Here is a 70223-nt window from a genome sequence, read left to right on the forward strand (position 1 = left end):
GATATACAGTGTTTGTTGCTGGCATGTCATCCCTAAGTTTGCTTTTCTTGCCAATGAAAAAGTAATTAAACGTAGTTCGCAATATCAGTGGGCTTTGTGATGAATGAGCCATCTGATTCAATGATTGAAGGAGCAGAGTTGGCTTTTTCCCCAAAAATTTAATTTAAGGTGACCCAAAGCGTTTTACTATCATTATTTATATAATGTACAGTGGTTCCTCCTTTAAAAGTTGTGAGCTTGCACCGCGGGACTTAGAGGCACCCTAAAACATTTGGTATGAATATTAGTTCAAAACCTATCTATGAACCTCAGTTATCATAGCTGTTGTATCAAATTCAAGTCTGAAAGGCATTAATGAAGCCTATGGATAAAGTAGAATATAATAACTTTATTGTGCCAAGGAAGCAAGTCCAAAATACACACATACTATAGTTATTACCACGCATGAGATTCCCACATTGTAGCCTGTACATTGAGTATATTCACTGATCATGTACTCTTCCTTGGAAAATAAAGGTGCGGTTCAGATATGAATCTCTGAGACATTCTTTTTCAGTCATATCAAACTGCATTATTTGAATGATGCTGTGTCTGCATTTATGTATTACAATTACACCCTTCAACAGTGTTTACACCACTCCTGCTCCTGGGACATCAATGATTACACATTGTAACTATGCAATAGATTAGAAGCATGATTGATTTGTAATTCATATATACAGAAAAAAAACAATGCAAATCTAACTCCATTCATCTGCATTAATCTGAGGACAGAGGATAATATTTCAATGAGATACTTAATTTCAACAAGTGGAGAATGTGAAACGCTTTATTGAAAGAAGTTCATTATCCAGGTGTTATAAGTACAGACAAGTTCAATCTGTACTTCAATGCACATATGGTGTGCATTATTAAACGAGGAAGAAAGACGAGGTGGGGCGAGAGGTGTAAAAGACAGAAAGGGAAAGAGGTAAGAACAGCAGCAGACAGCATATGATTCATGAATTACAGTACTACCCTAATATTCACTCAGTTCATCACAATTGCGGTGTCTCCTAAGGAGCCTTGGGCCCCCAGTTGGCCCAAAGGTTATCGTCAGAGCGGGTGCAATGGCGATGACAGGACTGGCTTCCTCTCGCACATCAAAACATAGCTGCAGACGAGAGAGCATGATTAAGCCTTCTTTTAAAAAATTCTAACATGGTCAGTCATCTTAAATCAGGAGGTGAAATGCAAAACTGACCTTGAATCATTAACTCTGGGACATCTACATCTCTGTCTGTATATTAATGGAAAGAATCTCTTTAAAAATACTTCCTGTTGACCCGACCAAGTGACATCTCACCTATGATCATGCTGTGCCCTCTGTGTCAGCCAGTTCAGATGAGGGAGGGGTTCACCAAAACAGCTGATATAACCTAGAGGATTTAGGGAGAAGGGGGAGTGGGATGAAGTGAAGACGAGATACTTATACTTATTGTACAGGTTCCATGTACAAGACAGGCAGAGATAGAGAAAAAGAACACAGAACAGTTTAATTACCTCTGGTTATGGACACTTTTGCCAGGAATAAAGCTTCCACAGCCTGTTCCTCGAACAGTGAACACCTGGCCATATCTACATTTTCGACCCCTTGGTCAGCTCGCTCTCTGAAAGTGAAGAAAACAGATTTTTTTATAGATGTAAAAACAATAACTGAGATATGACTGTTCAATCTAAAGCAGCAGATGTCATTTTTAGGATACGTCAATACAGCCCAGTGCTGCTTACCTGAGATGCCATCTTCGTAGGCGTCCGCTTTGACTTCCTTTGTGTCGGAAAAAAGTTGCTTTCAGAACAATTATTTTTGATTGAAAATAAAAAAGGTTTTGCTCTTGATAAAGAGACAAATATACCTACATAGCATATAACAATTTGCCTGTGAATAACCACACCTTCATAAAAACGTGCTGCTGTATGCAGAATTCTTGACGCACAACCGAAGATGCTGCCATATCCTACCAGCATGCCCACAAGCGAGCCACTTAGGAGCAGAATGATGATGTGTGGAAGAGGGAAAGGAATGAGATTGGAACAGCAATGTGTTGCAAGTTCGGGAGGAGGGCTAATAGCTGAACAATAGACTATTCAACCTTTACTAAAGAATAGTCTAATGGTCGAGCTAGGTGTGAAAACCCCAACTCCTATCACAGACCAGATTTGCCCTATTGACCAAGGGGTAGCTAGCAACTCAATGTAATGACTTTCAAATTCTCTCAATTCTTTCTCTCAATTCTTTCAAGATCTCAGCGATCACTGCCTCATTGCCTGCATCCGTAATGGGTCAGCGGTCAAACGACCTCCACTCATCACTGTAAAACGCTCCCTGAAACACTTCAGCGAGCAGGCCTTTCTAATCGACCTGGCCGGGGTGTCCTGGAAGGATATTGATCTCATCCCGTCAGTAGAGGATGCCTGGATATTTTTTAAAAATGCCTTCCTAACAATGTTAAATATTCAAGAAAATTCAAGAAAATTAGAACCAGGAACAGATATAGCCCTTGGTTCTCCCCAGACCTGACTGCCCTTAACCAACACAAAAACATCCTATGGCGTTCTGCATTAGCATCGAACAGTCCCCGTGATATGCAGCTGTTCAGGGAAGCTAGAAACCGTTATACACAGGCAGTTAGAAAAGCTAAGGCTAGCTTTTTCAAGCAGAAATTTGCTTCCTGCAACACTAACTCTAAAAAGTTCTGGGACACTGTAAAGTCCATGGAGAATAAGAACACCTCCTCCCAGCTGCCCACTGCACTGAAGATAGGAAACACTGTCACCACTGATAAATCCACCATAATTGAGAATTTCAATAAGCATTTTTCTACGGCTGGCCATGCTTTCCACCTGGCAACTCCTACCCCGGTCAACAGCACTGCACCCCCAACAGCAACTCGCCCAAGCCTTCCCCATTTCTCCTTCTCCCAAATCCATTCAGCTGAAGTTCTGAAAGAGCTGAAAAATCTGGACCCCTACAAATCAGCCGGGCTAGACAATCTGGACCCTTTCTTTCTAAAAATTATCTGCCGAAATTGTTGCCACCCCTATTACTAGCCTGTTCAACCTCTCTTTCGTGTCATCTGAGATTCCCAAAGATTGGAAAGCAGCTGCGGTCATCCCCCTCTTCAAAGGGGGACACTCTTGACCCAAACTGCTACAGACCTATATCTATCCTACCATGCCTTTCTAAGGTCTTGAAAGCCAAGTCAACAAACAGATTACCGACCATTTCGAATCTCACCATACCTTCTCTGCTATGCAATCTGGTTTCAGAGCTGGTCATGGGTGCACCTCAGCCACGCTCAAGGTCCTAAACGATATCTTAACCGCCATCGATAAGAAACATTACTGTGCAGCCGTATTCATTGATCTGGCCAAGGCTTTCGACTCTGTCAACCACCACATCCTCATCGGCAGACTCGACAGCCTTGGTTTCTCAAATGATTGCCTCGCCTGGTTCACCAACTACTTCTCTGATAGAGTTCAGTGTGTCAAATCGGAGGGTCTGCTGTCCGGACCTCTGGCAGTCTCTATGGGGGTGCCACAGGGTTCAATTCTTGGACCGACTCTCTTCTCTGTATACATCAATGAGGTCGCTCTTGCTGCTGGTGAGTCTCTGATCCACCTCTATGCAGACGACACCATTCTGTATACTTCCGGCCCTTCTTTGGACACTGTGTTAACAACCCTCCAGGCAAGCTTCAATGCCATACAACTCTCCTTCCGTGGCCTCCAATTGCTCTTAAATACAAGTAAAACTAAATGCATGCTCTTCAACCGATCGCTACCTGCACCTACCTGCCTGTCCAACATCACTACTCTGGACGGCTCTGACTTAGAATACGTGGACAACTACAAATACTTAGGTGTCTGGTTAGACTGTAAACTCTCCTTCCAGACCCATATCAAACATCTCCAATCCAAAGTTAAATCTAGAATTGGCTTCCTATTTCGCAACAAAGCATCCTTCACTCATGCTGCCAAACATACCCTTGTAAAATTGACCATCCTACCAATCCTCGACTTTGGCGATGTCATTTACAAAATAGCCTCCAATACCCTACTCAACAAATTGGATGCAGTCTATCACAGTGCTATCCGTTTTGTCACCAAAGCCCCATATACTACCCACCATTGCGACCTGTACGCTCTCGTTGGCTGGCCCTCGCTTCATACTCGCCGCCAAACCCACTGGCTCCATGTCATCTACAAGACCCTGCTAGGTAAAGTCCCCCCTTATCTCAGCTCGCTGGTCACCATAGCATCTCCCACCTGTAGCACACGCTCCAGCAGGTATATCTCTCTAGTCACCCCCAAAACCAATTCTTTCTTTGGCCGCCTCTCCTTCCAGTTCTCTGCTGCCAATGACTGGAACGAACTACAAAAATCTCTTAAATTGGAAACACTTATCTCCCTCACTAGCTTTAAGCACCAACTGTCAGAGCATCTTACAGATTACTGCACCTGTACATAGCCCACCTATAATTTAGCCCAAACAACTACCTCTTTCCCAACTGTATTTAATTTATTTATTTATTTTGCTCCTTTGCACCCCATTATTTTTATTTCTACTTTGCACATTCTTCCATTGCAATACTACCATTCCAGTGTTTTACTTGCTATATTGTATTTACTTTGCCACCATGGCCTTTTTTGCCTTTACATCCCTTCTCACCTAATTTGCTCACATTGTATATAGACTTGTTTTTTTTTTTTTTTTTTTTACTGTTTTATTGACTGTATGTTTGTTTTACTCCATGTGTAACTCTGTGTCGTTGTATGTGTCGAACTGCTTTGCTTTATCTTGGCCAGGTCGCAATTGTAAATGAGAACTTGTTCTCAACTTGCTTACCTGGTTAAATAAAGGTGAAATAAATAAATAAAAAAATAAGTTACCTTACACGTTATGTTGGCTGACAATTTGTTAGCTACGCTGTCCTTACGAACCACATAGCATATCATTACAGAAGTATGTACCGGTATGTTAGCTAGCTACCTAACGCTAGTAGTTATACATCAAATTGGACAGTATATTAACTATAGGCTACCTACCCAATGTTTATTGACTTGATTATTCTCATCATTCTTAGTTTAGCTAAATGGTATAGTCATTGTGCTTTCTCAATGGACATTCGGGTGCTTTCGTAAATTTGCTCTGGCTATCTATAGGCTGGACAATAGAACGAGTCTAAGGCTGAAAAACGGCTTCAGAACGTTGGCTCATAGAAAATTAATGGAATCGAATGTTCGCAGAGCCTGTTTTGACTAGAGTGATCCTTAGGATTCCATTAAAAATGTATCCCTTTTTATTTGACCAATACAATATAATATGTTCGTTGGACGAAACTGTAAAAAAACAACTAGTGAGGAAAGTAAACATCCGCACCTCGATGGTGTCAACTGTGCTTATGTCTGCTTAATGAAAAAGTAGGGAAAAAATAAAAACTTTGACTATTTCTGGACTAGCGATTGATGACAAACGAGCTCGCTGCCCAGACTTACATAATTACAAAGAGGATATTCTCCTGATTAAAATGGTTCCCGTGTAATAGTTTTGCTTCCGTCCCTCTCCTCGCCCCTAATTGGGCTCGAACCAGGGACCCTTTGCACACATAGACAACAGCCACCCTCGAAGCATCGTTACCCATCGCTCCACAAGAACAGCAGCCCATGCAAAGCAAGGTGAACAACTACTTCCAGGTCTCAGAGCGAGTGACGTCACCGACTGAAACGCTATTAGCGCGCACCCAGCTAACTAGCTAGCCATTTCACACCGGGTACACCCGATTTGAAAAAAAATGTAAATATACACATTGCGAGATATTTGGCAAAATAGACAGATAGACATGCCTATGTTTCCCCTATAGGAAACCATGGGAAGACCTCAGAGTTCCAATATTATTTTTGTTGTTTACATGTTGTTATTTGCATTTGAACTATAAAACGACATGAGCAGGTCTTATTGCCAACAATAGCAAAGCAGGCATTGTGACGTTGAACAATAAGCTGAGAATAGAACGTTCGGAAGGCGAGTTGGTGCCACGGTGCTAATAGAAATAATAGGAGCTGGCAGGGTGAAAAATGCCCTAAAGGCTAGTTTGTCCGCGATGACTTCAAAATGATGGCAAGCAGCTGGGAAATATGGTCATATTATGAAACTGGGCTCCACGGCAAATGCAATTAACTAGTTTTTATCAGAAAATAACGTTAAAAATTGTGTCCAGCCTTCTATCCACATGGATTTCAGAGCACTCTCGTCTGAGTGTACCAGAGCACAGAATAATTACTTTACGAGCGCCCAACACCCTTTGAATATGGCCGGTGTCAGTAAACATTGAAAAAAAGCATAATTAAATTGTTTCCAGCAGCACATTTACAGTCACCAACGCTCTGGTTAACACGAAAACTGTCTTACCAGCTCTGCTATGGCGATTAAAATGGTCAGGGTAGGCTAATTTCTGTCTGGAAGTAGCTAGCCAACGTTAGCTTGGGTGCTTGATTGCCGTTGTAAGGTCAGAACGCTCAAATCAACCCTACTCATCGGCCCGAACATGCTTCTCAAAGATGCCCTCTGGTGGTCAAACTAGCAATAACTTGCAGTAACAGAAGAAATGGCTGAGAATTAAATTACATGCCACAGAATGCTGCAGTAGCACGCAGGGTGTGCCGTAGTATGAAAACTTTTAAAGGAGGATCCACTCTTTTTTTAGTTTAGTCACATGATTTCTTACATTTGCAGTATGTTTGCCAATCAGTTGGGCTGCCAGACTTTATCGCCATAACTTTTGCCTCATCCCTCTCAACCATACAATTTTTCAATTCCTCATCAATCCAAGGGGATTTAACAGTTTTTACCATCATTATCTTAATGGGTGCGTGCTTATTAGTAACTGGAATAACTAGTTTCATAAATGTGTCAAGTGCAGCATCTGGTTGCTCCTCATTAGGGACCACAGACCAGCAAATATTCTTTACATCAACATATACAAAACTTCTTGTATGACCTCTTATACACTATATTAGGCCCAGCCTTTGGAACCCCTAACTATAATGACAAAGTAATAAGGCACTTACTTTGATTGGAACGCACACGTTCAAAGTTATCATTAGTAATGAATAGCCAGTCGAAAATTGTGCCAGGGAGGAAAACGTTTTTTTTCTTCTCTTTTGTGGAAGAGAGATGTTATGAAGAGAGAAGTTTTTCCGTCTCAGTAATGCCTCAAACGTAAATTGTCCACGACAGTGAAATGGGCTACTTCTATGTGAATTAATTACGAGGTGGAATACACCTAAATTCAAATTGTTGTTAGAAAATAAAACTTGTTCGAAATAGTTGAAAAATAGCCTATAAATAATTAACGGGCAGCGTGCCTCTGAGGGCAGCGTGGGTTTAACTGTCCTGTTGGGTAATAATCACATTTTGTAACAGTGAGTGTATTCTGACATCATGCGCATAAAGATATTCATGCTGGGGCAAACATTAGAGCTATTTCAAACACACAGGTGAAAAGGTTAAAGAATGTGAAACAATGTTGTGCATGTATGCTGCTTTTCATTAAATCATACTGTATATGCCGTTTTTTTGTTGTTGCCTAAAACAAATTTGTTCATATGGTCAGAATATTGTAGCCTATACACTGAGTAAACCAAACATTAAGAAGAACTTCCTAATATTGAGTTGCACCCTCCCTTTCGCCCTCAGAACAGCCTCAATTCATCGGGGCATGAACTCTACAAGGTGTCAAAAACATTCCACATGGATGCTGGCCTATGTTGACAACAATTACTTCCCACAATTTTGTCAAGTTGGCTGGATGTCCTTTAGGTGGTTGACCATTCGTGATACACACAGGAAACTGATGAGCATGAAAAACCCAGCAGCGTTGCAGTTCTTGACACAAACTGGTGCACTTAGCACCCATTGCCATACCCTGTTTAAAGGACTTTCACCCTCTGAATGTCTCTCAATTGTCTCAAGGCTTAACCCATCTCCCCTCCTTCATCTACACCGATTGAAGTGGATTTAACAAGTGACATCAATAAGGTATCATAACTGTTCAAAAACTCACATCAGCACAATGGGGGGCCTTTTCATAAGGAGGGACGTCTACTGTGGATCGCTAAAATAATGATTATTATCACACTTTCTCAATATAAATTGCCTATTATGTGGACACACGTTTGGCAGCAAGCACGAGACAGTGTAGCTTTTTATCGTCTAAAAACCTCCAGGCTTCCGTCATACTAGTAAATCGGTACAGTCGTCTGGACACTTTTCTCCCTGTGCTGATCAGTCACAATCAGTCTTCTTTTCATATCGAGAAAATGCAACTAGTAGCCTATTAACAGTTAGACTTTACATATTGGTGCCAATCACTAGTAGCTTAATACTCCTCCAATCGATGGAAAGATTTGGTGTGCTGCTGACAAGTTTGAGGAGATTGGCCAAAACAAGCTGTCATGCCTTGCTGAAGGCAATTCCTACCCAACATATAGGGTTTGAGTCTACTTTTCAATTAAACATCATAGGCCTAGTTTAATTACTGATAATTCGATTCTAAAGATGTTAGATAATTTTTTAATTGACAAAGATATTTACAGACAGCTTTAAATAGCCAGCTGTGTGTACAGGTGCAAACGAAATAATTAGCTTATTTTGCAGCATTTGCTGAACAATATAATGCTTTGCTGTGAGGTGCTTCAGGGGGATATCATCCCCATGGGTGGAGCTAGGCTGTATGACTGCGCCGGGACTGTTGAAGCCAGGGGTACAAAACTGTTTGCCAATTTGACTGGACTTCCCAGGGTCCGCAAAGCCCATTCTCTATGGGCCGCTGCCTCGCACTAGGCCTTCCAATCCCTCTCGGGGAGGTATTTGTCGATAGCGGTGGCCACTCAGCCATGGAGAGGGGACTAGGCTGTTGGAAGGTCGTCTAGGGGTCAGTGGGGTGGAGAATGAGAAGTTGGGTGGCGGAGGCATCTCCAAATCATTGTGCATCTTCGCAAGACACAGATCTTCGCAAGTGCATCTTTGCAAGCCCCATGTAGTCTACTGCAAGAAGACAACTCGGGCCTCTCCACATTTCCCGAACCAGAGCATAGTTAATGCAACTCCTAAAGCATATGAAACACTCGTCCCTTCCTCCGATCGGGGAGTAAGTAAGCTAGAGTCAGTAAGCTAAGCCTCAAAACTTGTCTGTTTAGTGGGATTTTGGGACAGAAAAAGCAGTCCCAGAAGTAAAGCTAATTGTTTTGCAGAATCCATAGCAGATGCAGTTGAAGTCGGAAGTTTACATACACTTAGGTTAATGACCCTTAGGTCATTAAAACTCGTTTTTCAATCACTCCACACATTTATTGTTAACTATAGTTTTGGCAAATCGGTTAGGACATCTACTTTGTGCATATGACACAAGTCATTTTTCCAACAATTGATTACAGATATAATATTTCACTGTATCACAATTCCAGTGGGTCAAACGTTTACATACACTGTTCACTGTGCCTTTAAACAGCTTGGAAAATTCCAGAAAATTATGTCATGATTTAGAAGCTTCTGATAGCTAAATTGACATAATTTGAGTCAATTGGAGGTGTACCTGTGGATGTATTTCAAGGCCTACCTTCAAACTCTGTGCCACTCAAAAGAAATCAGCCAAGACCTCAGAAAAACAATTGGAGACCTACACAAGTCTGGTTCATCCTTGGGAGCAATTTCCAAACACCTGAAGGTACCACGTTCATCTGTACAAACAATAGTACGCAAGTATAAACACCATGGGACAACCCAGCCGTCCTACCGCTCAGGAAGGAGACACGTTCTGTCTCCTAGAGATGAACGTACTTTGGTGTGAAAAGTGCAAATCAATCCCAGAACAGCAGCAAAGGACCTTGTGAAGATGCTGGAGGAAATAGGTACAAAACTATCTATATCCACAGTAAAAGGAGTCCTATATCGACATAACCTGAAAGGCCATTCAGCAAGGCCTTCCTTGCTGAATGGCCTTTCAGGTTATGTCGATATAGGACAGAGAGAAGCAGAGAGACAGAGAGAAACAGAGAAAGCCACAGAAGCAATGGAGTACCAGAGAAAACTGCAGGAGATCCACAGACTCAAACAACTGCTGGACCTACTGATGGTGGACCTACAACTGGCCCACGTAAGACATGTCATTGTCACTGCTCCAAAACCTCCATAAAAAAGCCAGACTACGGTTTGCAACAAAGATCGTACTTTTTGGAGAATGTCCTCAGGTCTGATAAAACAAAAATAGAACTGTTTGGCCATAATGACCATCGTTATGTTTGGAGGAAAAAAGGGGAGGCTTGCAAGCCAAAGAACACCATCCCAAACATGAAGCACGGGGGTGGCAGCATCATGTTGTGGGGGTGGCAGCATCATGTTGTGGGGGTGCTTTGCTTGCAGGAGGGACTGGTGCACCTTACAAAATAAATGGCATCACGAGGCAGGAAAAGTATGGGGATATATTGAAGCAACATCTCAAGACATCAGTCAGGAAGTTAAAGCTTGGTCGCAAATGGGTCTTCCAAATAGCCCCAAGCATACTTCCAAAGTTGTGGCAAAATGGCTTAAGGACAACAAAGTCAAGGTATTGGAGTGGCCATCACAAAGCCCTGACCTCAATCCTTGTGGGGGAAAAGCGTACGCGAGCAAGGAGGCCAACAAACCTGACTCAGTTACACCAGCTCTGTCATGAGGAATGGGCCAAAATTCACCCAACTTATTTTTATTTTATTTATTTATTTCACCTTTATTTAGGCAAGTTGAGAACAAGTTCTCATTTACAATTGCGACCTGGCCAAGATAAAGCAAAGCAGTTCGACACAAACAACGACACAGTTACACATGGAGTAAAACAAACATACAGTCAATAATACAGTATAAACAAGTCTATATACGATTATTGTGGGATGCTTGTGAAAGGCTGCCCGAAGCAGCATGTTACCAAATACTAATTGAGTGTATGTATGATGAAAGAAATAAAAGATTAAATAAATAATTCTCTGGTCCTAACTGACCTAAGACAGGGAATTTTGACTAGGATGAAATGTCAGGAATTGTGAAAAACTGTGTTTAAAACTATTTGGCTAAGGTGTATGTAAACTTCTGACTTCAACTGTACTTAAAGGTTGATACAACACAGTTCTCACACACCCTAGTAAAGGTTGAGACAACACAGTTCTGACCCACCCTGGTAAAGGATGAGTAAACACGGTTCTCACCCTCCCTGGTAAAATGCACACAGGTAGAATCCACTGGGAAAGCAGTCAGAGTTCGTTGAAAGCCATCCCAGCTCTATTAATGCATTTATCTCATCAAAGATACATGCATACATAATGATTAATATGAGATAGATATAATCCAGTTCTAAATCCTAGAAAACTACAGTCTGGGTTGAAGAAGAGAAGATGGCGTGGGACTCACCTTTGACTCTAGAAGGGAGAGACGCGTGCAGGGGGCTGTCAAGGCTGCGCGTGTGAGAGCTGGGACTGGCGTACACCTCCCGCTTCTGATTGTGGGCCAGTGCTAGCCTGCGACCCACACGGAAGAGTCCACCTCCTCCTCGGTCCAGGGTGGAGGAGCTGGTGTGGGTCTGGTACAGATTGAAGGGCCGAGAAGAGCGGCCCTTCTTTACTGGACCTGTCTAAGTAAGTAACAAAAACAAAAAAACACACTCTCTCGGTCTCGCTCTCTAAAAACTCAGCAGTCATAACAGACAGTAGTAATAGACTGCTACAAATAATCTTTCTGACTAACTAACGCCTCAGAATCAGGATCGCAGCAGACACCATACAGTTGTGAAGGACTGGGTCGTATTGATTAGGGCTTGCAAGTGAAAACATTTTAAAACATTTAATAACGAGAAAAAGTGTTAATTTACCAAATAGTTCCTCCCTGTTTTACTCCGTTTTTTTCTCCATTTGATACCAAATGAACACGACCATAATATTGCTGACCTTGTCATCCAGGTCATCATCACTCTCGTCCAGATCATCCTGACGCAGCTGCCACTCATATTCCACGTGCATGTTGAACTGGTTACTCTGGGACTGGTTGATCTGGTACACAACACACAACAGGAGAATTGCCACGTGTCAATCATCATATATCATACTATATAGAAACGCAGCCACTGCATACTATATATAAATATATATCACATTGGTGATAGCATGAACTTGGACTGGAACCTTCACTGCCTCTGCACTAAGCAATTTATACATTTTGTCTACGCTATTGAAATCAATCGATCAATACACAATAAATCAAGATTCCTTTGGTGTCCACAGACTAAGGAAAAAAAAATATATATTGACAAGGAGGTGCTGCCGGCTATGAATAACGAGTGAATTAGTTTAGTTAATTACTTAAAGCCCCTAGTCATTGAACAGTGTAGCTGTGAGTCAGCTGTAGTCAGGGTGGACTCACCAGCTCCTCACAGTGCGTGTTTTTTAATCTGCTAGCAATATCCAGCCCAGTCTCGCCCACCTCATTCTCTGAAAGAGAAACAACAAAGAGCACAGCTGGGATCATCATCAAGCATTAATGGCTGGCACAATGATCACTTGTAAGCAAAGCCACAATATATGAAGCCTTCATTGTCACGTGGCACAACACAATAATGAAATACATTACAACTTTTTACCTCAAATTAGTCCTTTTGGAAGTTTTTCTTGGTAAGCCATTCTCATGATGATTTTTATCAGTTGTTGTTGAGCACCCCTCCTTTCTTTTTTTGCTGAAGGCCCACCTGAACGCTTACCTATTTATTGGCATTTTGACACTATCTGGCCTGACGCCGCTCACAATTTCTGACTAACCATAAAGGAGTATCTACCACTATTGTTGGAATATACTTTAATTAATGAAGAATGACTTAGTTTGCTGAAATCAGAGCAAATACTGCAGAACTCTCAGAACCTTCATCCTTTACGGATTAATAAGCACAAAACATCCTCCTACCGCACTCCCTGTTCAATGACTTGGCACAAGTACCTGAACATGCAGAATCCACAAAAAAGTATTGAGCTCCTAATTCACAAAGCCCTAGCTTTTGGCTTTATGAAGAGTTTTTGTGCCAAATGAAAACATGTCTTGAATAAATGCTCTTTGGATTTGATGCTGCTCTTCATTGAGAAACCCAAGGCAGAAAAATAAAGAATCTCCATTGACCTCTCGAAATGAAAATCCAACAAAAAGTGGATATAGAGACTTAACACACTCCAATGAGATATCCATATCAAATCACATTTTATTTGTCACATGCGCCAAATACAACAGGTAGACCTTACCATGAAATGCTTACTTACAAGCCCTTAACCAACAATGCAGTTCAAGAAATTGAGTAAATAAAATATTTTCTACGTAAACTAAAGTAAAATATAAAATAAAAAGTAACACAATAAGATTACATAACAATAACGAGGCTATACAAGGGGGTCAACGTAAATAGTCCGATGGCAATTTTATTAATTGTTCAGCAGTCTTATGGCTTGGGTGTAGAAGCTGTTAAGGAGCCTTTTCGACAGGGCGATCCGGTACCACTTGCCGTACAGTAGCAGAGAGAACAGTCTATGACTTGGGTGACTGGAGTCTGACAATTTTATGGGCCTTCCTCTGACACCGCCTAGTATATAGGTCCTGGATGGCAGGAAGCTTGGGCACAGTGATGTATTGGGTCGTATGAACTACCCTCTGATGCCAAGCAGTTGCCATACCAGGCGGTGAAGCAACCGGTCAGGATGCTCTTGATGGTGCAGCTGTAGAACCTTTTGAGGATCTGGGGACCCATGCCAAATCTTTTCAGTCTCCGCCCTCTTCACGACGGTCTTGGTGTATTTGGACCATGATAGATTGTTGGTGATGTGGACACAAAGGAACTTGAAAATCTTAACATCGATCGGGCTGTAGTGGAGCGGGTTAATGGGGGCATGATTGACCCTCCTTTTCCTGTAGTCCAAGACCATCTCCTTTGTCTTGCTCACACTGAGGGAGAGGTTGTTGTCCTGGCACTACACTGCCAGGTCTCTGACCTCCTCCCTATAGGCTGTCTTATCTTTGTTGGTGATCAGGACTACCACTTCTTGCATCGTGAGTGTGGAAGATGTGTTGTTGCTTACCCCTACTACCTGGGGAGGTCCGTCAGGAAGTCCAAGATCCAGTTGCAAAGGGAAGTGTTTAGTCCCATGGTCCTTAGCTTAGTGATGAGCTTTGTGGGCACTATGGTGTTGAACGCTGAGCTGTAATAAATGAAAAGCATTCTCACATTGGTGACCCGTTTCGCACGTGGGTGACTACTTTAAAGGAGAGTCGTTTGAACTAAAACTATTTTTCATCCAAATGTTTTTTGGGGGCAGAAATGCATTCTAGAACATGTGCCTTAATAACAAATTTGTATGTCATCTGTAAATACGAACAAAAATGTTAAATTACGAGCATAGTTGGTTTAGCCACAGAAAAAGTCAGCAACCTTTCCACTACTATTGGCTGAGATAATGAGTGGGCTGGACATGCCAAGAGATGAGTTTGGATTGGTCTGCCATATAGCACACTTCTGTCTATTTGAGTTGGTCAGTTTGTTTTCGGTAATCCTGTTTAATGCGGCTTTTTTTAATGTATTGAGTAGTAAAATTGAACAAATAGACTCAACTATGCAAGTATCCATTTCAATAGAATATCACTGCAACAACTGTTTCAGAGCACTCTCGTCTGAGCGTGCCAGAGGGCAGAATAACTGATGAATTTATAAAAACACTCATCACCGGTTGAATATGGCCTGTGTCAGTAAATGTCGGTAAAAAAGCATAATTAAATTGTTACCAGAGGCGCAGTTACAGTCACCAACGCTCTAGATAACATGAAAACAGCTCTGCTAGGGCAAGTAAAATGGTCAGAGTTTGGGTAGGGGTTAAAGCTTAAAATTATTCTTAAGGCATTGCACACGATCAGTGTGACCCAGTGTGACTTGACACAACGGGCCAAACAAGCTGTACATACAAAACGGAAACGATACAGGACGTCTTATTTAATGAAAGTGTTTGCAGTCTGCTGTGAAGCATTCATCCATGTATACTGGTAAGAGTCCAGCTACAGATTCAGATATTATACGTTTCTAATTTTGTCAGAAAGTTGTTTTCATTGCAAGTTAAAGCTTACTGTTAGCTAGCTAGCTAGCTGGTGTAAAATGGCTGGCTCGCTAGCTAACATTACGTTTATGACCTGTGTGTAGTAATGTTGAGACGCAGGGTCTCAAGCTTCATGATGAGCTTGGAGGGTACTATTGTGTTGAATGCTGAGAAATGAACAGCATTCTTACATAGGTATTCCTCTTGTCCAGATGGGATAAGGCAGTGTGCAGTGTGATGGCGATTGCATCATCTGTGGACCTATTGGGGCGGTATGCAAACTGAAGTGGGTCTAAGGTGGCAGGTAAGATGGAGGTGATATGATCCTTGACTAGTCTCTCAAAGCACTTCAAGATGACAGAAGTGAGTGCTACAGGGCGATAGTCATTTAGTTCAGTTATCTTTGCCTTCTCTGGTACAGTAACACTGGTGGCCATCTTGTACCATGTGGGGACAGCAGACTGGGATAGGGAGTGATTGAATATGTCCGTAAACACACCATCCAGCTGGTCTGCGCATGCTCTGAGGAAGCAGTTAGGGATGCCGTCTGGGCCAGCAGCCTTGCAAGGGTTAACACGTTTAAATGTCTTACTCACGTCAGCCACAGAGAAAGAGAGAGGGGAACCGCAGTCCTTGGTAGCGAGCCGCGTCGGTATATTGTATTATCACTGTATTATCCTCAAAGCGGGCAATGGTGTTTAGTGTGTCTGGGAGCAAGACGTCAGTGTCCGTGACGTGGCTGGTTTTCATTTTGTAGTCCGTAATTGCCTGTAGACCCTGCCACATACGTCTCGTGTCTGGGCAGTTGAATTGCGACTCCATTTTGTCCCTATACCAGCATTTCGCTAGATTGATTGCCTTGCGGGGGGAATAAATACACTGTTTATATTCGGCCATATTCCCCGACCTCTTTCCATGGTTGAATACGGTGGTTCGCACATTCAATATCGCGTAAATGCCACCGTCTATCAACGGTTTCTGGTTGGGGTAGGTTTTAATAGTCACAATAGGTATATCCTCTCCAAGTTCTTCCAGGCTAACATCGAGGTGTCTGCTTGGGGAGTGGGGAGGGGGTATACACGGCTGTGACTATAATCGAAGAAAACATTTTGGGGAGATAATGCGGTCGGCATTTGATTGTAAGGAATTCTAGGTCTTTGGTTTGGATAGGTTTTAATCGTCACAGCGGAAGGTATATACTTCAGTGTCAGTGCATACGTCAACGTTATTCTCAGAGGCAACCCGTAACATATCCCATTCCGCGTTATCAAAACAAGCATAGATTCCGATTCGTCAGACCAGCGTTGACCAGTCCTTACCATGGGTTTCTGCCTATAGGAGCAGGATGGAGGCATGATCTGATTTGCCGAAGGGAGGGCCTTGAAGCCATTCCGGAAGGGAGAGTAGCAATGGTCATAAGATTTTGATGCACGAGTGGTGCAGGAAATGTGTTGATAACTCTTCGGTAACGTTTTCCTAAGATTTGTTTTATTAAAGTCCCCAGCTACAATAAATGCAGCCTTAGGATATGCTGTATGGTATCGGCTTGAGGAGGAATATCCACAGAGAAAAGGAACTCAAGTCTTTTTGTTCACCCGACTAAGAATACCTCACAATCAAATGCCAACCACGTTACATCTTTAGAGAATTATCTTCGGTCATCGTCAGGATGGGGCCTTCGAAGGGCCTTCCTGTTAGTAACCGCAATCACGCCATGAGCAGATAATCATGAAACATACCTCCCCCTTTCTTTTTTCCAAAGGATTCTTTATTCCTGTCTGTGCAATATACTGAGAACCCAGTTGGCTGAATGGACGGGGACATTATATCCGGAGAGAGAGACATGATTCCATGAAACAGAGTACAGTCGTGGCCAAAAGTTGAGAACGACACAAATATGAATTTTCAAAGTCTGCTGCCTCAGTTTGTATGATGGCAATTTGCATACACTCCAGAATGTTATGAAGACTGATCAGATGAATTGCAAAGTCCCTTTTTGCCATGCAAATTAACTGAATCCCCCCCAAAAAAATTCCACTGCATTGCAGCCCTGCCACAAAAGGACCATCTGACATGTCAGTGATTCTCTCGTTAACACAGAGTGTTGACGAGGACAAAGCTGTAGATCACTCTGTCATGCTGATTGATTTCGAATAACAGACTGGAAACTTCAAAAGGAGGGTGGTGCTTGGAATCATTGTTCTTCCTCTGTCAAACATGGTTACATGCAAGGAAACACGTGCCGTCATCATTGCTTTGCACAAAAAAGGGCTTCACAGGCAAGGATATTGCTGCCAGTAAGATTGCACCTAAATCAACCATTTATCAGATCATCAAGAACTTAAAGGAGAGCGGTTCAACTGTTGTGAAGATGGCTTCAGGGCGCCCAAGAAAGTCCAGCAAGCGCCAGGACCGTCTCCTAAAGTTGATTCAGCTGCGGGATCGGGGCACCACCACTACAGCGCTTGCTCAGGAATGGCAGCAGGCAGGTGTGAGTGCATCTCCACGCACAGTGAGGCAAAGACTTTTTGAGGATGGCCTGGTGTCAAGAAGGGCAGCAAAGAAGCCACTTCTCTCCAGGAAAATCATCAGGGACAGACTGATATTCTGCAAAAGGTACAGGGATTGGACTGCTGAGGACTGGGGTAAAGTCATTTTCTCTGATGAATCCCTTTCCGATTGTTTGGGGCATCCGGAAAAAAGCTTGTCCGGAGAAGACAAGGTGAGCGCTACCATCAGTCCTGTGTCATGCCAACAGTAAAGCATCCTGAGACCATTCATGTGTGGGGTTGCTTCTCAGCCAAGGGAGTGAGCTTACTCACAATTTTTCTTAAGAACACAGCCATGAATAAAGAATGGTACCAACACATCCTCCGAGAGCAACTTCTCCCAACCATCCAGGAACAGTTTGGTGATGACAAATGCCTTTTCCAGCATGATGGAGCACCTTCCCATAAGACAAAAGTGATAACTAAGTGGCTCGGGGAACAAAACATTGATATTTTGGGTCCATGGCCAGGAAACTCCCCAGACCTTAATCCCATTGAGAATTTGTCAATTTTCAAGAGGCAGATGGACAAACAAAAGCCAACAAATTCTGACAAACTCCAAGCATTGATTATGCAAGAATGGGCTGCCATCAGTCAGGATGTGGGCCAGAAGTTAATTGACAGCATGCCAGGGCGGATTGCAGAAGTCTTGAAAAAGAAGGGTCAACACTGCAAATATTGACTCTTTGCATTAACTTCATGTAATTGTCAATAAAAGCCTTTAACACTTATGAAATGCTTGTAATTATACTTCAGTATTCCATAGTAACATCTGACAAAAAATATCTAAAGACACTGAGGCAGCAGACTTTGTGAAAATTAATATTTGTGTCATTCTCAAAACTTTTGGCCACGACTATGTCTCTCGAAGGAGATTCTCACCTTGAGCTTGTCTAGTTTCTTGTCCAGGACCTGAACATTAGCAAGCAATATACTGGTAAGCATTGGATGGGATGCACGCCTCCTGAATCAGTCTTGGAGCAGTCTCTGGGATAAGTGGAATTGCCTTGGGGGGTTCGAACAAAGGGTCCAATTCAGGAAAGTCGTATTTCTTGTAGATTTCTGGGAAGTTACAGCCGCTCTCATCTCCAAAAGTTCTTTCTTGCTGTAAGTAATAGTGCAAAGGACGTTCTGAGCTAATAATGTGAGAAATAACATGCAAAAAAACTAAACACTGCAAAGTTGCTTAGGAGCCATGAACAGGGCGACCATGTCTATCGGTGCCATTTTGTTAGGTTTGGCCCTCTCAAGTCTCGTAGATCAATGCACTGCTCTCTTTTCATTTATAAGGCCATCTTGTGCAAACTTCTGCCATACCTTACTCCATTGTTAAATTACAGATATACGAGTCACCAGTACCGATCACAGGGATGGCGAAGGCTGGAGATCCCTTCGATTCCACTGAAGGTAGATCTGCATTCAGTTTTTTTTAACCTTACGTGTGGAATGATCTCCAAATGCCTTTAGGGCATTTCAGACAGGGCATTTCATAGATAAGGAATTTCAGACAGTGCATTTCAGACACAGCCCAACATTAAAGATCCTTCAAAGTCAACTCTGATTTATCTTGTTTTAACGAATTTCTTCGCCCAAGATATTAGTGACCATTGACCAGTGTGTCAGAGAGCCTTGTGTCATCACAAAGAGGAACTTTAAAAACTTCAGTGAACATTATCTTTCTTTTATGACCCGGATTGTATTTCAGCTATCCCTGAACCAGATTTAGCATTCAGCCTTTTTGCAGATGTTTTCTATGCTATTGTGGATAATTAGGTAGATTGAATGCATGGTACTCTCCGGAATTATCAGAAGTCATTCATAAAAGAGATGATGCTTGGGTCAAAGCCAGGAACACAGGATTAGGTCTGGACTAGCAAGCGTTTAAGGAATTGAGAAATCATTGTGTGAGAAATCAGAATGGCTAAATCTGATTATGTAACCGCTCTTTCGGATTGTAATGGGAACCCGGCAAAATTCTGGAAAACTGTCAAATCCCTAATGGGTTCTACTTCCTCCTCTCTGCCACAAGACAAAAAAATGCTATCATTGATGTATTTAATCACCAATTTATTTCAGCGAGCTCTCTCTTTGAAATAACTTCTAAGCCTATTCACAATGATACCGGGCAGGATTTTGATAGGGGAAACTTGCTGAATGATAAGATACATTTTTTCAAAAAGCTTTTCTTTTAGGCTATTTACAGAATAAAAAAAAGTCCTGGATGCTTTGCTAGCAATAGACAACAAGAAATCCACAGAAATCCAATTGGATCCATGTTTGCTGAAGTGTGCAGCGCCCATTCATTGTGGGCTCAATAACCCAGATTTATCAGCTCGTGCTGCAACTTCATAAGGGCAGGGAGAGTAGTGATCTTAATTCCAGAACCATTTCAAGGATTCCTTGTCTAGCTAAGATTCCTGAATCCTTGGTAAATGAACAACTTTTCTCTTTTCTATCTGAGAAATGTATTTTGAATGTAGAACAATCATGGTTTAGGTATTAGGCATAGCATTATTACAGCAATCACTTTAGTTGCTAATGATCTTGCCATTGCTTTAGACACTAAAATTAAATGTGCTGCTTTGTTTGTGAACCTGTCAAAATCTTTTGATACTGCTTAACATTTGATTAAATAAGTTGTCCTCAATAGGCCTGAGCTCCGACACATGTTCATGGTTTCATGATTATCTTCGTGGCAGAACTCAGGATATCGTGATTGATTACATTTACATTTACATTTAAGTCATTTAGCAGACGCTCTTATCCAGAGCGACTTACAAATTGGTGCTTTCACCTTATGACATCCAGTGGAACAGCCACTTTACAATAGTGCATCGAGGTCTTTTAAGGGGGAGGGGGAGAAGGATTACTTTATCCTATCCTAGGTATTCCTTAAAGAGGTGGGGTTTCAGGTGTCTCCGGAAGGTGGTGATTGACTCCGCTGTCCTGGCGTCGTGAGGGAGTTTGTTCCACCATTGGGGGGCCAGAGCAGCGAACAGTTTTGACTGGGCTGAGCGGGAACTGTACTTCCTCAGTGGTAGGGAGGCGAGCAGGCCAGAGGTGGATGAACGCAGTGCCCTTGTTTGGGTGTAGGGCCTGATCAGAGCCTGGAGGTACTGAGGTGCCGTTCCCCTCACAGCTTCGTAGGCAAGCACCATGGTCTTGTAGCGGATGCGAACTTCAACTGGAAGCCAGTGGAGAGAGCGGAGGAGCGGGGTGACGTGAGAGAACTTGGGAAGGTTGAACACCAGACGGGCTGCGGCGTTCTGGATGAGTTGTAGGGGTTTAATGGCACAGGCAGGGAGCCCAGCCAACAGCGAGTTGCAGTAATCCAGACGGGAGATGACAAGTGCCTGGATTAGGACCTGCGCCGCTTCCTGTGTGAGGCAGGGTCGTACTCTGCGGATGTTGTAGAGCATGAACCTACAGGAACGGGCCACCGCCTTGATGTTATTTGAGAACGACAGGGTGTTGTCCAGGATCACGCCAAGGTTCTTAGCGCTCTGGGACGAGGACACAATGGAGTTGTCAACCGTGATGGCGAGATCATGGAAGGGGCAGTCCTTCCCCGGGAGGAAGAGCAGCTCCGTCTTGCCGAGGTTCAGCTTGAGGTGATGATCCGTCATCCACACTGATATGTCTGCCAGACATGCAGAGATGCGATTCGCCACCTGGTCGTCAGAAGGGGGAAAGGAGAAGATTAATTGTGTGTCGTCTGCATAGCAATGATAGGAGAGACCATGTGAGGTTATGACAGAGCCAAGTGACTTGGTGTATAGCGAGAATAGGAGAGGGCCTAGAACAGAGCCCTGGGGGACACCAGTGGTGAGAGCACGTGGTGAGGAGACGGATTCTCGCCACGCCACCTGGTAGGAGCGACCTGTCAGGTAGGACGCAACCAGCGTGGGCCTCGCCGGAGATGCCCAACTCGGAGAGGGTGGAGAGGAGGATCTGATGGTTCACAGTATCGAAGGCAGCCGATAGGTCTAGAAGGATGAGAGCAGAGGAGAGAGAGTTAGCTTTAGCAGTGCGGAGTGCCTCCGTGATACAGAGAAGAGCAGTCTCAGTTGAATGACTAGTCTTGAAACCTGACTGATTTGGATCAAGAAGGTCATTCTGAGAGAGATAGCGGGAGAGCTGGCCAAGGACGGCACGTTCAAGAGTTTTGGAGAGAAAAGAAAGAAGGGATACTGGTCTGTAGTTGTTGACATCGGAGGGATCGAGTGTAGGTTTTTTCAGAAGGGGTGCAACTCTCGCTCTCTTGAAGACGGGAGGGACGTAGCCAGCGGTCAGGGATGAGTTGATGAGCGAGGTGAGGTAAGGGAGAAGGTCACCGGAGATGGTCTGGAGAAGAGAGGAGGGGATAGGGTCAAGCGGGCAGGTTGTTGGGCGGCCGGCCGTCACAAGACGCGAGATGTCATCTGGAGAGAGAGGGGAGAAAGAGGTCAGAGCACAGGGTAGGGCAGTGTGAGCAGAACCAGCGGTGTCGTTTGACTTAGCAAACGAGGATCGGATGTCGTCGACCTTCTTTTCAAAATGGTTGACGAAGTCATCTGCAGAGAGGGAGGAGGGGGGGAGGGGGAGGAGGATTCAAGAGGGAGGAGAAGGTGGCAAAGAGCTTCCCTAGGGTTAGAGGCAGATGCTTGGAATTTAGAGTGGTAGAAAGTGGCTTTAGCAGCAGAGACAGAGGAGGAAAATGTAGAGAGGAGGGAGTGAAAGGATGCCAGGTCCGCAGGGAGGCGAGTTTTCCTCCATTTCCGCTCGGCTGCCCGAGCCCTGTTCTGTGAGCTCGCAATGAGTCGTCGAGCCACGGAGCGGGAGGGGAGGACCGAGCCGGCCTGGAGGATAGGGGACATAGAGAGTCAAAGGATGCAGAAAGGGAGGAGAGGAGGGTTGAGGAGGCAGAATCAGGAGATAGGTTGGAGAAGGTTTGAGCAGAGGGAAGAGATGATAGGATGGAAGAGGAGAGAGTAGCGGGGGAGAGAGAGCGAAGGTTGGGACGGCGCGATACCATCCGAGTAGGGGCAGTGTGGGAAGTGTTGGATGAGAGCGAGAGGGAAAAGGATACAAGGTAGTGGTCGGAGACTTGGAGGGGAGTTGCAATGAGGTTAGTGGAGGAACAGCATCTAGTAAAGATGAGGTCGAGCGTATTGCCTGCCTTGTGAGTAGGGGGGAAGGTGAGAGGGTGAGGTCAAAAGAGGAGAGGAGTGGAAAGAAGGAGGCAGAGAGGAATGAGTCAAAGGTAGACGTGGGGAGGTTAAAGTCGCCCAGAACTGTGAGAGGTGAGCCGTCCTCAGGAAAGGAGCTTATCAAGGCATCAAGCTCATTGATGAACTCTCCGAGGGAACCTGGAGGGTGATAAATGATAAGGATGTTAAGCTTGAAAGGGCTGGTAACTGTGACAGCATGGAATTCAAAGGAGGCGATAGACAGATGGGTAAGGGGAGAAAGAGAGAATGACCACTTGGGAGAGATGAGGATCCCGGTGCCACCACCCCGCTGACCAGAAGCTCTCGGGTGTGCGAGAGCACGTGGGCGGACGAAGAGAGAGCAGTAGGAGTAGCGGTGTTGTCTGTGGTGATCCATGTTTCCGTCAGAGCCAAGAAGTCGAGGGACTGGAGGGAGGCATAGGCTGAGATGAACTCTGCCTTGTTGGCCGCAGATCGGCAGTTCCAGAGGCTACCGGAGACCTGGAACTCCACGTGGGTCGTGCGCGCTGGGACCACCAGATTAGGGTGGCCGCGGCCATGCGGTGTGGAGCGTTTGTATGGTCTGTGCAGAGAGGAGAGAACAGGGATAGACAGACACATAGTTGACAGGCTAGAGAAGAGGCTACGCTAATGCAGAGGAGATTGGAATGACAAGTGGACTACACGTCTCGAATGTTCAGAAAGTTAAGCTTACGTAGCAAGAATCTAATTGACTAAAATGATTAAAATGATACAGTACTGCTGGGGTAGGCTAGCTGCGTTGTTGACACTACCCTAATCAAGTCGTACGGGTGAGTGTGAAGTTTCTACAATGCTGCTTTTCGGGAGCTAGCTGGCTAGCTAGCAGTGTTGGTTACGTTACGTTGCGTTAGGAGAACGACAATAGCTGGCTAGCTAATCTAGAAAATCGCTCTAGACTACTTGAAACAAAGACGGCTATGTAGCTAGCTATGTAGCTAGCTACGATCAAACAAATCACACCGTTGGGACTGTAATGAAATGAAATGAAAATGTGATACTACCTGTGGAGCGAAGCGGAATGCGACCGGAATGCGAAAGTTCTATTCAGTAGACGTTGGCTGGCTATTGGCTAGCTAGGAGTGTCTCCTACGTTAAGGACGACAAAATAGCTGGCTAGCTAACCTCGGTGAATTAAGATAATCACTCTAAGACTACACACTCTAAACTACACAATTATCTTGGATACGAAGACAGCAAAGACAACTATGTAGCTAGCTAATACTACACTAATCAAGTCGTTCAGTTGAGTGTGATAGTTACTACAGTGCTACGGTAGCCGGTGAACGTATGCTAGCTGGCTAGCTGCTAGGCAGATAGGAGGACGACGAAATACGATAATAACGCAATTATCTTTGATACAACGACGACTATGTAGCTAGCTAAGAAGAAATTGCTAAGATTAGACAAATCAGACCGTTGTACTATAATGAAATGTAATGAAATGTAATGAAAAAGTTATACAACCTGCAGACCGAAGCGCGGATGCGACCGGCTCGCTCCAACCCGGAAGTATACGATGAGGTTAAGTCAGAATTTCTTGAAGCACAAAAAGGTGTTCCGCAGGGTTCGATGCTAGAAACGGTTCTTTTCACTATTTATATCAATGTTATTGGTCAATCTGTAAAAAGAAATAGATCATCTAAATGTGGCTGATACTATTATGTATGCAATTGCCCCATCTGCTGACCTGGCTGTGACAAGACTACAGTCCGATTTTGCAGTTGTGCAGGAAGTCCTTACTGATTTAAAACTCATACTTAATACGGGCAAAATACATGTTGTTTTCAAGTTCTAGTAAGATTGTCTCAATTGCCTTCTCTTTACTCATCGGATGGTTAAATAATCAAACAAGTTGTTGCATACAAATACCTTGGTATTTATTGTTTTTTTTAAAACATACGACTGAGCTTGTTAATAAACTAAGATTTAACGTGGGCCTTCTTTTTTTTATAGAAACAGATCTGGTCTCTCTCTAGTCAGCAGGAAGCAGATTGTGCAGTCAACCTTTCTCCCTGTTCTTGATTATGGTGATATTATTTATCAAAGTGCAGCTGCCTCTACTCTTAAACCCTTGGCTGCACTTTTTCATAGCGCCCTTCGTTTTATCACAAGAGACAGTTTTATTACTCTTCACTGTATTCTTTACCAAAAGGTTGGTGTCTACAGAGTGACACGGAACCCAAATCAGTCGTGCGCTATCGTGCATAAATTTATTGTGTCCCCCCACATCAAACGTGATCATGACACACAGGTTAAAATATCAAAACAAACTCTGAACCAATTACACTAATTTGGGGACAGGTTGAAAAACATACATTTATGGCAATTTAGCTAGCTAGCTTGCACTTGCTAGCTAATTTGTCCTATTTAGATAGCTTGCTGTTGCTAGCTAATTTGTCCTGGGATATAAACATTGAGTTGTTATTTTACCTGAAATGGACAAGGTCCTCTACTCCAACAATTAATCCACACATAAAACGGTCAACCGAATCGCTTCTAGTCATCTCTCCTCCTTCCAGGCCTTTTCTTCTCTGGACTTTATATTGCGATTGGCAACTTTCATAAATTAGGTTCACTACCGCCACCGACCTCGTTCGTCTTTCAGTCACCCACGTGGGTATAACCAATGAGGAGATTGGAGTGGTGGGACTTGCAGCGCGAAATGCGACACAAATAGAACTGACTTCTATTTTAGCTCTTGGCAACGCAGACGCTCGTGGGCGTGCACGAACAGTGTGGGTACAATAATTGAATAATATAGATGTATTTATGTATTTTGCAATGCTCTCGCAGTGTATATTGTATTTTGATGTGTATTGTGTTAGACAGGGCTCATCTAAAAGAGACCTTAAAATGTTAAATAAAAACCTTTAGGCTTTTTAAAAAGAAGATCAATTAAGAGAAGATTAATTCACAGTAAAAAAAATAATTAAAAATCACTTAGTCCCATTGACATCAATGCATGACATTGACTACAGTCAAAGTTAATTATGCCTCACACAGAACAGCATGGATGGAACATGGATAGACATTGAACAGAGAAGGCATTTCTGATCTCAGGAGCAGACCACTAGGGTGCAAGGGACTATTCATAGCACTCACTGTTATGTATGTTGGCCTTGGCTCGGAGAAGCAGTTTAAGACACTCTGTTCTGTTGTGCAGACAACAGTAATGCAACGCACTGTTTCCCCTGGCAGTCTGGACATCCAGATTGTTGCTGTAACAAAATCAAAACACAACACGGTTATACTCATACAATATACTGGGATATAAACCTTTGACATGTTAGACTGACTAAGAATAACACAGGAGCCACTGTCTGACAAATCCATGATGAATAACAACTATCTACTCTGCATGTTTGGCTAACATCCTTGACATGGTCCCATAACTTAGAAGACATGCAGTAAATCTAATCTGGTGTCCTGTGTGAACTTAAGTTTTTCGCTCTCGCTCGCCCTGAGCCAATGCCTACCTGGCTACCTGACCTGATGACTCTTGTTCTGCCTGCGGCTAGGGAACCCTGACCTGTTCACCGGATGTGATACCTGGTCCCAAACCTGCTGTTTTTGACCCACTCACTCCCTCTCCCTCCCCCTCTCCATCTCACCTGTTGTCTCGACCTCTAAATGCTCAGCTATGCTCAGACCTCTAAATGCCAACTGACTTTTACTCCTTGCAACCAATATAATGTTATATACTGTATATGGGGATACAAACAACCCATCTCTGCAGATTTAGCTGCGAAGAGACAATCATTAGATCACTTGTTTTGGTACTGCCCATATGTTGCTCTACTCATCTCATAGGTATATACTGTATTTTATACCATCTTTTGCATCTATCCTATGCTGCTCGGTCATTGCTCATCCATATATTTAAGAGTGTATATATTCTTATTCCATTCCTTTACTTAGATTTGTTTGTATTAGGTAGTTGTTGTGGAATTGTTAGATTAAATGTTAGATATTGCTGCACTGTTGGAACTAGAAACACAAGCATTTAGCTACACTCGCAATAACGTCTGCAAACCATGTATGTGACCAATACATTCTTATTTGATTTGAGATGCCGGGAGCTGACGCTGGTCGTAGTTCACGTGGGGTCAAAACGACATCAGAAGGGCTAGCTTGGAACATCTGAAAATGTATTTCAAAGAACTGACTTGAGCAATTAAAGACTCCAAAAAACAGCCAGTCATTTCAAGTCCAGTACCATCGTTGGGCCGAGGGTGTGAAAGATTCAGCAGGCTACTGGTATTACACATTTGGCTAACTGTACTGTAGCTCTGATGGAATCACTTTTATGATGGAAACAGAAGGTACTCTACAGCAGGAACTCTACCAGAGGTACACGCACAAGTTGTTCTGCTTCCACAAGCATATCCAAAGCTGGCATCAGTAATTCTACATTTGTTGTTAGCCCAGCTAGCATGGACACTGACAGTTGTGAATCTGATGCAGCCGAAGCGCTACTGCCCCCTTACACCGGAAAGCACCGAACAACAGACAGGGACATTGGAACATCGAAGAGGCGCTAATATGATGAGAAATACATTGATTTGGGGTTCACTTATATTGGGAGTAGTGCCTTTCCTTAGCCACAGTTATATGTGCAAAAGTACTATCTCACAACTTGATTAAACCTTCACTCTTGCACAGACATTTAGAAACAAAACATGCCAATTTGAAAAATAAGCCACAGGAGTTTTTTCAGCAAGAATTAAGATGACTTTCAAGTAGCAAGACATTTATAAAAGCAACAGATACCATTAATAAGAAGGGGCTAGAAGCGTCTTATATGGTGAGCTACCGAATTGCTAGGATAGGCAATCCCCATACTATTGTGGAGGACTTAATTATTCCTGTTACCACGGTTATGGCTGGGACAATGCTAGGGGAAAAGGCCAAAAAAACAACACAGACAATGCCTTCATCAAACAACACTGTTTCACGACACATCAGTGACATGGCAGGAGATGTTTTGAAACAATTACTGCTTCGCATACAAGCCAGTGAATTCTATGCGTTACAGCTGGATGAGTCAGACGTGGTGGGCCTGGCACGTTTATGGGGGGTCAATTAAGGAAGACTTCTTCTTCTGGAAACCAGGACAACAGGAGAGGATCGCAATTCAACGGCTCAGACACAAGAGGTATGTGGCAGGGTCTACAGTCAATCACGGATTACAAAAAGAAAACCAGCCCAGTCACGGACCAGGATGTCTTGCTCCCAGGCAGACTAAATAAATAATATTTTTTTGTCCGCTTTGAGGACAATACAGTGCCACTGACACGGCCCGCAACCAAAACATGTGGACTCTCCTTCACTGCAGCAGAGTTGAGTAAAACATTTAAACGTGTTAACCCTCGCAAGGCTGCAGGCCCAGACGGCATCCCCAGCCGCGCCCTCAGAGCATGCGCAGACCAGCTGGCCGGTGTGTTTACGGACATATTCAATCAATCCCTATCCCAGTCTGCTGTTCCCACATGCTTCAAGAGGGCCACCATTGTTCCTGTTCCCAAAAAAGCTAAGGTAACTGAGCTAAACGACTACCGCCCCGTAGCACTCACTTCCGTCATCATGAAGTGCTTTGAGAGACTAGTCAAGGACCATATCACCTCCACCCTACCTGACACCATAGACCCACTCCAATTTGCTTACCGCCCAAATAGGTCCACAGACGATGCAATCTCAACCACACTGCACACTGCCCTAACCCATCTGGACAAGAGGAATACCTATGTGAGAATGCTGTTCATCGACTACAGCTCAGCATTTAACACCATAGTACCCTCCAAACTCGTCATCAAGCTTGAGACCCTGGGTCTCGACCCCGCCCTGTGCAACTGGGTACTGGACTTCCTGACGGGCCGCCCCCAGGTGGTGAGGGTAGGCAACAACATCTCCACCCCGCTGATCCTCAACACTGGGGCCCCACAAGGGTGCGTTCTGACCCCTCTCCTGTACTCCCTTTTCATCCACGACTGCGTGGCCACGAACACCTCCAACTCAATCATCAAGTTTGCGGACGACACAACGGTGGTAGGCTTGATTACCAACAACGACGAGACGGCCTACAGGGAGGAGGTGAGGGCCCTCGGAGTGTGGTGTCAGGAAAATAACCTCACACTCAACGTCAACAAAACTAAGGAGATGATTGTGGACTTCAGGAAACAGCAGAGGGAACACCCCCCTATCCACATCGATGGAACAGTAGTGGAGAGGGTAGCAAGTTTTAAGTTCATCGGCATACACATCACAGACAAACTGAATTGGTCCACTCACACAGACCGCATCGTGAAGAAGGCGCAGCAGCGCCTCTTCAACCTCAGGAGGCTGAAGAAATCCGGCTTGTCACCAAAAGCACACAAACTTCTACAGATGCACAATCGAGAGCATCCTGGCGGGCTGTATCACCGCCTGGTATGGCAACTGCTCTGCCCTCAACCGTAAGGCTCTCCAGAGGGTAGTGAGGTCTGCACAACGCATCACCGGGGGCAAACTACCTGCCCTCCAGGACACCTACACCACCCGATGTTACAGGAAGGCCATAAAGATCATCAAGGACAACAACCACCCGAGCCACTGCCTGTTCACCCCGCTATCATCCAGAAGGCGAGGTCAGTACAGGTGCATCAAAGCTGGGACCGAGAGACTGAAAAACAGCTTCTATCTCAAGGCCATCAGACAGTTAAACAGCCACCACTAACATTGAGTGGCTGCTGCCAACACACTGACTCAACGCCAGCCACTTTAATAATGGGAATTGATGTAAAATATGTCACTAGCCACTTTAAACAATGCTACTTAATATAATGTTTACATACCCTACATTATTTATCTCATATGTATACGTATATACTGTACTCTATATCATCTACTGCATCTTTATGTAATACATGTATCACTAGCCACTTTAAACTATGCCACTTTGTTTACATACTCATCTCATATGTATATACTGTACTCGATACCATCTACTGCATCTTGCCTATGCCGCTCTGTACCATCACTCATTCATATATCTTTATGTACATATTCTTTATCCCTTTACACTTGTGTGTATAAGGTAGTAGTTTTGGAATTGTTAGTTAGATTAGTCGTTGGTTATTACTGCATTGTCGGAACTAGAAGCACAAGCATTTCGCTACACTCGCATTAACATCTGATAACCATGTGTATGTGACAAATACAATTTGATTTGGATTTTTTTAAATGAAGTACTGGACATCTTTGTGACATCAAATGGACTTTGGTGGTCAAGATGTACTGATGGCGCAAAAGCCATGACAGGGAGACATAGTGGAGTGGTAACGCGCGTGCAAGCAGTTGCTCCCGACGACACTTGGGTACACTACAGAATCCACCGAGAGGCTCTTGCTGGGAATGCCTGACAGCTTGAAAGACGTTTTGGACACTACAGTGAAAATGGTTAACTTTGTTAAACCAAGGCCCCTAAACTCTCGTGTATTTTCTGTATTTTACAATGATATGGGCAGCGACCATGTAACGCTTTTACAACATACAGAAGTGCGCTAGTTATCAAGGGGCAAAGTATTGACACATTTTGGGGGGAATTGAGAGACGAGCTTAAAGTTCTCTTTACTGACCATAATTTTCATTTGTCTGACCACTTGCATGATGATGAGTTTCTTACACGACTGGCCTATCTGGTTGATGTTTTTTCTCACCTGAATGAACTGAATCTAGGATTACAGGGACTCTCCGCAACTATATTTATTCAATGTGCGGGACAAAATTTAGGCTATGATTAAGAAGTTAGAGCTCTACTCTGTCTGCATTAACAAGGACAGCACACAGGTCTTTCCATCATTGTATGATTTTGTGTCTGAAAATGAACTCAATCTTACGGACAATGTCAAATGTGATATAGCGAAGCACCCGAGTGAGTTGGGTGTGCAATTACGCAGGTACTTTCCAGAAAATGGATGACACAAACAACTGGATTCGTTATCCCTTTCATGCCCTGCCTCTAGTCCACCTACCGATATCTGAACAAGAGAGCCTCATCGAAAATGCAACAAGCGGTTCTGTGAATTGAATTTAAATCAGAAGCCACTGACAGATATCTGGATTGGGCTACGCTCAGAGTATCCTGCCTTGGCAAATCGCGCTGTTAAGACACTGATGCCCTTTGCAACCACGTACCTGTGTGAGAGTGGATTCTCGGCCCTCACAAGCATGAAAACTAAATACAGGCACAGACTGAGTGTGGAAAATGATACGACTGAGACTCTCGCCAATACAACCCAACATTGCAGAGTAATGAGCATACTTTCAACCACACCCTTCTCATTAACCTGTGGTGAGATATTCACAATTTTCGATGAACAAATAAGGTTTTATATGTAAGATGGTTAAATAAAAGAGCAAAATTATTGATATTGTTATTATTATATTATTTGTGCCCTGGTCCTATAAGAGCTCTGTCACTTCCCACAAGTCGGGTTGTGACAAAAACTCTCATTCTTATGTTAAATAAATGTATCATATTGTGTGTGTGTGGCAGGCTTACAATGATGGCAAAACACAACATATGAGTGCGCTGACCCTGGTGGTAGAGGGGGTATGCAGCTGGAGGTTGAATGTTTGAAGGGGTACGGGACTATAAAAAGTTTGGGAACCACTGCTCTACAGGAATGATGGAGTCCATCCTAATCATCTTGGCTCCTGGACTCTGTCCACGCATTTCAAGGCAGCGTTGAAACAATGACTTATCAATGACCAGCTCAGTTAATCCCTACCATTGTGACAATGAGTCGTCATAATGCTGCATCAAATGTAAATTATCCTAGTGGCTTTGCCAGACATAATGCAAGTAACTTAATTTATGTTCCTCTAATTGCCCTGAATACCTATTTTAATCCTACAGCTATTGTATGCAGTAATCATGAGCGTATGAACCAGAGATATACGGGTTGCACTGAGGCGGTGTGCCCTAGTAGGAAGACCACTGTGTGCAGCTCACCCTGCACTATCAGCTCCAATATAAGTAACATGAGCAAGTCTACTTCTGATAAGCTTCCCAGTAAAGCCTTAAAAACAATCAAGCAACCCAGAAAAGTGCAACAGAAATAGCTCATATTAACATATGCAGCCTGATAAACAAGGTCCATGAAGTCCATAACTTACTTGTAACAGATGACATTCATATTCTGACCATTTCTGAAACTCACTTAGATAATACCTTTGATGATACAGTGGTAGAAATACATGGTTATAACATCTACCGAAAAGACGGAAATGCCAACGGGGGCGATGTTGCGGTCTATATTCACAACCACATTCCTGTAAAGCATGTGAAATATTGTTGAAGTAATATTTACATTTACATTTACATTTAAGTCATTTAGCAGACGCTCTTATCCAGAGCGACTTACAAATTGGTGCGTTCACCTTAAGACATCCAGTGGAACAGCCACTTTACAATAGTGCATCTAAATCTTTTAAGGGGGGGGTGAGAAGGATTACTTTATCCTATCCTATGTATTCCTGAAAGAGGTGGGGTTTCAGGTGTCTCCGGAAGGTGGTGATTGACTCCGCTGTCCTGGCGTCGTGAGGGAGTTTGTTCCACCATTGGGGGGCCAGAGCAGCGAACAGTTTTGACTGGGCTGCGCGGGAACTGTACTTCCTCAGTGGTAGGGAGGCGAGCAGGCCAGAGGTGGATGAACGCAGTGCCCTTGTTTGGGTGTAGGGCCTGATCAGAGCCTGGAGGTACTGAGGTGCCGTTCCCCTCACAGCTCCGTAGGCAAGCACCATGGTCTTGTAGCGGATGCGAGCTTCAACTGGAAGCCAGTGGAGAGAGCGGAGGAGCGGGGTGACGTGAGAATATGACCATATTATAATATAATATAATATATATATATAATATATATATAATATATATATAATATAATAATATGATCATAATATGACTACAGGTTCATCTGCCTCACCTTAAGCTCATTATTGTGGGAAGCTGCTATAGACCACCAAGTGCTAACAGTCAGTATATGAATAATGTGTGTGAAATGCATGTGTAATCAGCGGAGAATAATATTTTCAGGGTGATTTAAATATTGACTGGCTCTCATCAAGCTGTCCACTCAAGAAAAAACTTCAAACAATAACCAGCGGCTGCAACATGGTTCAGGTTGTCACTCAACCTACCAGGGTAGTTACAAACAGCACAGGAATGAAATCATTAACATGTATTGATCACATCTTTACTAATGCTGCAGAAATCTCCTTTAAAGCAGCACCCAAATCCATAGGATAGTGATCACAATATAGTAGCCATATCTAGGAAAACCAAAGTTCCAAAGACTGGGTCTAATATAATGTATAAGAGGACATACAATAAGTTTTGTAGCGATTCACATGTTGATGATGTAAAGAACATTTGCTGGTCTGTGGTGTGTAATGAAGAGCAACCAGACACTGCACTTGACACTTTTATGAAATTGATTATTCCACTTGGCAACAAACGCTGACACTACACATCCAAGTATATCTGACAAAATTATGAAAGACAAGAATTATACTTTTGAATTCCGTAAAATCCGCGTGGAATAGGTAAAAAAAATTATGGTTGTCTATCATCAATGACCAGCCACCGGGGTCTGACAATCTGGATGGAAAATTACTGAGGATAATAGCAGACAATATTGCCACATTTTTAATGTAAGCCTACTAGAAAGTGTGCGCCCTCAGGCCTGGAGGAAAGCTAAAGTCATTTGGCTATCCAAGAATAGTAAAGCCACCTTTACTGGCTCAAATAGCCAACCAATTAGCCTTAGTAAACTTCTGAAAAAAATGGTATTTGACCAGATACACTGCTATTACACAGTTAACAAATTGACAACAGACTTTCAGCACACTTATAGGGAAGGACACTCAACAAGCACAGCACTTACACAAATGACTAATGGTTGGCTGAGAGAAATTGATGATAAAATGATTGTTGGAGCTGTCTTGTTAGACTTCAGTGCAGGCCACCTTTGGCTCGTGGGTGCTACTTTCAGAACTACTGTTTACAAAGTATACAAAAGTACCAGAGAATCTCTTTAAAGCCACAACAAACATCATGCAAGAGTTCAGAACACAGTTAACAGTTCAGAATTAACAAAGGGCAAGAGCACCATTGGATGGGATTGTCCCTTTGAGCTATAGGAATATAGGGACATTACTAATGGCATTCTTCAGTTAATTTTTTCATGCATTACAGCTTTCTTGACTGTCCCTTGAAATAAAAAATCTCTATTAATGCTGCCTAAAATTACTTACCAGTTGTGAACAAGAAAGTCCACAATGTGAAGCGAGGTCCTATCAGCCAGCAGGACAGCCAGGTGGAGTGCAGTTTCCCCTTTCTCCTACAAACATGGGAGGGTTGAGTTATGGTTATGTTAAGAGTCTGGCGCCCTGTCCAGAACCAATCCCTATCCCCTCGACAGAGGGAAGAATAGGCGTAAGCAATTTGGCTAATATTCCACCTAGCCCATCAGAGGACAGGGTGTAGCGATCACCATATATCAAATCAAATTTTATTTGTCACATACACATGGTTAGCAGATGTTAATGTTAGTGTAGCGAAATGCTTGTGCTTCTAGTTCCGACAATGCAGTAATAACCAACAAGTAATCTAACTAACAATTCCAAAACTACTGTCTTATACACAGTGTAAGGGGATAAAGAATATGTACATAAAGATATATGAATGAGTGATGGTACAGAGCAGCATAGGCAAGATACAGTAGATGGTATCGAGTACAGTATATACATATAAGATGAGTATGTAAACAAAGTGGCATAGTTAAAGTGGCTAGTGATACATGTATTACATAAGGATGCAGTAGATGATATAGAGTACAGTATATACGTATACATATGAGATGAATAATGTAGGGTATGTAAACATTATATTCGGTAGCATTGTTTAAAGTGGCTAGTGATATAATTTACATCATTTCTCATCAATTCCCATTATTAAAGTGGCTGGAGTTGAGTCAGTGTGTTGGCAGCAGCCACTCAATGTTAGTGGTGGCTGTTTAACAGTCTGATGGCCTTGAGATAGAAGCTGTTTTTCAGTCTCTCGGTCCCAGCTTTGATGCACCTGTACTGACCTCGCCTTCTGGATGATAGCGGGGTGAACAGGCAGTGGCTCGGGTGGTTGTTGTCCTTGATGATCTTTATGGCCTTCCTGTAACATCGGGTAGTGTAGGTGTCCTGGAGGGCAGGTAGTTTGCCCCCGGTGATGCGTTGTGCAGACCTCACTACCCTCTGGAGAGCCTTACGGTTGTGAGCGGAGCAGTTGCCGTACCAGGCGGTGATACAGCCCGCCAGGATGCTCTCGATTGTGCATCTGTAGAAGTTTGTGAGTGCTTTTGGTGACAAGCCAAATTTCTTCAGCCTCCTGAGGTTGAAGAGGCGCTGCTGCGCCTTCTTCACGATGCGGTCTGTGTGAGTGGACCAATTCAGTTTGTCTGTGATGTGTATGCCGAGGAACTTAAAACTTACTACCCTCTCCACTACTGTTCCATCGATGTGGATAGGGGGGTGTTCCCTCTGATGTTTCCTGAAGTCCACAATCATCTCCTTAGATTTGTTGAGGTTATTTTCCTGACACCACACTCAGAGGGCCCTCACCTCCTCCCTGTAGGCCGTCTCGTCGTTGTTGGTAATCAAGCCTACCACTGTTGTGTCGTCCGCAAACTTGATGATTGAGTTGGAGGCGTGCGTGGCCACGCAGTCGTGAGTGAACAGGGAGTACAGGAGAGGGCTCAGAACGCACCCTTGTGGGGCCCCAGTGTTGAGGATCAGCGGGGTGGAGATGTTGTTGCCTACCCTCACCACCTGGGGGCGGCCCATCAGGAAGTCCAGTACCCAGTTGCACAGGGCGGGGTCGAGACCCAGGGTCTCAAGCTTGATGACGAGCTTGGAGGGTACTATGGTGTTGAATGCCGAGCTGTAGTTGATGAACAGCATTCTCACATAGGTATTCCTCTTGTCCAGATGGGTTAGGGCAGTGTGCAGTGTGGTTGAGATTGCATCGTCTGTGGACCTATTTGGGCGGTAAGCAAATTGGAGTGGGTCTAGGGTGTCAGGTAGGGTGGAGGTGATATGGTCCTTGACTAGTCTCTCAAAGCACTTCATGATGACGGAAGTGAGTGCTACGGGGCGGTAGTCGTTTAGCTCAGTTACCTTAGCTTTCTTGGGAACAGGAACAATGGTGGCCCTCTTGAAGCATGTGGGAACAGCAGACTGGTATAGGGATTGATTGAATATGTCCGTAAACACACCGGCCAGCTGCTCTGCGCATGCTCTGAGGGCGCGGCTGGGGATGCCGTCTGGGCCTGCAGCCTTGCGAGGGTTAACACGTTTAAATGTTTTACTCACCTTGGCTGCAGTGAAGGAGAGTCCGCATGTTTTCGTTGCAGGCCGTGTCAGTGGCACTGTATTGTCCTCAAAGCGGCCAGAAAAGTTATTTAGTCTGCCTGGGAGCAAGACATCCTGGTCCGTGACTGGGCTGGTTTTCTTCTTGTAGTCCGTGATTGACTGTAGACCCTGCCACATACCTCTTGTGTCTGAGCCGTTGAATTGAGATTCTACTTTGTCTCTATACTGACGCTTAGCTTGTTTGATAGCCTTGCGGAGGGAATAGCTGCATTGTTTGTATTCGGTCATATTACCAGTCACCTTGCCCTGATTAAAAGCAGTGGTTCGCGCTTTCAGTTTCACGCGAATGCTGCCATCAATCCACGGTTTCTAGTTAGGGAATGTTTTAATCGTTGCTATGGGAACGACATCTTCAACGCACGTTCTAATGAACTCGCACACCGAATCAGCGTATTCGTCAATGTTGTTATCTGACGCAATACGAAGCAGTCTTGGAGTGTGGAATCAGCTTGGTCGGACCAGCGTTGGACAGACCTCAGCGTGGGAGCTTCTTGTTTTAGTTTCTGTCTGTAAGCAGGGATCAGCAAAATGGAGTCATGGTCAGCTTTTCCGAAAGAAGGGCGGGGCAGGGCCTTATATGCGTTGCGGAAGTTAGAATAACAATGATCCAAGGTTTTTCCCGCCCTGGTTGCGCAATCGATATGCTGATACAATATATGTAAACCTATCAAATACTTTCAGAACTCCACAGGTGTCTATGGTTTAGGGGTTGTTTCTGGACAGGGCCTGGGTCTACATGCACAGGGGTATGGAGTAAGGTTTTGTCTAGGGTGATGGTTAGTCATTGTGTAAGTATACTTACAGTATGCACCTACACAGGGCTGGCTAAAGGCTGGATGAGGTCAGTGTTAGGTACTAAGTTTATGAGGTTAGAGTTTGGATTAGTCATTGGGTGTACCTGCACCGGGTTGGCCAGAGGTTGGCTGAGGTCCAGTCTCACGGCATAGAGCTGGAGCAGGCTGAAGATGTCTCGGCTGCACACTGCCTCCTGTAAATTCCTTCTCAAAGTGGAAAAGGAACTGCTGCTGTGCTGGGCAAACTGACACTCCATGTACTTACACAGGATGAAGTCCTTACGCACCATCCTAATGATACAGAGAGGACGCACTCATTACACGATACAGATGGGTATTGCAATTGGGAAATCAGAGCCATATGAAGAGTAAAAAACAGCCTTTTATACATTTCAATGAGAAGTAAATTGGAGGCTACTATGATCAACATCTAAGACAAACAGTAAATCTGTTTTTATATTTAATTTAACTAGGCAAGTCAGTTAAGAACAAATTCTTATTTACAATGACGGCCTACCCCGGCCAAACCCTAACGACGCTGGGCCAATTGTGCGCCGCCCTATGGGATTGCTAATCACGGCCGGTTGTGATACAGCCTGGAATCGAACCAGGGTCTCTAGTGAAGCCTCTGGCACTGAGATGCAGTGCCTTAGACCGCTGTGCCACTCGGGAGCCCCTGTTGAAACTACAATTTCTTAAAAGCACTAAAAGAATGACATTTTCAGTTCATGGGTACATTCACTAATGCAAACATGAACTGAACATCAGTGTGACTCATAATTTTGCCAATAATGTTAAGACAAGCAGGGTCGGGGGGGGTGGGAGTGGATTGTGCTTAATGGAAATGGATTGTGCGTATGGCGCATGTCCACATATAACACGGTTGTAGTTATGCTTTTCTTACACACCGTAACCACTAGACAGGACCTTACTAATAAGGGGTTCACAGACATGTCAACCATTTTTGTGTTATCACAACACACTGTTACATCTTAATTATTTTCTCATAGTTTGAAATAGTAAATATCAAAATACAATTAGAATATATTTTCGGCAGTGAGCTTTTCAACACAGCACACTATTAAATCTCAATGCATGCTCCAAAACGTAATGTATTTATAAAAATGTAATGTATAAAATGTTCCACGAGTTATCTTTTAAAGGAGTTCGGAGGAATACGATTAGGCTTAACTTTGATATAGCCATCTCTAAATTCCCATAGCAAGCTGAGCAGTTCTAGGGAATCATACAGCTGTAGGTGATTGGCTGCAGTTTGAGGACTGGGGAGTAATTCCAGCCCTGCTCATCACTCACATGTCACTTTCTGCCGTGGGTTTCAGTGAGGGACTCAGGACATTGGCTTCCACTATCTGATTGAAGCCTGAATTGCCCATGTTCTTTGCCAGCTTAAAAAAGAGAAGGGGGGGGGGGGAATTATGAAAAACCATTCACAATATTTCACATTTGATTTGATTTCACATCAAACAATGAAGTATATAGGACACTGACCCAGTTGGTGACAATAACTGAGTTGTTGAATAGATTTAAAAAATAACTAACTTATTTGTCCTCAAATCATGCAACTAATGCCATGTCTGCTGCATATTTAATTGAGTTTAAATCCCTATTGTTACATTCTACCTCATCACAAATTGAGGAGAGTAATGAACACCGTTGGGGAACTATTCTAACCGTTTATTCTGAGAGTACTTTTCATATTCACCATTTACCTATTCTTACCCTCCATGTGGTATTCTTAACATTCATAGTTGTTTTGTCCAACTAAAGATTCAGAGGCACTCACCATTAGCTCGGAGGTACCCAGCTTGTCCAGGGAAAGAGACTTGATCCGGGAGTAGTGCACGCCCATCTCTCGGTGTATCCCAGAGCACTCGATACATGTCAGGATGCCCAGGTTTGTGGAGATCCAGGTTGGGTCTAAAGAGAGACATAGTGGACATGGTTTATAGTATGTCGGCAGTATAAGGTTTGTCATTTGCAAAACTATGCCTTGTGGAAGACAGTTGCATGCAAGCACTTGTGAGAAACCATTTTTAGTGTTTCTAAAAGGTTTATTTTTCTGGTCATGGTGCAAAGGCCCATGAAGCAACATTTAGAAACACCAACATTTTCAATCCAAACAGTCAGTTCTTAAGCAGGGTCAACAGAGCTAGGTGCACATTGCACCATGCACATTTACCAACCTTATTAAACTTGTGTTTGACCAGATACAATGCTAATTTACAGTACACAAATTGACAAAAGAATTCCATCATGCTGGAACAGGACGAACCAGTGTGTGTTGCGTGAGGACACTCAACAAGCACAGCAGTTAAACAAATGACTGATGATTGGCTGAGAGAAATTGATGATAGAATGATTGTGGGTGATGTCTTGTTAGACTTCAGTGCAGATTTCGACATTATTGATCATAGCCTGCTGTTGGAAAAACTTGTGTTATGGATTTACACCCCCTGATATAATGTGAATGAAGAGTTACTTGTCTAACAGAACACAGAGGGTGTTATTTGAATGGAAACCTATCAAATATAATCCAGTTAGAATCAGGAAATCCCCAGGGTAACTGTTTAGGCCCATTGCTTTTTTCAATTATTACTAACGACATGCCATTAACTTTGAGCAAAGCCAGAGTTTCTATGTATGAGGATGACTCAACACTATACACGTCAGCTACTACAGGGACTGAAATGACCAACACTCAACAAAGAGCTGCAGTTAGTTTCAGAGTGGGTGGCAAGGAATAAGTTAGACCTAAATATTTCTAAAACTAAAAGCATTGTATTTAGAACAAAACACTCACTAAACCCTAAACCTCAACTAAATCTTGTAATAAATAATGTGGAAATTGAGCAAGTTGAGATGACTAAACTGCTATGGTCAAAACATATTGATGCAGTAGTACCTAAGATGGGGAGAAGTCTGTCTATAATAATAAAGCGATGCTCTGCCTTATAAACAACACTATCAACAAGGCAGGTCCTACAGGCCCAAGTTTTGTTGCACCTTGACTACTGTTCAGTCGTGTAGTTAGGTGCCACAAAAAAGGACTTAGGAAAATTGCAATTGGCTCAGAAAAGGGCAGCACGGCTGGCCCTTGGATGTCAACAGAGAGGTAATATTAATAATATGCATGTCAATCTCTCTTGGCTGAAAGTGGAAAGTGAAAGTCTGATTTAAAGAAAACACCTTATGGAACAGTGGGGACTGTGAAGCAACACAAACATTAGCACAGACACATGAATACACACACACGATAACATACGCACTATACATACACATGGATTTAGTACTGTATGTATGTGGTAGTGGTGGAGTAGGGGCCTGAGGGCACACAGTGTGTTGTGAAATGTTTTAAAATTGTATAAACTGCCTTAATTTTGCTGATTTGGCAGCAGCTAATGGGGATCCATAACAAATAGAAATACACTGCGCCCTAACTGCAGGGAACCAAATTCCTCTGACAAATCTAATCTTCCTCTGACAGCACACCAGAGCTGGGTTCAATTGCAATTCAATTCAGGAAGTAAACTTCTGTTTGAGAAATTGTAATTTCAGTTTACTTTCCCAATTGACTGATTTGAAATAGAATTGACCCCTAACCGGCTGAAGCACACTGTAGGCATGGTCTGACCTGGCGCCCCACAGTCACAGCACATGTTGTTGCCGGGCATGCGGCGGATATCCTCGGTAATGGCTCTGGTCAGGTCCTCAACACTGTTGTCTCCACTGGACTTCCGCTCATCCAGAGCCACGTTAAGGGCTTTCTGCTTACTGTTGGTCAGCACTGAGATCCACCTGCATGATAAAAAGAAAAGGGAAAGTAAAAAAGTCTATTCCATAGTCTCAGTCGGTATTAGATAGAATGTCATGGCCCGCCTGCCTGTGAGGAAAACAACCTGTGGTTACCTAGGCCCACAGCAAAAAAACTTTTCCAAACACAATTGTCTTGTCATCTGCTTGTTTTGGTCCATTACAAAACTACAATCAAGAAAAGTACATGTCTAAAGATGAATTTTCAACACTGCCTGCTCCCGAGCATTCTCACTACTTCAAAAAACGTAATATTGTAGTGCTTCCCTCATGCACCTTTTCATGATGGTGCTAGCAGCCACGTGAGTGAGTGAGTGCTCGCTAGCTAGCTACCAACTGGAACATTAAGATAGCCATACCAACAACACAAACAAACTGCCTATACAGCTACAAGTAGTGAGTGGAGTAACAAACGGACTACACTAAACAAGTTAAATGTCTTACCGGAGATTAAATGTTTTCAACACAGATATAGTAGCAACGTGTAGCCTAACAGTAAATAAATGCTGCTTTCAATAACACTCAAATGCTGTTTCATGGCTGGAAAAGGTGAACACTATAGAGCAGGGATGGGCAAACAGCATGCCGCTGCACCCCTTTTGAAGGCCCTCAGGTCAATCCCCCCCCCCAAAAAAAAGGCAAACAGCATGCCGCTGCACCTCGTTTGAAGGCCCTCAGGTCAATTCCCCCCCAAAAAAAAGGCAAACAGCATGCCGCTGCACCCTTTGAAGGCCCCCAGGTCAATCCCCCCCAAAAAAAAAAAAGGCAAACAGCATGTCGCTGCACCTCGTTTGAAGGCCCTCAGGTCAATCCCCCCTCCCAAAAAAAGATACTCAGTCAGGGTCTCAACTTGAGCAGACCCGCGAGCAACTGGGCCTCCTGAGTGGTGCAGTGGTCTAAGGCACTGCATCCCAGTGCTAGCTGCGCCACTAGAGATTCTGTGTTAGAGTCCAGGCTCTGTTGCAGCCGGCAACGACCGGGAGATCCATGGGGCGGCGCACAATTGGCCCAGCGTCGTCCGGGTTAGGGGAGGGTTTGTCGGCAGGGATATCCTTGTCCCATCGCCCACTAGCGACTTCTGTGGCGGGCCAGGCGCAGTGCACACTGACACCGTCGCCAGGTGTACGGTGTTTCCTCCAACATATTGTGTAAAGAAGCAGTGAGGCTTGGTTGGGATGTGTTTCGGAGGACGCAGGGCTCTCAACCTTTGCCTCTCCCGAGTTCATACGGGAGCTGCAGCGATGAGACAAGGCTGCAACTATCAATTGGATACCACGAAATTGGGGAGAAAAAAAACGGGGTAAAAATTATCATTATTTTTTAAAGACCAGCGAGCGGCCCTTTACGATGAGTTAAGATTTTTTGTGGCCCCCACCCCCAACAAAGTTGCCTGTCCCTGCTATAGAAAGGTTACTCACGCAACACACACTGGCTCATCATCAGCAAGAAAGTGATATGTGCGATTATCTAGAACACAAGAGAAAATACGTTAAATCAGAAAGTCTGCATCCAAAGAACATGTTTCACATTTAAAGGAAAGGAGCTCTCATCAAATCACATTTTATTGGTCACATACACATATTCAGCAGAAGTTATTGCAGGTGTAGTGAAATGCTTAAGTTCCTAGCTCAAAAAGTACAGTAATATCTAACAATACACAAATCTAAAAGTAAAACAATAGAATTAAGAAATATATATAAATATTATATTATTATATAAATATATATATATTATGATGCGCAACATCGGAGTGGCATTGACTAAAATACAGTAGAATAGAAAACGGTATATGCATAGGAAATGAGTTAAGCAGTGTCTAAACATTATTAAAGTGACTAGTGTTCCATCATATAAGTGGCCAGTGACTCCATGTCTACATACAGATGAAGTCGGAAGTTTACAAACACTTAGGTTAGAGTCCTTAAAACTCGCTTTTCAATCACACCACAAATTTCTTGTTAACAAACTATCATTTTGGCAAGTCGGTTAAGACATCTACTTTGTGCATGACACAAGTAATTTTTCCAACAATTGTTGACAGACAGATTACTTCACTTAATCACAATTCCAGTGGGTCAGAAGTTTACATACACATAGTTAACTGTGCCTTTAAACAGCCTGGAAAATTCCAGAAAATGATGTCATGGCTTTAGAAGCTTCTGATAGGCTAATTGACATCATTTGAGTCAATTGGAGGTGTACCTGTGGATGCATTTCAAGGTCTACCTTCAAACTCAGTGCCTCTTTGCTTGACATCATGGGAAAATCAAAAGAGATCAGCCAAGACCTCAGAAGAAGAAAAAATGTAGACCTCCACAAGTCTGGTTCATCATTGGGAGCAATTTCCAGATGCCTGAAGGTACATTCATCTGCACAAACAATAGTACCCAAGTATAAACACCATGGGACCACGGAGCCATCATACCGCTCAGGAAGGACACGCGTTCTGTCTCCTAGAGATGAACGTACTTTGGTGTGAAAAGTGCAAATCAATCCCAGAACAGCAGCAAAGGACATTGTGAAGATGCTGGTGGAAACCGGTACAAACATATCTATATCCACAATAAAACAAGTCCTACATCGACATAACCTGAAAGGCCTCTCAGCAAGGAAGAAGACACTTTTTGGAGAAATGTCCTCTGGTCTGATGAAACTAAAGTAGAACTGTTTGACCATAATGACCATCGTTATGTTTGGAGGAAAAAGGGGGAGGCTTACAAGCTGAAGAACACCATCCCAACCGTGAAGCATGGGAGTGGCAGCATCATGTTGTGGGGGTGCTTTGTTGCAGGAGGAACCGGTGCACTTCACAAAATAGATGGCATCATGAGGGAGGAAAATTGTTTGGATATATTGAAGCAACATCTCAGGACATCAGTCAGGAGGTTAAAGCTTGGTCGCAAATGGGTATTCCAAATGGACAATGACCCCAAGCATACTTCCAAAGTTGTGGCAAAATGGCTTAAGGAAAACAAAGTCAAGGTATTAGAGTGGCCATCACAAAGCCCTGACCTCAATCCTATAGAACAGTTGTGGGCAGAACTGAAAAAGCGTGTGCGAGCAAGAAGGCCTACAAACCTGACTCTGTTACACCAGCTTTGTCAGATGAATGGGCCAAAATTCACCCAACTTATTGTGGGAAACGTGTGGACTGCTACCCGAAACATTTGACCCAAGTTAAACAATTTAAAGGCAAAGCTATCAAATACTAATTGAGTGTATGTAAACTTCTGACCCACTGGGAATGTGATGAAATAAATAAAAGCTGAAATAAATAATTCTCTACTATTATTCTGACATTTCACATTGTTAAAATAAAGTGGTGATCCTAACTGACCTAAGAATTTTTACTAGGAAGAAATGTCAGGAATTGTGAAAAACTGAGTTGAAATGTATTTGACTAAGGTGCATGTAAACCTCCGACTTCAACTGTGTATAGGGCAGCAGCCTCTAAGGTGCAGGGTTGAGTAACCGGGTGGTAGCCGGCTAGTGATGGCTATTTAACAGTTTGACGGCCTTGAAAAATAAGTGTTTTTTCAGTCACTCGGTCCCAGCTTTGATGCACTTGTACTGACGTAGCCTTCTGAATGAAAGCGGGGTGCAGGCGTTGCGCGGGTGGTTGATGTCCTTGGTGATATTTATGGCCTTCGGCTAGTGCTGTAGGTGTCCTGGAGGGCAGGCGGTATGCCCCGGTGATGTGTTGTGCAGACCGCACCATCCTCTGGAGATCCCTGTGGTTGGTGCAATTGCCGTACCAGGTGGTAATACAGCCTGTTTGTGAAGGTCATAGGGGACAAGCCACATTTCTTCAGCCTCCTGAGGTTGAAGAGGCACTGTTGCGCCTTCACCACACTATCTGTGTGGGTGGACCATTTAAGATAATCAAATTTGATTTGTCACGTGTTGAATTCAACAGGTGTAGACCTTAAAGTGAAATGCTTACTTACAAGCCCTTAACCAACAATGCAGTTCAAGAAATAGAGTTAAGAAAATATTTACTATATAAACAAAAGTTTAAAAAATATATAATAAAAAGTAACACATAAGATATTACAGTTTTCAGTGATGTGTACACTGGGGAACTTGAAGCTTTACAAATTCTCTACTGCATGTGTATAGGGGCATGCTCCCTCTGCTTTTTCCTGAAGTCCACGCTCCGCTCCTTCGTTTTGTTGACGTAGAGGGAGAGGTTATGTTCCTGGCACCACTCCACCAAGGCTTAAGACAATTAAATACTCTACTAACAAATAAGCTGTTACACTTATTATTCTATGTATCTCCCTTAAGGTCCCTGTGTAATGTGATGTTGTACCCCCTAGACCAATTGTCCTTTGTATATTATTTATTTATACTTGTTCCACATGTACTTCCTGTATTGATTTGTTAATAAAAAAAAACATTCAAACCACTCCACCAGGGCCCTCATCAGTGATGTGTATGCCAAGGAACTTGAAGCTTTCCACCTTCTCCACTGTGGTCCCGTCGATGTGGATAGGGGCATGCTCCCTCTGCTGTTTCCTGAACTTCACGGTCAGCTTCTTTGTTTTGCAGACTGAGTGAGAGGTTATTTTCCTGGCACCACTCTCCCAGGGCCCTCACCTTCTCCCAGTCTCGTCATTGTTGGTAATCAGGCCTACTATGGTTGTGTTGTCTGCAAACTTGATGATTGAGTTGGAGGCGCGTGACCACTAGGGATGAAACGGTTACCAGTTTCACGATTATCCACAGTAAAATTCCTGACGATTAGTATTACCGTTTCAAATTTTTATTACCATTAAAACCCGTGTTTGATTACCACGGTTTGAAAAAGCCATGGTGAATACTGTCCAGCATCAACCAAAGTTAGCAACAGTCTGACGCCGGCGCAGCATGCAATGTGGGTTTTGTTTTGTGTGAAAGCATGGAGGAAGGCAGTGACAGCGCTCAGGAGATTTTTCAGCATTCGTAGAGGACCAAATCTGAATCGTATTTTGGGTTTTACATTAGTAGAGAGGGAACGTTAATCGAAGATGGTAACCCTGTCTGCAAATGTGCTGGTTGATAAAATACCTGTATTTATGGGAAAGATGTTTGAAAATGGCATTTTGTTCTTAAATTATATTGTAAAAATTGTACAGGAAGGTCTGCTAAATCCAAGAGTACAACCAATTGATTACATTATTGTCCCAAAAATGGAGGAGGTTGGTGGCAGCGGGAGAAGGCAGTGAACTGGTCTGTCTGACCAATATAAAGGATCAAAACTGGCAGAGGAATAAAAATAGCATAAATAGGAAAGTATACCAGTTTCATTTGAGGACCAGGATGTTGACAACTGTGCCATACAGATTGCAAATAGTTGGGAAGAGATGTTTTATGTACCGATTCCATGGTACAGGGTGTATGAGTTGATATATAAAACAACGCAAGACTTTGTGCTTTTCAGCTAAAATTATTATATAGAATTCTCGCCACCAACAAAATGTTGAATATTTGGGGCATAAAATCATCGAAGCTCTGCAGATTTTGTTGTAAGGATACAGAATCAATAGACCATTTATTTTGGTATTGACCTCAGGTAGCCTGTTTTTGGTCTCGGGTTCAGGATTGGCTGAAAATGCATGTCATGGATCTAAAATTGACCCTAGAAATAGTACTGTTAGGAGATCTGGAGAGACCGGTTCAGTCAATTACTAATATACTAATACTCTTAGTAAAAGTATTTATTTTCAACACACAATCTGTAGATTCTATTCGATTAGATAAATTGAAATTGTACGTTAAACATCATAGCATAGTTGAAAGATGTGTTGCGTAGAAACACGAAGTGGGTGGCCAGCAGAGATAGATGGGATGGGCTGAGGGAAGGTATGTGGAATTGGAGACAAGTGGGAGTGGAGTTGCTGTGTGAAAGAGAGAATGGATGATCAAAAGATAAAGGGGAAAAAAAGTCTAAATAAAACATAATAAAAGTACATTTGAATGACACTAAGTGGCAGTGTTTTTACAACTAATGCCGGTTTGCCTGAGGCTAATGCCTTGCAGGTGTTTGTACACATGCATATACACACACTCTCATTCAAATAAACACATACACACATGTAATAGCGCCAGACATGCACACAAACATATACAGTTGGCATTGCTGTTATGATTTCAGTTGTCCTTGATGTCCTTTGTTTTAAATGTATTATTTTGTTTAAAAAAAAATTGCATTGATGTTTGCTGTTTTCTTCGGTCTTTTCCTTGTTGGTTGTTGGTGCATTAGGGGGTTCTTGGGGGTGGGGAATGGAATAAAAAACATTTTTTTTGTTTTTTCTTCGGGGGGAGGCTATGGGAGGGCTCTCGAATGGTTGAGGAAAAGCTATTGGGGAACTGTGGGGGGGATCTTGGTGGGTTCGGGTTTCACAAGATTGTGATCATGAAAAAGGAGACTATGACATATTTTATATCACTATCATGCACACACCCTTACACATAAGGATGGCTCTGTTGCAGAACGGCTGATGCATGTTTCATAGTGTCTTGATGCTGTATTGTTTGTCCTTCATGTTCTAATACTTTAATGCCTTGTGTTTTTGTAATAAATCATTTAAAAAATATATACATATTTTTTAAACCCTGTCTGCAGAACAAGCAACAAAAAGAAAACGCTGTGAGAGGGGGCAACACTTCAAATCTCTTGAGTCATCTTCGTGACCAGCACTTTATATCGAATGCAAGGTAAGTTAACTTTTAGCTCAATGCATGATGTGGGGACTTTGGAATGGGGGAATGTCATGGTTTGTCTGTCTAACTTGCTAATAGCTTGTCCATAATGTAAACTGAAGCCTTCAGTGTTACCTACTCTTGTAAAAACACTACACGTTGTTCTGCTGCTGTATGCGTCATGTGTCTGAAGACTCTATTCACCCATTGCACACGATAACACGTTATGTAGTTTAGTCACCCAGCCAACATATTTTGTTCATTTAAAATCCAGAAGTCATCGACTTGGTTGTAAAAGTGTTCCAACAGGAGAAACACTATAGACTCCTATGCAAGACTCCTATGCAAGACTCCTATGCAAGACTCCTATGCAAGACTCCTATGCAAGACTCCTATGCAAGACTCCTATGCAAGACTCCTATGCAAGACTCCTATGCAAGACTCCTGTATTTATGTCAATTGTTGGGCTCAATGCAATTACCATCACTGTCTTAAGACTCTCGTATTTATGTAAATTGTGTATGGGGTCATTGGATATATAAAAATGCAACGCAGAAGATACACACAGTCTAAGTGAATAATAATTATAATGTAACACTAATAATAGTAATAATAATACTACATTTGCTATTCCCTTGTTTACAGAGTGGGAGTGCAGAAGGCAAACCCAGTGATGCTACTGGTCCCTCTACAGTTGTGACACAGACACTTGAGCAAGCATTTAAAATAGGCAGGCTGTTTATGCACCCTCGTCAAAAAATGCTCAGGACCTCACTGCACTCATTTCATATGAAGGTTGCTGTGCCTCACTACAAAGTGAGTGCTGCTAATTGTGTTTGTTGTTTGTTTATTTGATTTGCTTACTTAAGGTTGTGTTCATTTAGACCTGCACTAGGGAAACTTTTACCTCTCATGGCCACATGGTTTCATCTTTAATGTTAATGTTATTATTTTAATGTTTATGCACACAAAGTGCATAGTGCTGCTAATTGTATTTGTTGTTTGTTGGTTTTCAATATAAAACTTGGTGAAATGATTTCAGTGTGTGTTTCAGTACTTTTTGATCACTTCCAGCACATTTTAACAATACCGCAATAATACTGATAACCGTGATACTTTTGGTCACTATAATCGTGATATGAAATTTTCATAACGTTTCATCTCTAGTGTCCACGCAGTCATGGGTGAACAGGGAGTACAGGAGGGGGCTGACTACGAACCCTTGTGGGGCCCCTGTGTTGAGGATCAGTGAAGTGGAGGTGGTGTATCTTCACCAGCTAGGGTCGGCCAGTCAGGACCCAGTTGCACAGGGCGGGGTTCAGGACCAGGGCCCCGAACATCAACACTATGGACAGCATTCTTACACAGGCATTCCTCTTGTCAAGGTGGAATAGGGCAGTGTGCAGTGCAATGTCACGACTCCACTGCAACTCCACTGTCTCTGTACTGACGTCTTGCCTGTGTGCCTTACGGAGGGAATAACTACACTGTTTGTATTCAACCATATTCCCAGTCACCAGGCCATGGTTAAATGAGGTGGTTTGCGCTTTCAGTTTAGCGCCAATGCTGCCATCTATCCACGGTTTCTGGTTTGGGTAGGTTTTAATAGTCACAGTGGGAACCACATCCCTTATACACTTCCTGATGAACTCAGTCACTGTGTCCGTGTATACATCAATGTTTTTATCCGAGGCTACCAGGGACATAGCAAAGTCTGCATGACAACGTGATAAGAGCGTCTGCTAAATGACTTAAATGTAAATGTAAATGTGTGTGTGTGTTTTATACGGCATACGCAATAATTCTGACCTGAATAATTATGATAATGAACATAGGCCATGGTTGACAGGCATGATTATTTCAAAGAGCGATGTTTCCAAATTATTTGGACTAAAACATTTTATTGAATTTTGATTGTTAGACTAACAGAGAACAAATTTCAGATGCAAATTAGACCGTAAAGTTCAATTGTACGTATATTTTCAATCCTGGTTAGGGAGGCTGACTTACGAGAAATGAGGTCAAAGCACTTCTTGTCCTCCAGACTGGGCTTGACTTGGCACGTGAGCAGGTTGAGTTTGGCTGGTGGTTTGTTGGGCTGAGGAAAGGATAGCATGGTTACTCCCAGGGAAGTCCCTCCTGCAATTATGTATGCCATTGCCCCAACTGATGACCAAGCTATGTTAAAGCTGAAATCTGACTTTACCTTACAGAAAAAGCCCTAATTGGTTTAAAATGTGTACTTCATGCAAGCAAGACTAAATACATGTTCTCTAGTTCTCGCACTGCTCTCTTTCACCAAGGTCTCTTTAGTATCATCTCTCTCTCTTTGTCAATTCTGTTTTGCTTTGACAGAAGTGCAAGACACCTTTCTCTAATAGAACATGGTAATGATTAAACATGGGGTTTATCGTGACCAACAGTGAAAAAACGCTGCTTTCAATGACATTCAAATGCTGTTTCATGGCTGGAAATTGTGAACACTAGAAGGGCAGGAAAGGGCAATGGGCGGGCCGCGGCCCACATTTTGAAGGATATACAGATGAGCAAGTTAAAAAGCTAAGATTTAAAGTGGGCTTCTTTTTAAGAAATATATCTTGCATCTCCCTAAATAGCAGGAAGACGAATTGAACAGTCGACTTTCCTGCCATTTCTTGATTATGGTGACACCATTTGCCAGATTGCAGCAAATGGTGTAACTCGGGCAGTTGTTGTTGCCATCCTGTACCTGTCCCGCAGGTGTGATGTTTGGATATACCGATCCTGTGCAGGTGTTGTTACACGTGGTCTGCCACTGCGAGGACGATCAGCTGTCCGTCCTGTCTCAGGCGTCTCACAATATGGACATAAGAATTTATTGCCCTGGCCACATTTGCAGTCCTCATGCCTCCTTCAGGCATGCCTAAGGCACGTTTACGCAGATGAGCAGGGACCCTGGGCATCTTTCTTTTGGTGTTTTTCAAAGTCCGTAGAAAGGCCTCTTTAGTGTCCTAAGTTTTCATAACTGTGACCTTAATTGCCTACAGTCTAAGCTGTTCGTGTCTTAATTACTGTTCCACAGGTGCATGTTCATTAACTGTTTATGGTTCATTGAAGAAGCATGGGAAACCGTGTTTAAACCCTTTACAATGAAGATCTGTGAAGCTATTTGGATATTTACGAATTATATGTGACAAAAAAGGGACGTTTATTTTTTGCTGAGTTTAGCTAGCTGCTAAGAGGACGTCATGTCATTGGAGGAGTGGGTGAGTGACTGACTAACTTTTTCTCCTTGTATCGTTTTACGGTGGCTACACAGCCAGGATGTTGCAACTGCCTATAAACACATAGTCCAGTTCAAAGAGAATGATGGCAGGCCTTTGTCGCAAACAGCTTGTTTGCATATAGGCCTACTGTACCTCCGATTGGCTATGGCGCATCGGTCTGCGTAGACTCTGGTCCTGGACGAGACAGATGTCTTTATTAGGTGTTATTTACTTACTGCAGTGTCAATTGTCCAAGTGCACGGCCGCTTTCCCACTCTATATTGCTATAGAATTTTCACAAATGTCTTAGAATGTTTATTACTTATTACATAAACTACGAATTTATGAAAACGTGAAAATGACCATATCTAAGTGTTTGCTTGTCAGAAAATGCAACAAAAACAAAATTGTCATATTCTTCCTGGTGGTGTATATGAACAGATTTGTATAATATTTAATGTTGCTAAAATGCTGTCAGTTGCACTTTAAGCATTAAAGTTACACTTTATTTTAGGGTACAGAAATCAGCAGGTATTTACTAAAAGATAACATGGTAATCACATAGGTTATTACTATCACATTTGATTCATTAAAAAAGCCCCACCAGGCACTATTTAGTACCAGGTTATCATAAATTGTGTCAGAAGATAATCCACAACACTGAACTCACAGTTCCATGTGCAATAGTTAGGTAGCAGTTCTGCACAGTGCAATTCCTCTTCTGCCACATCTTTCTCAACCTGCACGGAACAAATACCAAGAGTGAACATTTGTCAGCCTACAATCTGACTGAGGTACTGTGATGTAATTGTATGGAAGCTCAAATGAAATTCTCACTATACACATAGTGATACTACATCCGTCTAGTATAAATAGGATTTCACTTGTACAGTGGAAAGTAAGTATGTGAACCCTCTGGAAATGCCTGGATTTCTGCATAAATTGGTTAGAAATTGTGATTTGATCTTCATCTAAGTCACAACAATAGACAAACAGTGTGTTTTAACTAATAACACTCACATTATTGTATTTTTCTTGTATATATTGAATACATCATTTAAACATTCACAGTGTAGGTTGGAAAAATTATATGAACCACTAGGCGAATGACTTCAAAAGTTAATTGGAGTCAACTAAACCTGGAGTCCAGTCAATGAGACGAGATTGGAGATGTTGGTTAGAGCTGCCCTGCCCTATATAAAAACACTCACAAAATTTGAGTGCTATTCACAAGAAGCATTGCCTGATGTGAACCATGCATCAAACAAAAGAGATCTCTGAAGACCTAAGACTAAGAATTGTAGACTTATATAAAGCTGGAAAGGGTTACAAAAGTATCTCTAAAAGCCTTGATGTTCATCAGTCCACGGTAAGACAGAAGAAGCCACTGCTGTCCAAAAAAGACATTCCTGCACATCTGAAGTTCGCAAAATGTTCCACAGAGCTACTGGTAAAATATTCTGTGGACAAATGAAACTAAAATTGAGTTGTTTGGGAGGAAGGAACACACAACACTATGTGTGGAGAAAAAAAGGCACTGCACACCAACATCAAAACCTCCCCCAACTGTGAAGTATGATAGAGGGAGCATCATGGTTTGGGGCAGCTTTGCTGCCTCATGGCCTGGACATCTTAGTATCATCGACAGAAAAATGTATTCACAAGTTCATCAAGACATTTTGCAGGAGAATATAAGGCTATCTGTCCACCTATTGAAGCGCAACAGAAGTTGGGTGACGCAGAAGTTGGGTGACGCAGAAGTAAATCAACAACAGAATGGCTTCATCAGAAGAAATTACACCTTCTGGAGTGGCCCAGTCAGAGTCCTGACCTCGATTGAGATGCTGTGGCATGACCTCAAGAGAGCGGTTCACACCGGACATCCCAAAAATATTGCTATACTGAAACAGTTTTGTAAAGAGGAATGGTCCAAAGTTCCTCCTGACCATTGTGCAGGTCTGTTCTGCCAACTACAGAAAACGTTTGGTTGAGGTTATTGTTGCCAATGGAAGGTCAACCAGTTATAAAATCCAAGGGTTCACATACTTTTTCCACCCAGCACTGTGAATGTTTACATGGTGTGTTCAATAAAGACATGACAATGTATAATTGTTTATGTGTTATTAGTTTAAGCACATTGTGTTTGTCTATTGTAGTGACTTAAAATTTGATCTGATCTTCATCTATGACAAATTTATGCAGAAATCCATGTAATGCCAAAGGGTTCACATACTTTTTCTTGCCACTGTAGGTATGACAATTCTGCTTGGGATAATGACTTTCACACAGATTAAGTGTTCATACCCGTCACTTCTCTTGTAGAGGTATCCCGCTTTCTCTGTGCCATAATGTTTGTTGCCTTGCAGCTGGTGCATGCTGTAGAATGTCTGCTTGCTCAAAGAGTCCTGGGTTTGACAAAGAGATGGAGGTCATTTACACGATTCCCTACCACGTCGTCCATTATTTTCTATAATGTACAGAGCGTCACCATTTATCCCTTTACAAGCGTTACGCTACACCTGCAATAACATCTGCTAAACATGTGTATGTGACCAATAAACATTCATTTGATTTGACATATTTCATATTAACATATCATGACTCAAGTTTCAATATCTAGATCCTGTGACTCAAGCAGAGTGAGGAACACGGAAAGCAGAAATGTGATGTCACAAACAAGACAGATTAACGTATGCATGCAAGTACAGTAGTAGCTGAGTGTTAGGTCAGGCAGACAATCTCTTCTTGTCAAATACCACTAAGATCAGCCATAACATCATAACACATACTAAACAAAAGTTTCAAAAAAGGGTGATTCATAAAAACTACAAATAGCCCTTGAATGTAAAACATTTTGCCTGTTGCACAAGGACTGAGTAGAACCACCACAGGTGTACAGTGCATTCGAAGAATTCAAACCTGATGACTTTTTCCACATTTTGTTACGTTACAGCTTTATTCTAAAATTGATAAAATAAAATTTAAAAAACAGGTTTTTAGAAATGTTTGCAAATGTATTTATTTTTTAATTTACAAAAAAATTGAAATACCTTATTTACATAAGTATTCAGACCATTTGCTATGAGACTCAAAATTGGGCTCAGGGGCATCCCTGTTTCCATTGATCATCCTTGAGATGTTTCTACAACTTGATTGGAGTCTACCTGTGGTAAATTCAATTGATTGGACATGATTTTGAAAAGGTACACACCAGTCTATATAAGGTCCCACAGTTGACAGTGCATGTCAGAGCAAAAACCATGCCATAAGGTCAAAGGAATTGTCCATAGAGCTCCGAGACAGGATTGTGTCAAGGCACAGATCTGGGGAAGGGTACCGAAATAATTCTGCAGCATTGAAGGTCCCTAAAAACACAGTGGCCTCCATCATTCTTAAATTAAAGAAGTTTGGAACCACCAAGAGTTTTCCTAGAGCTGCGCAATCGGGGGAGAAGGTGGTCCCCACAACAGACCTCCAGAGTTCCTCTGTGGAGATAGGAGAAACTTCCAGAAGGACAACCATCTCCGCAGCACTCCACCAATCAGGCCTTTATGGTAGAGTGCCCAGACGGAAGCCACTCCTCAGTAGGCATATACTGTTCCACTGGATGTCATAAGGTGAATGCACCAATTTGTAAGTCGCTCTGGATAAGAGCGTCTGCTAAATGACTTAAATGTAAATGTTAAATGTATATGACAGGCACATGACACCCCACTTGGAGTTTGCCAAAAGGCACCTAAAGGACTCTCAGACCATTAGAAACAAGATTCTCTGGTCTGATAAAAGCCAGATTAAATTGTTTGGCACGTCTGGAGGAAAACTGGCACAATCCCTACTGTGAAGCATGTTGGTAGCAGCATCATGTTGTGGGGATGGTTTTTAAGAGGCAGGGACTGAGAGACTAGTCAGGATCGAGGGAAAGATGAACGGAGAAAAGTACAGAGATCCTTGATGAAAACCTGATACCTGAGCACTCAGGACCTCAGACTGGTTCACCTTTCAACAGGACAACGACCCTAAGCATACAGCCAAGACAACGCAGGAGTGGCTTTGGTACAAGTCTCTGAATGTCCTTGAGTGGCCGTGCCAGAGCCCAGACTTGAACATCTCTGGAGAGACCTGAAAATAGCTTTGCAGCGACCCCTCCACATCCAACCTGACAGAGCTTGAGAGGATCTGCAGAGAAGAATGTGAGAACCTCCCCAAATACAGGTGTGCCAAGCTTGTAGCGTCATACCCAAGAAGACTAGAGTCTGTAATTACTGCCAAATGTGTAAAGGGTCTGAATATCTATGTAATGTCTTACTTCCGTTTTTATTTTTTATACATTTACAAAAGTTTCTAAACACCTGTTTTTGCTTTGTCATTAAGGGGTATTGTGTGTAGATTAATGAGGGGGGGGAAAACAATCATACATTTTAGAATAAGGCTACTACGTAACAAAATGAGGGAAAAGTCAAGTGGTCTGAATACTTTCAGAATGCACTGCATTTCCAGGTTTTTGGTTATAAATTTATTTTTTAACATATGCAAGTACTGTACATATCAAGTAAATCAAATTCAACGTATTCTCCTTGACTGGACGACTTGCAGGATTGAAATAAAACCACAATGTTAATATATAATGAATTACAACATCCACATTTAGTGAGATAATACTCACCACATATGAGCATGGAAGATAAATGCTTTACTCAAGAAGCATTTAAAAATATATATTTTACTCTTAAACAACCTCAAATGTTACATTTTTTTTTTTACATAGACAGGCACATTTAGAATTTCAATCAAACCTGTATGTATGGTGTGTGTGTGCCCTCACCTCTTTGAGCTCAGGCTGCAGTGAGGGCCGGAGCTGGTCTCTCAGAGAGCAGAGTTGTCTCTTCTCCTCGTCCTGTCTGTGTTTGATCTGGACAGAGACAGAGCACATTCAATAATACCCTCACCATCACCTCCCAATACACACACACACTCCACCCACCCCTCACATCCTTTCCCTCCAAACACATTCCAGGTCACACAAATTGATTGTGTGAATGGCTGCTTTAAGACAATCTCAGCATTGCAGAAATGTTGAGAATAAAAATCTTCCTTTAATACCCAATGGTTGTGAAAATGTATTGCTTAAACATATCCAAACTTTACAGTTCTACAGCAGTGTTTAGGGGGTAGGAGCTAGAGACTAGGGGTAAAACATGTGTAATTCAGCCCAAGGAAATCTGCCAGAGGCATTACAGGTGCTCCGACAGCAAAAGTCCTCATAGCCCTTCACTGTGCAGGATAGGGTAGTCATAAACAGAGCACGTTTGGTCGTCTACTGCCTCACTATAATCTACATGAACAACCATTGTGCAGTGTCTACTCTGATGGATTTGATCCAGTTGGTTGTTGATCAAAGGGCTGTACTGTCTGTGTGAGCTGTAGGGTGGGGAGAGTGTTCAGAATGCAGATGCCCTGCTTCAGTCACATGTGCAAGTTATAGGGCAGCTGTGAATGGCTCTCTGAATAGAGCTGTAGCGGTTTGAGGCTAACTGAGCTGATTATCTCTATCTACTCTAAATGTGAGAACAGGGCTAACAGCGTGGGCTGTTTATCTCAATAGAATGTTAATGGAACCCAACAGCTGGGAGAGCGGACAGTCGCTGACTACTGATGTGAGGGGGAAAACAATTAACAGTTCAGATTACATTTATTATATGGTTTCTGGAGAGATTCCTTACAATTGTTCAAGTTGGGCTTGTAGCAAAACCGAAATCAATCAGTTGTGTGGGGGATGGTTGCAACAGAAAAGCAAAACTGCAGTTGATTGCAAATGGCTCATTCTGAGACTGCAGTAGGTGGTGTTTGTAGTGAACATCACTTTTGCAAGTTGCCATTTGATCGAACACCAGAATGTGCAGGGCTCATCTGTGAAAGAGACCGTGGTCTCAACATACTCCCTGCTTAAATAAAGGTTAAATAAAATGAAATCAGACACACATTCATTGTGGAATGCCACTCACAGTGCCCAGCGCTCCTGTGAGCTCGTCAATATACTGCTTGAGCTTCTCTGTGGCCACCAGGCACTCCTGAAAGAAACTGACAAAAGGAAATATCAGTTTATTGCTGCATTGTGTGTGTATGTGAGAGTATGTGTGGGAATGAGTGAGTGAGTGTTTGGATGTGTTGCAGGATGGGCTAGCATGTTTCCCGATTCTGGTCACATATGATGGAGCATGGGAGAGTCAGTCACAGGGGATATTGTATTTAACATCTAACTGATGTGTTTGGCACACGCAATTGAAGCTCTACTGAAAGATGAAAATGAGTTCTACAATAGGCTGCTTCTCATCTGGTTATCTGTATATGATTATGCCATCATAACTGCTACTGCATGACCCTCGGGCAAATCTAAAACCGCAACCATTATGTCAACTCATTTCGCAGCCACTCATCTTGTTCAAAAGCATTTTTTAATAAATCACCCTTTACTCAAAATAATGCATCAATACATCTATCAATCCTCTGGAGTCCAAACCTGAATTTCGCCAATAGGTTTTATTATATCATAATCTAGATAAACCATAAGTGTTAAGTATTTTATAAAACACTTAGCGCTAGCACAGTAATACTGTATGTGGGACGGACATTATTTACATATTTCAATAAGATATCAAGTCATATGCTTTAAAAAGTTATTGGATTTTTCAGGAAAGCAGATCATTAGGCAATAGATTTTTTCCAATGTACTTACAGTACAGTATACAATCACTCCACTCTCCCCATTATTTTTACCTCCTAAGGTTCTCCTTTTACTCAATAAACCTCAGAGCAATTTCTCCCCCTAACTTTTAATTAGACAGAGACCAACCACATTGCCTTACTTGCACTGGGAGTGATAGTGCTTGATGAGATTCTGAAGCAGGTCGACACCTTTCTTAGTCTTGATTTCGTTCACTTTGATGAGGTACTACAAGAAACAGAGGAGAAGCAAATGTTTTTATGGTTGAGTTACTCATCCATTGAATAAGCCAATGTGTCGGTCAAGCAGTCATTAAGACAGAGAAACTACAGATTTCAATGGAAGACCTTGGAGCTATTCAGAAAGGTTTCATATCTGAAACTATGTCATTATGGGATAAGAGGTCAAACCCTGAGGTAACACCCCATTTTCAGTAGACACAAATGTTGGCCAAAGCTCTAAGCCAGAACTGTTAATCAGATGTCGAAACTTTGAGACTCCCCCCATATAATTTCAATAAGAACCCCTCTATACAGTAGATCCCGCTCACCTCACACATCTGTAGCTGGAACATCCTGCGCTCCTTCTCCATCTCCTCTGCAATCTCTCCCCCGCTCACCTCTGTGCGCACCATGCCGTACTGCTTGGCTAGCTCCCGCTTCTCCTTTTCGATCTTGGTGCTGAGTGATACAATATAATAGTAGTTCCTCTCAGGTCAGTCAAAGAGATAAACACACTGGTACCGCTCATTACGGTTGGTTGATTCATACAGTTGAGAGAATTGGACAAAATGCTATTCTAAACTCAGCAAAAAAGAAACGTCCTCTCAGTGTCAACAAACTTAACATGTGTAAATATTTGTATGAACATAACAAGATTCAACAACTGAGACATAAACTGAAAACCTTCCACAGACATGTGACAAACATAAGTAGAATAATGTGTCCCTGAACAAAGGGGGGAGTCAAAATCAAAAGTAACAGTCAGTATCTGGTGTGGCCACCAGCTGCATTAAGTACTGCAGTGCTTAAACCCTTTACAATGAAGATCTGTGAAGTTATTTTGATTTTTATGAAATATCTTTGAAGACAGGTTCCTGAAAAAAGGACGTTTCTTTTTTCGTGTGATATTGATAAGAGATACTGATTATATTTCACATGAGAAATAGTACTACTATTAATGTAAAAATTAATGCAAAAAAATCATATGAATGGTAAATCATTATGTAAGGATCAGGGAGGAGCTTCTTAGTATGACTTGTAAATGGTGCTGGGCTGTCATCTGATTTTTTCAATATGGTATTGTTGTCATGTGATGTTTTTGTGGTCATTTACATCGAAAATCACAAGATTGGATTCAGGCCTTGGGGAAACCGAGACTGTGGGGAGCTTGAACAGGAATGGCTTGTAATAAAAGCATATAGAGAATCATTCAAATGATGCACGGCTCAACCACTGTTTCCAGTACAGGGGATGTGAATGTGGTGTCAAGGGCAGCTGTACCTCTGACCCAGTTAGTGGGAACAGGCACACAGACAAATCAAAACCCACCATGGACAAATTGCCCCACTGAAAACAGACCCACAGATTACAGTAATTCAAAGCTGGTTGCTATGACACTTAAAACCTTATTTAAATAGGAACAGATCCATTTCGTCTTGTTGGTGGAAAGTGTGAGGATATAACTTGTCTCTTGGACCAAATTTGTGACATGAACAATAACTCTTGCACCACAAATCAAAACAATATCCTCCAGCCCATTGGCCTGGCAATAAACCAGCCTGTTATTTCTACTTAATTAAAACAGCTATTCAGAATTTAAAAAATAAGGCATTATTTCAGTTGACTGTAGGACGTATGAATGCAATGCATTGTTTTGATATTGAGCAAATGCATCATTTGGCACCGGTGCGGAAAATGTAAAAGCCAGGTAAAATCATTGTTCCCTCACCAGGACCATTTAGCTGTTGGGCAGATGTACACTCACAATTTATTTTCGTAGTCCCTCCATGCTTTGTCAAACGGCTTTTTCAAATCCTGATGGAGAAGAGAACAGAAATGTTGCATTATTTTAGAGTGGTCATCACAAATAAGCAATACGACAATGATATTTGAGCGAGGCAAGATCAGCTATTTGACATTTTAGACATACCCCTTTGACCTCTTTCAGGTCTCCTTTTACTAGAGAGTCCAGGAAGAAGTTGATGTTGTGCAGCATGCTCTTTAACTAATGGGAAGACACACTCAGTTCACGTCCAGTTGTGGTGGGTTACAATACGCACAATGTCAGACTGTTACTGAGGAGCTTTGAAGTAGACATAACAGAAACACATTCTAATTCAAGTTTGAGAGTTTTTTTTATTATTACACAAAAGAGGTTTACGTCAGAACTTTGAATGAGACAAAGTATCACAGATATCACAGAGAGCTGAAATAAAAAGCGACGCACATTATCTGCCAAGTTAGTTCTCTTCTCGCTTAATGAGATGTCTGACTTTTTAAAATATTTTTTTTATATATATACTCTCGGAAGCAATCTCTCTCACCAAGTTTTTTATTGGCGTCAACAGCTCTTTGGAAAATTCAGCAAACTTAGTGAAGGCAGAGGCCACTTCCTTCTCTCCATTGGAGTGGAAATTCACAACCAGTTTCTCCATGGAACTGATGTACAGCTCCAGATGGGAGATATGGTCTATAAGGGGGAAAGGGACGATACGTTTAGCACACATACATAACAGCAGATGACAGTTTTCACTAGATCAGTGTTAATAGGCTCACATGATTCCTACATGGTACTCTAGGTAATGGCTACCATTTGTGCTATATATCTTGGATAATAGGTGCCATTATATGTGTGCTGCAAATCAGATAGAATAATAGGCACAATTGGCACTTGTTTTGCACTGTTCTCCAGTTCAATTAAATGTACCAAACAAAATGATCTGCTGTGGGTTTTCTTCATTATGATTGTGTTTTACCTTGACCTGAAGCATGCTTGGCTTTAGCAGCTTTCTTCATTTTCTGCAACACTGTTCTGTCACAGTCCAAAGCCTGTAAAACATATACAAAACAATTTAGGGCTTGGCCAGAATTGTATTTTATGTTTCTGAAAACAGTTCTAAATATATGTTTTATGAGTAGTACATGAACCTAGCATGGCAACAAATTAATTCTTAGTGGATTTAATGGGCTTTCTCTATTCTGATTGGTTCTCAACCAAACTAGGCTAAACTGACAGTGAAGTTGTCCAATGTGATGAATTTTCATTTATTTAGTAACTATCAAAATATCATTATAAATAGTATTGTAAAAATTCATACCGGTATGTTTCCCGGATAGATATTAATATTAGTTTTAGACTAAAAAAACACTTTAAAATCGACATTCTCCGTTGAGCTTGCTTATTAGTCCAGGACTTGGCTTTATTCTGTGTCTGGGAAACCGCCCCCACAAGTATAGTGCACGATTTTGGTAATTAAGCCCCTTTTTTACTTACCCATAGTCAGATGAGCTCATGGATACCATGTTTATGTCTCTGCATGCTTTGAAGGAAGTTGAAGGTAGTTTCACGAGCCATTGCTAACTACCATTAGCGCAATGACTGGAAGTCTACCTGAACAGTTAGCATGCTCATGAAACTACCTTCAACTTCCTTCAAAGCATGCAGAGACAAAGACAAAAATGGGCTTACTTGCCAAAATCTTAAAATAAGATATCGCCCAGCCCTTTTCCCCTTTTAACCATGCATTTCACCATATATAAGCCCAACAATAAACCAGCACAGCTAATCTTAAAACGTTGTTCTTTGATGTGCATGGCTTGATGATTGATCCATAAAAGTGGTGGCTTGCGCAGAGGCTTGTGAATAGAAGGCTATGGTCAATGAAACGTGTTTCTACCGTTGCTTTTCTGCTCTACACAGAAAAATACAACCAATTTTAAAAAAGGCAATTCAACATGTCATAGCCTAATTCAGAAAACCAAACACAAAGACTGTATAAGACAAAAACATGCACTAAGAATGTGACATAGTATGGTGTGTTATTGTTTAAGGTAAAACAATTCACCCAAAGACATATTTTTGAGACTGATACATCATGTTGTGGCAGCAGTTATAACACATACAGTAGAAACTCTTAATACCAAAATTATGTGCCATCATGCAAATTTAATGAACATCATATCCACATGGTTGAACAAAATCCGTTAATTTACAAAGCTCTCACTGTTACATAACACAAGCCTAATTATTCTTTCTTAAATGGAGCATATGCTAAAAATCTATGTTCGTGTCCGTAATATAGGCCCCTCTTCACACACGTGCACACACAAATATACAGAGAGAGAGAAATGTGTGATGTGAAGAGCACTGGGGGTTTGGTGTGCCCTTGCAAAGAATGCCCCTATCACTGCTATTCATCACAAGGCAATTTTGGAGCACATAAGCGAGCAAGGCAGGATAAATGGTAGTTGGGAGTTTTTAACAACGAGGTATGCGAATGAGGCTGGCGGTGTGGAAAGATATTTATAAAGCCTCATTTACACCTGGTGCTAACATAAGTCCTTTGTCCTGATCTTATCGTTGGATCTACACATGGTAGTAAAAAGCGTCTCATCTGTCCACTGTGTCCGCATTGTGACCAGATATCCTGGTCCCTCCCTTTATGCAAATTATTTGACTGCTACTCCTTCAAAATAACATTTAATTAATTATTTTAAGAAACATAAGTCAACAGTGTCACCTGATAATGACTTTAGAAGGTGGAGTAATGATGATTTAAATGATTTCACTGTTCAGGTCTGTCTATACTCCAGAGGTGGTCAGAAAGATCTGATCAAAATCAGATCACAATGAGTCTTTTAATCGTATATACTCGTCAAACAATGTGGGCACAAGCAGAATGTGGACACAAACAGGAAAAAGGATGCATGTTAGACCAAGGTATAGACGGGGCTTAACATTTTTTTTAAAGGTAGCCAAGTGGACAATTTGAATCAAATTTTATTAGTCACATGAACCGAATACAACCTTACAGTGAAATGCTTACTTTACGAGCCCCTAACCAACAATGCAGTTAAAAAGCAAATTCACATAAGAATAAGAAACAAAAGTAACAAGTAATTAAAGAGCAGCAGTTAAATAACAATAGCGAGACTGTATACAGCGGGGTACCGGTACAGAGTCAATGTGCGAGGGCACCGGTTCGTTGAGGTAATATGTACATGTAGGTAGAGTTATTAACTTCTTGGATATAGGGGGGCGCTATTTAAATTTTTGGATGAAAAACGTTCCCGTTTTAAACAAGATATTTTGTCATGAAAAGATGCTCGACTATGCATATAATTGACAGCTTTGGAAAGAAAACACTCTGACGTTTCCAAAACTGCAAAGATATTGTCTGTGAGTGCCACAGAACTGATGTTACAGAAAAAACCCAGATAAAAATCCAATCAGGAAGTGACGCATTTTTTGAAACCGCCTCATGCCAATGACTCCTTATATGGCTGTGAAGGAGCTAGGAGTCAGCTTACGTTTTCCACGTTTTCCCAAGGTGTCTGCAGCATTGTGACGTATTTGTAGGCATATCATTGGAAGATTGACCATAAGAGACTACATCTACCAGGTGGTCGCTTGGTGTCCTCCGTCGCGATTATTACGTAATCTCCAGCTGCAGTATTTTTCCGTTTACTTCTGATGAGAAGCCAACTGCCACCACTGATAGATTATCGAATAGATATGTGAAAAACACATTGATTCTAAACAACGTTTGCCATGTTTCTGTCGATATTATGGAGCTAATTTGGAAAAAAGTTTTGCATTGTAGTGACTGCATTTTCCAGTCTTTTTCTTAGCCAAACGTGATGAACTATTTCGTCTACACAAATAATATTTTTGAAAAAAATGAACATTTGCTATCTAACTAAGAGCCTCGTCATTGAAAACATCTGAAGTTCTTCAAAGGTAAATGATTTTATTTGAATGCTTTTCTTGTTTTTGTGAAAATGTTTCCTGCTGAATGCTAGGCTTAATGCTATGCTAGGCTATCAATACTCTTACACAAATGCTTGTGTAGCTTTGGTTGAAAAGCATATTTTGAAAATCTGAGATGACAGTGTTGTTAACAAAAGGCTAAGCTTGTGTTTGAATATATTTATTTCATTTCATTTGCGATTTTCATGAATAGGAAATGTTGCGTTATGGTAATGAGCTTGAGGCTATGATTACGCTCCCGGATACGGGATTGCTCGACGCTAGAGGTTAAAGTGACTATGCATAGATGATAACAGAGTAGCAGTGATGTAAAAGGGGGGGGGGGGGAAATGCAAATACTCTGGGTAGTCATTTGATTAACTGTTTAGGAGTCTCATGGCTTGGGGGTAGAAGCTGTTTAGAAGCCTCCTGGACCTAGACTTGGCGCTCCGGTACCGCTTGCCGTGCGGTAGCAGAAAGAACAGTCTATATGACTAGGGTGGCTGGAGTCCTTGACAATTTTTAGGGCCTTCCTCTGACACCGCCTGGTATAGAGGTCCTGGATGGCAGGATGCTTGGCCCCAGTGATGTACTGGGTCGTTCACACTAACCTCTGTAGTGCTTTGTGGGTCGGAGGCCGAGCAGTTGCCATACCAGGCAGTGATGCAACCAGTCAGGGATGCAACCAGTCAGCAGGATGCTCTCGATGGTGTAGCTGTAGAACCTTTTGAGGATGTGAGGACCCATGCCAAACCTTTTCAGTCTCCTGAGGGGGAATAGGTTTTGTCGTGCCCTTTTCACAACTGTCTTGGTGTGCTTGGACCATGTTAGTTTGTTGGTGATGTGGAAACCAAGGAACTTGAAGCACTCAACCTGCTCCACTGCAGCCCTGTCGATGAGAATGGGGGTGTGCTCGGTCCTCTTTTTCCTGTAGTCCACAATCATCTCCTTTGTCTTGATCACGTTGACGGAGAGGTTGTTGTCCTGGCACCACACGGCCAGGTCTCTGACCTCCTCCCTATAGGCTGTCTTGTCAATGTCGGTGATCAGGCCTACCACTGCTGTGTCATCGGCAAACTTCGTGATGGTGTTGGAGTCGTGCTTGGCCGTGCAGTCATGAGTGAACAGGGAGTACAAGAGGGGACTGGGCACACACCCCTGAGGGGCCGATGTGTTACCTCCCCTTACCACCTGGGGTGGCCCGTCAGGAAGTCCAGGTTCCAGTTGCAGAGGGAGGCGTTTAGTCCCAGGGTCCTTGGCTTAGTGATGAGCTTTGAGGGCACTATGGTGTTGAACGCTGAGCTGTAGTCAATGAATAGCATTCTCACATAGGTGTTCCTTTCATCCAGGTGGGAAAGGGCAGTGTTGAGTGCAATAGAGATTGCATCATTTGTGGATCTGTTGGGGTGGTATGCAAATTGGAGTGGGTCTAGAGTTTCTGGGTTAATGCTGTTGATGTGAGCCATGAACAGCCTTTCGAAGTACTTCATGGCCAAAGACGTGAGTGCTACGGGTTGGTAGTCAATTAGGCACGTTACCTTAGAGTGGCTGAACAACGACTATCAACATACAGCTGGCTGGTTATACGCTGTACCGGCAGGATATAACAGCGGCATCTGATAAGACAAAGGGCGGCGGACTATGTCTAAAGCAATTGCTCGCCTGAGGTAGAGTATCTCATGATAAGCTGTAGACCACACTATCTACCTAGAGAGCTTCTGTATTTTTCATAGCGGTTTACATACCACCACAGTCAGAGGCTGGCACTAAAACAGCATTTAATGAGCTGTATTCTGCCATAAGCAAACAAGAAAACCCTCACTCAGAGGTGGCGCTCCCAGTAGCCGGGGACTATAATGCAGGGAAACTTAAATCCATTTTTACCAAACTTCTATCAGCATGTTAAATGTGCAACCAGAGGGGAAGAAAACCTTGACCACCTTTACTCCGCACACAGAGACACATACAAAGCTCTTCCTCGCCCTTTATTTGGCAAATCTGACCATAATTCTATCCTCCTGAATCCTGTTTACTGGGGCTGTTGCGGTATACTGTTTTTTTTTTTTTTTAAGTTTTATGATATACCAGTTTTGATGCAGGGACCGGTTTGGGTTTTTACTTTACCTTCACTACCAGTATTTGAAAGTTTGGTTTGTTAAATGTGATGCACCATGTGTAATGTCAATTTTTATAGTTTACTTCGCTACTTGGAGTCATCTCACTCGCGCCTCTTTCCACACAGACCTAGCCATGCCCCCTGTCACTCAAGGAGCGCATTCAATGTTCCTCAACCACGAGACACTTGCGTTCAGTCTGCATGGTCAATGCAGCACATGCAATAATGTTGATGACAACAATGCTGTTTTCACTTTGCTTCTTAATATAAATCCACTAGCGTTCTATAAATGACACTATTTGTTTGTGTTTCTTACATCAGCAAACAGCTAGTTTGTCTTTCTTAGCAAGTTGCCCTAAAACTTGAGACACTAATGCTAATAGCTAGCTAGCTAATAAATGTACCGAGTAAGAGCAAACATAGCTAGCTAATACAACCTAAATCAGGATGTTGTTTGTGCAACAGTATCTTCTAAATCTTCTAAAGAGGAATATGCAAAGCAATAATATGTTAGCTACATGAAGTATCTAAGAGAAAACATGTAATGTAGCCAAAGCTATAGGGTCCCCTAGGAAACACGTATCAACAATTAAGTTCCTACCGGTCACAATAACGCCTCCCTGCCATTTTAATCCGTTGTCATCTCAAACAACATTGTATTCAAAGTGCCCACTGTTATATCACTATATAATTAGAATACTCATTCTGTTTCCATGATTCCCTCTGCAACTGCAACTGGATCCTGGACTTCCTGATGGGCCGCCCCCAGGTGTTAAGGGTAGGTAACAACACATCCGCCATGCTGATCCTGAACACAGGGGTTCCCTCAGGGGTGCGTGCTTAATCCCCTCCTGTCCCCTCCTGTTCACTCATGACTGCATGGCCCGGCATGACTCCAACACCATCACTAAGTTTGCCGATGACACAACAGTGGTAGGCCTGATCACCGACAACGACGAGACTGACCTCCTCCCTATAGGCTGAGACCTGGCCGTGTGGTCCAGGACAACAACCTATCCCTCAATGCAACCAAGACTAAGGAGATGATTGTGGACTACAGGAAAAGGAGGATCGAGGACGCCCCCATTCTCATCAACGGGGCTGTAGTGGAGCAGGTTGAGAGCTTCAAGTTCCTTGGTTTCCGCATCAACAACAAACTATCATGTTCCAATCATACCAAGACGGTCATGAAGAGGGTACGACAAAGCCTATTCCCCCTCAGGATACTAAAAAGATTTGTCATGGGTCCTGAGATCCTCAAAAGGTTCTACAGCTGCAACATCGAGAGCTGGTTGCATCACTGCCTTGTACGGCAATTGCTCGGCCTCTGACTGCAAGGCAATACAGAGGGTAGTGTGTATGGCCCAGTACATCACTGGGGCTAAGCTGCCTGCCATCCAGAAGGCTCTAAAAATTGTCAAAGACCCCAGCCACCCCAGTCATAGACTGTTCGCTCTACTACCGCATAGCAAGCGGTACCGGAGTGCCAAGTCTAGGGCAAAAAGGCTTCTCAACAGTTTTACCCCGACACCATAAGACTCCTAAACAGGTAATCAAATGGCTACCCGAACTATTTGCATTGTGTCCCCCCACCCCAAGAAAGTCCAACAAGCCCCAGGACCGTCTCTAAAGTTGATTCAGCTGCGGGATCGGGGCACCACCAGTACAGAGCTTGCTCAGGAATGGCAGCAGGCAGGTGTGAGTGCATCTGCACACACAGTGAGACAAAGACTTTTGGAGGATGGTCTGGTGTCAAGAAGGGCAACAAAGAAGCCACTTCTTTCCAGGAAAAACATCAGGGACAGACTGATATTCTGCAAAAGGTTGTTGTAACGTTGTTGAGCGAGCCGGTCGCATCCGCGCTCGGTCTCCTTCGGTCTGCAGGTTGTATAACTTTTTCATTACATTTCATTATAGTACAACGGTCTGATTTGTCTAATCTTAGCAATTTCTTCTTAGCTAGCTACATAGCCGTCGTTGTATCAAAGATAATTGCGTAATTATCGTATTTCTCGTCCTCCTATCTGCCTAGCAGCTAGCCAGCTAGCATACGTTCACCGCTACCGTAGCACTGTAGTAACTATCACACTCAACTGAACGACTTGATTAGTGTAGTATTAGCTAGCTACATAGTTGTCTTTGCTGTCTTCGTATCCAAGATAATTGTGTAGTTTAGAGTGTGTAGTCTTAGAGTGATTATCTTAATTTACCGAGGTTAGCTAGCCAGCTATTTTGTAGTCCTTAACGTAGGAGACACTCCTAGCTAGCCAACAGCCAGCCAACGTCCTACTGAATAGAACTTTTTCGCATTCCGGTCGCATTCCGCTTCGCTCCACAGGTAGTATCACATTTTCATTTCATTTCATTACAGTCCCAACGGTGTGATTTGTTTGATCGTAGCTAGCTACATAGCTAGCTACATAGCCGTCTTTGTTTCAAAGATAATTGTGTAGTCTAGAGCGATTTTCAGGTTAGCTAGCCAGCTATTGTCGTTCTCCTAACGCAACGTAACGTAACCAACACTGCTAGCTAGCCAGCTAGCCTCGAATAGCAGCATTGTAGAAACTTCACACTCAACGGAACGACTTGATTAGGGTAGTGTCAACAACGCAGCTAGCCTACCTCAGCAGTACTGTATCATTTTAATCATTTTAGTCAATTAGATTCTTGCTACGTAAGCTTAACTTTCTGAACATTCGAGACGTGTAGTCCACTTGTCATTCCAATCTCCTCTGCATTAGCGTAGCCTCTTCTCTAGCCTGTCAACTATGTGTCTGTCTATCCCTGTTCTCTCCTCTCTGCACAGACCATACAAACGCTCCACACCGCATGGCCGCGGCCACCCTAATCTGGTGGTCCCAGCGCACGACCCACGTGGAGTTCCAGGTCTCCGGTAGCCTCTGAACTGCCGATCTGCGGCCAACAAGGCAGAGTTCATCTCAGCCTATGCCTCCCTCCAGTCCCTCGACTTCTTGGCACTGACGGAAACATGGATCACCACAGACAACACCGCTACTCCTACTGCTCTCTTCGTCCGCCCACGTGCTCTCGCACACCCCGAGAGCTTCTGGTCAGCGGGTGGTGGCACCGGGATCCTCATCTCTCCCAAGTGGTCATTCTCTTTCTCCCTTACCCATCTGTCTATCGCCTCCTTTGAATTCCATGCTGTCACAGTTACCAGCCCTTTCAAGCTTAACATCCTTATCATTTATCGCCCCTCCAGGTTCCTCGGAGAGTTCATCAATGAGCTTGATGCCTTGATAAGCTCCTTTCCTGAGGACGGCTCACCTCTCACAGTTCTGGGCGACTTTAACCTCCCACGCCTACCTTGACTCATTCCTCTCTGCCTCCTTCTTTCCACCTCTCCTCTTTGACTCACCCTCTCACCTTCCCCTACTCACAAGGCAGGCAATACGCTCGACCTCATCTTTACTAGATGCTGTTCTTCCACTAACCTCATTGCAACTCCTCCAAGTCTCCGACCACTACCTTGCATCCTTTTCCCTCTCGCTCTCATCCAACACTTCTCCACACTGCCCCCTACTGGATGGTATCGTCATCGTCCCAACCTTCGCTTCTCTCTCCCCGCTACTCTTCCTCTTCCATCCTATCATCTCTTCCTCTGCTCAAACCTCTCCAACCTATCTCCCTGATTCTGCCTCCTCAACCCTCCTCTCCTCCCTTTCTGTATCCTTTGACTCTATGTCCCCTATCCTCCAGGCCGGCTCGGTCCTCCCCTCCCGCTCCGTGGCTCGACGACTCATTGCGAGCTCACAGAACAGGGCTCCGGGGCAGCCGAGCGGAAATGGAGGAAAATCCTCGCTTCTCTCATGGACCTGGCATCCTTTCACTCCTCCTCTCTACATTTTCCTCCTCCTCTGTCTCTGCTGCTAAAGCCACTTTCTACCACTCTAAATTCCAAGCATCTGCCTCTAACCCTAGGAAGCTCTTTGCCACCTTCTCTCCCTCTTGAATCCTCCTCCCCCCCCTCCTCCCTCTCTGCAGATGACTTCGTCAACCATTTTGAAAAGAAGGTCGACGACATCCGATCCTCGTTTGCTAAGTCAAACGACACCGCTGGTTCTGCTCACACTGCCCTACCCTGTGCTCTGACCTCTTTCTCCCTCTCTCTCCAGATGACATCTCGCGTCTTGTGACGGCCGGCCGCCCAACAACCTGCCCGCTTGACCCTATCCCCTCCTCTCTTCTCCAGACCATCTCCGGTGACCTTCTCCCTTACCTCACCTCGCTCATCAACTCATCCCTGACCGCTGGCTACGTCCCTCCCGTCTTCAAGAGAGCGAGAGTTGCACCCCTTCTGAAAAAACCTACACTCGATCCCTCCGATGTCAACAACTACAGACCAGTATCCCTTCTTTCTTTTCTCTCCAAAACTCTTGAACGTGCCGTCCTTGGCCAGCTCTCCCGCTATCTCTCTCAG

General features: G+C 43.0%; 1 protein-coding gene across 1 annotated transcript; it reads right to left on the reverse strand.

Annotated features, from left to right (window-relative positions):
• Window positions 1-403: 403 nt before the first annotated feature.
• Window positions 404-60742, reverse strand: LOC135568049 (arf-GAP with SH3 domain, ANK repeat and PH domain-containing protein 1-like). The gene is made up of 25 exons (XM_065015073.1): window positions 60674-60742; window positions 60242-60387; window positions 59848-59922; window positions 59683-59732; window positions 58247-58376; window positions 57839-57924; window positions 56978-57053; window positions 55798-55884; window positions 53280-53380; window positions 51646-51715; window positions 49741-49828; window positions 42465-42513; window positions 40868-41031; window positions 39020-39153; window positions 38530-38621; window positions 37320-37506; window positions 34253-34338; window positions 26066-26181; window positions 12488-12555; window positions 12016-12117; window positions 11483-11702; window positions 1771-1807; window positions 1543-1649; window positions 1346-1418; window positions 404-1153 (listed from the first exon to the last, which is right to left on the reverse strand). The coding sequence occupies exons 1-25, from the start codon at window positions 60711-60713 to the stop codon at window positions 1096-1098; spliced, it is 2442 nt and encodes an 813-aa protein (XP_064871145.1). The 5' UTR covers window positions 60714-60742; the 3' UTR covers window positions 404-1095.
• Between the last annotated feature and the right edge of the window lie 9481 nt (window positions 60743-70223).

The sequence above is a fragment of the Oncorhynchus nerka genome, unplaced genomic scaffold (assembly GCF_034236695.1).
Source record: "Oncorhynchus nerka isolate Pitt River unplaced genomic scaffold, Oner_Uvic_2.0 unplaced_scaffold_1726, whole genome shotgun sequence".
Lineage (NCBI taxonomy): Eukaryota > Metazoa > Chordata > Actinopteri > Salmoniformes > Salmonidae > Oncorhynchus > Oncorhynchus nerka.

Bases quoted from the DNA above. Each gene is read 5' to 3' on its own strand.
- LOC135568049 (XM_065015073.1), bottom strand. From the start codon at position 60,713: ATGAAGAAAGCTGCTAAAGCCAAGCATGCTTCAGGTCAAG. The intron at 34,339-37,319 runs GTACACCCAATG...CCATGTTTGTAG, and splicing joins CTCTGGCCAACCCGGTGCAG to GAGAAAGGGGAAACTGCACT. The intron at 11,703-12,015 runs GTCAGCAATATT...TTACTTACTTAG, and splicing joins ATGATGACCTGGATGACAAG to ACAGGTCCAGTAAAGAAGGG.